The following is a 72,089-nucleotide window of genomic DNA, read 5'->3' as shown; positions in this document are numbered from 1 at the left end:
TGGCTATAAAAGGAGGGGGCTATTCCTTGATGGAACACACTCATTCTTGTAAAGCCACCTAGCTAGTACTTTGATTTCCCCCCCCATCTTTCCAATAAAGCATGACTCTCTTCCCTTGATGTCTCCATCTCTACATTCCACCTCCCATCATGTACATGCTCCTCTTCCCCCTCTTCCTTCCCCCTTGTGCCATAGTCCCCCTCTTCATTCCAACCCCTCTTAATCTTTTTTTCCCCACCTATGTTAACGCTTCTTCCCTCACATTCCCTTTTCCTCCATGGCCCTCGAGCATCGCCATGCCTAGCGTCTAGCCTCATGCATTGAATTCTTTTCTAGTTAATAGTGGTCAGATGGAGCAGCATCTCACTTTAAGGAAGCAAGACCCTTTTACTTGTTGCCAGATTCATTGCACTGACCAATGTAAAGTTGACTTGGAACTTTGTTAAATTAGGCCATGGCAAAGGAGAACACGATGGCATAGGTGGAGTGATTGATTGGGCTCTTACACACGAGTAGCTCAAGAGTAATGGTGTGGCATTGAAGCAGGCAACTGATGTAGTGCAATTTTTAGTGATTTCAATGAGTAGTAGTACATCTATTAGTTGCAAGCGTAACCAAAAGAGTGTTTTGGGAGATCAAATTGGGTGAGCTGGATAGAACTACATCTACAGAAATGTCCTAATAAAGCTAAAAATTTCCCAAAGTTGTAATTGGTGATCTCCACTCAATACCCGCCCGAGTTTTCCATCCACATGGTCATTGTCTCCGCCACGAGCTAGCTCTCTCTTTCTCCATCTGGTGCTAGGTATACTCTCTCTCTCTCTCTCTCTCTCTCTCTCTCTCTCCCTCCCTTCCTATTGAGAGTTGTGGTGCCATGAGCACATAATTAGAGGCTAAGATATGGTATAGGAAAGAATCAAAGTAGCCACCCTAGGATGTGGATTACATGATGTGGAGATGTGGATCGAGGACATCCACAAGGAGAGATGTGGATCAGAGGATCCCACAAGTGTTGACTATTCAAAGGGCTCTCTCTATATAAGAAGCCTATTATGTATTGTTGATGATATAGATTGCAATAGATTGATTGTTATCTAACTTATGTCTCTCTCATGGTGTTATGATCCTCCTTGATCCCTCACTTTGTCATGATATCAAAGCATGGTTTTGCCTTCCACCACCGCTAAGGCGCCATCTGTGTGAGAGAGAGAAAGAGATAGAGGTCTTGATCCTTAGAGAGAGTTTGAGAGAAGTTCTTTGTAAGGTTTATTCTGAGGTCCATTTTGAGTGAATGAGAGAGATCTATTCTCTTTGATTAACAAAGAGAGAGAGAGAGAGAGAGAGAGAGAGAGAGAGAGTGTGTGTGTTTTGAGAGACTCTATAGGCCCGCCTTCATCATTCATCCTCCTTAGCCTTGCCCAGCCGGCTCTAGGATCTACAGCACACGAGCTGTAGCTCCCAAGGCTCTCCAGTGAGCCCCCAATCCTTCTAAGGCTCTAAGCCTTTGGCTCCCAAAGCTTCATCAAACATAGGCTGCACCATAGCTCATCCCACCTCCAGCCCACAAGCTTCCAAACCCGGCTCTATGCAACAACAACTCCTACAATGTCTCCTTGCAAACAGCCTCTTCAACGAATCTCCAGCTTGCAATGAAAACGGCACGCCTCCATGAACTACGAGCAATGGACGGTGCACTTTGAGCAACAGAGGCTCCTCCTTGCTCCAATGCTCACGATAGCTCCAATTGCAGCAATTAATTCGCCTACAAGTTCTCCATCGCTTCACCGCATCGCCGTTGTAAGCACCATCAATGTTGCAGCAGAGCTTTCTCTCTTTTCCTAAGGTATAGACCTTAAGACACATGGTAGCAATAAAAAAGACACGTGGCAGATAACACTAAACCTTGGTCAATGGTCAAGACCATACTAACCATGGTTAAGTTTATGATAAGGTTTAGTTGAACCATGGTTAAGTCTGGGTAACCTTGGGTTAACTAACTTGGGTTAGAAGGTTACCACGTGGCATAGTGCCACTTAAGCACAAAGCCCTTGCTAAGCACAGTGTATCTATAGCATGTGAATGCCCCCTGTGCCACATCATCATGCCTCTTCTTTCTTCATAAAACTTCAACAATCCATAACTCTCAATCTAGAAAGAATTTGCATGCAATCCAAGAAGGAAAAATAACCAACTTTTTGAGCTCTACGCGCCTGTTAACTCATATTTTTTGTATGCAATTAGACACTGCCATATTTTAAAGTATCCTCAATTGGTAATACCTTTGCAATGGCAATTCGCACCCCAACTATTGAGAAGTTCACCGGGAAGGATTTCACACCTGGTCTACACAAATGAGGTATCTCTTGATGCATCAAAAGCTTTGGAAGATTGTAAAAGAAGACATACCCACTGCACAAAATGATGCCTGGAAGGAAAAAGATGAAGCAGCACTATCACTCATTGGTTTGCACTTAGGTCCAAACGTAATTCATCATATAGACTCCAAGGATCATGCCAAGGATGCATGGGATGAGTTGAACACAGTGTTTGGTGCAAAAGCCAAAAACCAAGAAATCCATCTTAAGATTGAATTCTATGGTATGCACATGGGCTTCATTGAATCCATGGCATAATATGTCAACAAAATCAAAAGCATTATGATGCAACTAGAAGGCATAAATGCAAAAGTAGGGGAGAAAGATGCAGTTGTAATTCTCCTTAAAAGCATGCTTGCAAAGTATAGCTCATTGATAACCGCTTTGAAGAATTTGTAAGATCCAAAGTTTGAGGAATGTGTATCCTCTCTTCTTGAAAAAGAAAGAGAGTTGAAGGCATCGGCATCGACATTGACATCGACACACAACTGCTATAATGAACAATAAGCATTGTTCAATAAAACATCAACGAAGTGCTACCATTGCGGAAGGATGGGTCACTATCAAAGTGACTGCAGACTAAAGAACAAACCAAAGTGTCACCATTGCAAGAAGCTGGGACACAAGGAAGAAGATTGCAAATTGAAGAACCAACACGTGCTGTCAACTACGTGGAGTCATCATCCAGCCATGAGCGGGAATGACAAGAAGAACATGTATTGAGAAGCAACATCCTTACCACCTTCAGCTCATTGTTTGTAAATCAACCTGACCACCTGAGAGTAACCATGTAAGCACCCAGGGGAGGATTTGATCATGGCACCAAGGGGAGGTGTTGAGAGTAGTGGTGCCATGAGCACATAATTAGAGGCTAAGGTATGGTATAGGAAAGAATCAAAGTAGCCACCCTAGGATGTGGACTACATGATGTGGAGATGTGGATCAAGGACATCTACAAGGAGAGATGTGGATCAAAGGATCCCACGGGTGTTGACTATTCAACGTCTCTCTTTATATAAGAAGCCTATTATGTATTGTTGATGATATAGATTGCAATAGATTGATTGTTGTCTACCTTATGTCTCTCTCATGGTGTTACGATCCTCCTGATCCCTCACTTTGTCCCTCCTTCCCTCCCTTCCCCCCCCTCTCTCTCTCTCCTCTCTCTCTCTCTCTCTCTCTCTCTCCCCCTCCCCCCACCCCACTCACCTTCCCCACAACCCATCGGCTCCAAAATGTCTAATACATCAAAGTGTGCAAAAGAATGCGATTTGGAGGGTTGGGAATTTCCCACCCCCTCCAAATCGCATCAGTTACACACTTCCTAGTATTGCATATTTGTGAGGCGAGGGTTGTTAGAGAAGGTTACAAATCATCACACACACACACACACACACACACACAGAGGGATTTGTTTCTAAAATTATGGGGAACATAGAATAGAAGCAACCCCATAATTTAGAAACAACTCTCTCTCTCTCTCTCTCTCTCTCTCTCTCTCTCTCTCTCTCTCTCTCTCTCTCTCTCCAACCTTGGGTTCCAAAATCTCTAACTTAGGAAAGTGTTGAAAAGAATATGATTTGGAGGGTCGGGAATAACCCACCCTCCAAATCGCCATTCGGTGCACACTTCCTAGTATTGCATATTTATGAGGTCACGGTTTTTCCAGAGAAGGTTAGAAAGCATGAGATCTCTCTCTCTCTCTCTCTCTCTTTCCACCCTCCCATCTTCGGGAGGAGCTTTCATGTACTTGTGATATTGTATTGCTCAGGTCCCATAGGCCAGTTTTGGTCTTCAGAGGACGATATATATTCTTCTCTCTTCTTCTTCTCTCTCTCTCTATATATATAATATATGTCCCCCCCAACCCTGGGCTCCGAAATCTACATTTCAAAAATGTGTGTAAAAGAATGCGATTTGGAGGGTTGGGAATTCCCAACCCTCCAAATTGCATTTTGTTGCACACTTCTTGAAATGCAGATTGTGGTGGTTAAGCTTAGCTAGAGAAGGGATCTAAACTAGATGTGAGGCTTGGCTAGATGACTTTCATGGCTACGCTCCTAAATATGAAAGTTAAGAATGCGGGTGTTTCATTGTACTCTCTCTCTCTCTCTCTCTCTCCCCCCCCCTCCCTCCCTACCTCCCTCCCTCCCTCTCTCCCTCTCTCTCTCTCTCTCTCTCTCTCTCTCTCTCTCTCTCTCTCTCTCCCCCCCCCCTCCCCCTCCAATGCAGGGCTCCAAAATCTATATTCCAAAAATGTGTGCAAAAAAATGTGATTTGGAGGGTTGGGAATTTCCCAACCCTCCAAATCACATTCTATTGCGCACTTCTTGAAATGCAAATTCTAGTGGTCAGAGGCCTAGATAGAGAAGGGATGTAAGCTGGATGTCAGGCTTTGGCTGCACACGTCAGCCTTGGCTTAGGCTTTGTAATTTATTTGTGAATTGTCAAACAAGTACATTTCTTTCCCTCCTCGTCTTTCTATTGTTTTTAACATTGAAATGAAAAATTCTCAAATTTTATAACATTATCATGCATTTTCATAGGTACATCTTTCTTTCCAGTGGTCCCCATCGAACTTTTTTTAATAGCATTTTTGGAGCAGCTATACCTCCAATATCAAGGGATTAGGGAAGCTCTATTGGTGTTGCATGCACCTTGGGGCACATCTTGTCCCTAGCACCCAAGATGGCGCTGACATGGATATCTCAGATCAAGATAAGTCTAATTAGGCTATTTTAGAGGATTCTATTGAGGACATGCAAACGATGATTAGACAAGAAGGACACACACCTCTACAAATGGATCCTTTTAAGATTTTAGGTCATTGAAGAGTGCCAAAGATTTTAGGGCATTGAATAGTGCTAAAGACTTGGATTGGTGAAAATCTCTCTCTCTCTCTCTCTCTCTCTCCCCCCCCTCCCTCTCTCTCTCTCTCTTCCCAATCCTCATTTTAACTTCTCTACTAACCTTGGCCTCTAAAATTGGAATTAAATTATCTATGCATCAAAATGCAATTTGGATGGTTGGAAAATTTTCCAACCCTCCAAATCACATTCTGTTGCACAGTTCTTGAATTAGAGATTTTGGTAGTTAGGGTTGCTTAGAGAAGGGATCAAAGAATGAGAGAGAGAGAGAGAGAGAGAGAAGGGGGGGAGGGGTGGAGAGGGGGAAAGAGAAGAGAGGGGGGGAAAGAGAGAGAGAGAGAGAGAGAGAGAGAGAGAGAGAGAGAGAGAGAGAGAGAGAGAGAGAGAGAGAGAGAGAGAAGGGGGGTGGAGAGGGGGAAAGAGAGAGAGAGAGAGAGAGAGGAGAGAGAGAGAGAGGGGGGGGGGGGGGAGGGAAAGAGAGAGGGGGGGGAGAGGGGGAAAGAGAGAGAGGGGGGGAGAGAGAGGAGAGGGAGAGGAGGAGAGAGAGGGGGTGGAGAGGGGGGAGAGTGAGAGAGAGAGAGAGAGAGAGAGAGAGAGAGAGAGAGAAGGGGGGTGGAGAGGGGGAAAGAGAGAGAGGGGGGGGGAGAGAGAGAGAGAGAGAGAGAGAGAGAGAGAGAGAGAGAGAGAGAGAGACTTACCTGTACTTCATTTTTATCTTCAATGTGCAGTAGTAGTTAAGCATCATGACCAATGGCAAGATGAAGATTATTGCTACGAGGAAAGACTGTGGACCATTGATAGCACAAATGGCTAGAGCAAAAGAACGAGCTACTCATCCAAGGAAGAGAAGACTATGCACCTTCTCCAACAAGCAAGAAAGAGCCAGGTTCAAGCAAAAGGTCACTATACTAAGAGAGATTAAAAAAACTCAGAAAGCTATGGGGTTTTGTGTTCCTAAAGAACCTTTTTTAGAGGCTAGTCAAGGAAGTTTGCTAGACGATCATAGCCTCGGCTCTATTGGTGGCAGGATAACAGCAATATGAGCACTACAAGAGACTACAAAATACATTTTCATAGAGTTCCTTCAAGATACAATGCTTCTTACTACGCATCGCCACCATAGGGTCACTATCATGAATAAGGATATGACTACCCTAAAACCTAGTGAGGTGGAGATACAACAGGCTTATTCAAGCTATAGAATGGTCTGATATCAAGATGAGAGACATTCTTCTTATACCACTTATAAGAACTCCAAGGGAAAACTAGGTGAAGGTATCAAAAGTGACACATGGCGTAGCAACTAAAGTAAAGAAAATTTTGAAGAACTGAGAAGAGAACAAATGAGAGGAGTGCACCACCTTCCTACCCTAGTTGAAGAAATTGCAAACTTAGAAATGTAGGTTTTGCAAAGGCTAAGTACACTAGGACCAATGATATTTATTAGTTTTGAGGATGCAGATTCAATTAGAGAGTTTAACCTTCCAAAAGAATTGTAGAAAGCACGAAGGCAGAGGGAAGGTGAAGTCACAAATATGGTCATCCTTGCAAGACTCTTGGTAAGTTATAATTTTTATATTTCACTTAAGATAGCCAAATATTTTAAATATCATTCTCAACTAGTCCATTAGTTTGTAGCCTACTCACAAAAATGTTACAGGAGACTAATCAAATACTTATACATATTGTGGACCCCACAATCTCCTTCAAATTGAGGAGTGCCAGAGAACCACTTGAACAAATTGCCAAATGCTTCATGTTTTGCAATTCAAGTCAGCTTGCCTTCCCCTACCATTCAGTTAGTCTATGTAAAGGGATAAACTTTCTATTGGATCTCCAAAATGCCAATCTGTGTAACCATTGTCAAATGTAATGACCATTGGAGTCTAGTAGCACTTCATCTATACCAACACGAGAGTGCTTCTATTTCAACACTCTTAAACATACTCATAAGAGCTCATCTTGTAAGTGGTTATCCATTGCTTAGAAAGAGTATCTTAGCTTTTAAACACAACAAATGATTTTTTTGTAAAAAGCTACTAAAATTGATTTATGGATTGCGGTGCTATAAAGAGACTAGCTATTGCATTGGATCATTGCCCACAAATTACCATTAAGTTGGATGCAATTGAACCAATGCACATGGATGTAAGACTGGAATCCTTTGTCCTCTGAATATTATTTTTTTATATTAATCCAAAATTTTAAGCTAAAGATCTTCTGCATGGTTAATAGCAGACACCGCAACAAAATGATGCACATTCTTGCAGGTGGAGGGTTCTCATTAATACCAAGTATATTTTTTACAGTTATTTCAAAGAAGATATACAAGTTGTAAGTACCAATGAGATTTCTATTCATGTATTTAAAATTCGAATATAACTTTAAGATTAAATTTCAAATTAAAACTAAATTTTTGTTGTTATTTTTGCAGATGATCGAGGATACTTATGATGCACATTTTTTATACAGCTTTAGAGCTCAGATGATCTTGGAGCTCCTTCAATAAGCTTCCTACGAACCAAAAGTAAAAAGTAATGAGGCGAAAAGCTCAAAGATAGTAGAAGAGAAAGAGAGCCCAAAGACGATGGGAGATGTCATGCCAAACCAGGTTGAGAAGCCTCATGTACATAGCTCCCAATTGAGAATTCTCATCCCTCACCTAAGGACCCTGCACCTACTGAGGACCCTCATCCCCTGCCTAAGGGCCCTCATCCCCCTACTAAGGACCCTCATGCCCCACCTAAGGACCCTACACTAGATCCTTCACATGAAGATGCTTAGCTTTCACCTCTAAATACTGAGTTTGGACCCAATTACCTTACACAAGATTTGTATTTTCCTCAAGACGCTTGATAGGGTGAGAACATTGCATCTCAAGAGTCTCCTAAAGATGATCTTAAAACTGAGGCCCAACCTTAAATAGGATTTCGCATTGTACTCCCATTGAGAAATGACTTTGGATTGTAATATATGTTAACTTCTTTTGACATCCACACATATACATAAATTTCTATAAAAATGGTCCTTCCTTGTGTGTGTGTGTGAGAGAGAGAGAGAGAGAGAGAGAGAAAGAGAGAGAGAGAGAGAGAGAGAGTTGACTCATGAATATGGATATATATTTCAAAAGCATGTACAATGCTGAGATTACAACCACTAAGTGAGTTACAACTAATCAATATATTAACAAAGTCATTGTACATGTGCCCATAGTATCTCTACTATTCTGGCTCTTCATTAGAGTTTACAAAGAATGACATGTCCATTATGTTCGATTGTCACCTTACATCCAAGTAGTAATAGTGTCTACTTAGCAAATGCTCCCAAAATAGCTTCCATCTCAAAAACCCCATTGAATCAATTGTTGCATAAAGGGCTACCTGAAAAGTAGTAGCTTATTAAGATAGAGAAACAAAATTCTATTTAACTTTCAAAATAGAGTAGAAATACAATACTTCCCTATCTTTTCAAATGTAAAAAATGATTAGTCTTGAGTACCTGTAATTATCGATTTTGATTTATTTCAATAATCTTGTTATGGATCTCTTTGCATTGAATTCCCATTGAATTGTGCTTTCTCTCCTTTGACGAGCCTATTGTCAAGAAGTGTTAACAAATCACTAGAGTTAATTAATAAAATATAAATATTAAATTAAATAAACTCACCAAAGATTACCTTCTTGTTGTTGAGCATGAATGCAAATCCTAGTAAAACACTTCCTTCAGTCTCCATATGAATGTCGTGGTGATTGTGCAAGTGTACATTTTTGTCTGAGTGATATGAAACTCATTAAGTGTCCATTCTCATTAACCGTAATGCCAATTGATTCATTATTTGTACCAAAAGAGTTCAGATCCTGATCTAAGGGAATAGGTTGATTTCCAATGAACCTATTCCGTTTATAATAATGAAAAATCATAAAATTATGAGTTGCAATCATGTATTTGAGTTATATCGAGCTACAAATAACCTCACAATATACTGAGTTGAATGTATCTTATCCCAACCATCATCCAAGAAGTTTAAATTATATTCTATGCCATTGGCCTTATAATTAAGCATGATTTTATAAACTTTAATTGCCAAATGATTAAATAACTCAACACAGACTGTGATTGGCATGCAAATGCTTATTTTGCATATTCTAGTTGTAGTTCTTCGCCATAAGGAACACTATATTTATGTAAACAATTTGGCTCTATAGCTCTCTGCTATCAGGAATTGGCCAATCAATGGTTATTCCATGTTGGGAGGTCTAGGTTTTTCAACACACCATGTGTAATTTCCTTCTCCAATAATTGATAATAATGATCATAGAAAAAGACACCTAATTGGGCAGTTGCATCGTAGATCTACATGCATATTGCAATTTCCCTATAGATCCATGAATCCTAAAATGCATTCCCTTGCTTGCCATTGCTCATAAGATAGAGGGTATATATCTGAACGAAAAGAAAATATGAGTGACAAATAAAAGGAAAAAAATATTGAGTTATGTTATACAAACTCTCAAAGAAATCACCTACAATTTGGTCTATACTGTGGAAGATACTTTGGATTATCCAACAAGACAAGCTCTTTATGCATGTACACATGCTGAATTAATATTTAAATTTTGATTTTTTCTCATCCATGGTTTTAAAATCCTTTACTCTACCCTTCCAAGATGTCAAAAATTTATTGCAAGATTGTCTTTTCCTTGTCCTATCAGGTTGCATTAGCACCCAGCTTCCTTTTGATATAGTCAATGTTTGCCAGTGACCATCAATGATTTTGTTGGCAATTTCTATAGAAGAAATAGAAGACATAGGTTGACGAGGCAAGGGGCTCACATTTATATCTTTATCTTTGTCACTTTGATCGACACAACCTTTTTTACAAGTTTGGTATGAGCCATTGAAAACTTAAAAAATTTTATCTAATTCTAAGTAGTAGAACACCCAAAAATTTGAAGCAATATATCAATAACGCAATCTAAGTTCCTGAAAAATCAAAGAAATAAATGGATAATAAAAAGAGAAGAAGTTATATCCTAATCTACGACACTATTGAGAGTGCTCTCAACGGAAGCAAGAACAGAAGAAGGAGAGAGAGAGAGATAGAGAGCCACACAAGTTTTGGTGGGTGCAGAACCACCCTAATCTTCTTTTTTATTCATTTATATATGTGTTTGAGTATTGTACATAACCGGGGTTAAGGCACAGTGACCTTTAACCCCCACAACCTCCCACTTAAAGGACAATGTGCCTTTAAGAGAGAACAACTAGTGAGCATACTATCCAATGCCCATCAATACATGACAATACTCAAACCGCTGACTAGGTAGACTCTTCGTCAGCATATCTGCAGGGTTATCATCTGTATGAACCTTGACAAGCTCTATGCGCTTGTCCTCAAGTACCTCCCTGATGAAATGGTACCTGACCTCAATGTGTCTTTGAATGAAAGACCGGATTCCGTGCTAGCTGAATAGCACTCATGGAATCACTATGCAATGTCGGTACACCTGTATGAATCCCCAAATCTCCCACTAGCCGATCAAGCCATATAGCCTCCTTGCAACCCTCTGTGGCTGCAAATATACTCAGCCTCTGTGGTAGACAAAGCAACGCACTTCTGTGCACGAGACATCCACGACATTGCACCACCTGCAAAGGTGAACACATAACCAGAAGTGGATCTCCTACTATCCACATCCCCTGCATAGTCTGAATCGGTGTACCCAAAAGCAAATGCACATCTCCTTGGTACCCTTCATGTACCTCATGATGCACTTAACTGCCTCCCAATGCCTCTTTCCTGGATTAGCCATATACTGGCTAACAACTCCCACTGTAAATGCAATGTCTGGTCTAGTAGCTATCATAGCATACATAAGACTCCCAACTGCTGATGCATAAGGAACCTTGGCCATCATGGCCCTCTCCTCATCTGATTTGGGAGTCTTACATATAGTGTCAAGATTATCAGGCTATTATCCTTAGCCCTTTTAGTGTAGAGGCAGTGATCAATTTCACTCCTTCTAAAACCCTGGGACCGAATGAAAGCATCAAACTTTTGATACCATTCTCTAGGTGCTTGCTTAAGACCATAGAGACTCTTCTTCAGTTTGCAAACTAAATGCTCTTTGCCCTTTTCTTCAAAGCCTTCCGGCTGCACTATGTAAATTTCCTCATGCAAATCCCCATGCAAGAAAGCTGTCTTGACATCCATCTGCATAAGCTCCATATCCTCTGATGCCACTAGTCCAAGCATGCATCTAAGTGTGGTCATCTTCACAACGAGAGAATATCTCATCAAAGTCCACACCCTTCTCTTGCTTGAACCCTTTAGCAACCAAACGGGCCTTGTACCTAGGCACATCATCACCTGTGACCTTCATTTTGTAGACCCATTTACATGGCAATGCTTTCTTTCCATGTGGCAAAGAAACCAAGTCCCAAGTCTTATTCTTCATAAGTGAACTCATCTCTGATTGCATAGCATACTCCCACTTGCGTTGATCCTCATGCATCATAGCCTCTTTATAGCAAGAAGGCTCCCCGCAATCAGTAAGCATCACATAGTCTACCCCTGGAACAAACCTATCAGGCGGTCTAGACACTCTAGATGATCTTCTCAAGGGCATTTTAGCTTGCTGTCCCACTTGCATATCAGCCACATTTGGCTCATCATTTCCACCAATAGATGATCCATCATCTACCCTTGATTGTATACCTGTGGGAGTACTTGGTTGTACCATTTCTTGCACATTTGGTGCATGGACAGCTTGCTGTCTATCAACATATGCAGGTGGATTCACATCCTGGAAAGTGATTCTCCTCATTTCCACATCCCTCATGGGTGCCTTATGCATCTTCTTCTCATTGAAGACCACATCATGGCTGCGTATGATCTTCTTTGCTTCTGGATCCCAAAGACGATAGCCCATCTCTCCACTTTCACCATAACCTAGAAAGATGCATTTCCTAGACTTAGGATCTAGCTTCTTTCGAAGCTCTTTTGGCACATGTGCATATGCCTCACACCCAAATATATGCAAATGAGAGTAAGAGGGCTTCTTGCCACTCCATGCCTCTTTAGGAATACCACCATCCAAACTCTTACTAGGTGATCTATTGATCACATGCACTGCAGTCTTCATTGCCTCAGCCCAAAAACCATCAGAAAGACTTGCATTGGAAAGCATGCATTGCAACCTTTCTTGAATGGTACGGTTCATCTTTTCTGCAACTGGATTTTGCTCCGGAGTATGAGGGGATGTGAGCTCCCTCTTAATCCCACGTGTATCACAGAAATGCTGAAAGTCATGAGAGAGATACTCTCCACCATTGTCAGTCCGTAGGCATTTAAGCGTTCTACCTGACTGATTCTCAACCAAGGCCAGCCATTTCTGAAATACTTGGAACACATCACTCTTCCGAGCTATAGCATAAGCCCACACTTTCCTAGTTGCATCATCAATGAATGTCACATAGTATTTAGCCCCGCCTAATGACCGTGTAGGCATGGGACCACATACGTCTGAATGCACCAAATCAAGCATTTCAAACTCTTTCTTTCCCCTTCTTTTATGGGCTGATTTAGTTTGCTTCCCATAGAGACAATGCTCACAAAATTCAAAATCAGAGAAACTCAAATGCGGTACATAACCCAAATGGCATAAGAGTTTCATTCCATTCTGGCTCATGTGCCCCAACCTGCAATGCCACAAAGAAGTGCTTGGCTGCTCGGTTATTGCAACAACATGATCAAATACCCCTGATACATGTAAGGGATACAAAGTCCCACACTTGGCACCCCTGGCCAAAAGCATAGAGCCCTTTTGAATTTTCCAACTTTGAAAGCCAAAAGTGGTATGAAAACCAACATCATCCAGCTGACCCACTGAAATAAGACTCTTGGCCAACTTAGGCACATGTCTCACATGTTTCAAAACAAATGCAGACCCATTTGCAAAAGAAAACTTTATGTCACCTGCTCCCACTATGTCACATGCATAGTCATTTCCAAGATGCACACAACCTGTCTTTCCACTATCATAAGTGGAGAACCATTCCCTATGGGGAGTAACATGGAATGAAGCACCAGAATCCAAAATCCAATCCTGGGAATATGCATCATCTGAAGTGGTAAGCAACTCTGCAGATAAAGTAGACATGAAGAGAACATCATTGTCACTATCATGTGTGACTGCATTGATCTCCTCGATCTTCACTTTTCCTTTGTCCTCCCTTGGACTCTCTTCCTTTTGATTTGCACCCCAATTTGCATTCTTTTTCTTATCCTTTTGCTCTCTTTTCAGCTTGTAGCAATCCTTTTTCATATGGCCCTTCTTGCCACAATGGTAACACTCAATGTTCCGTGCCCTGGATTTGCTACGAGACTTCCCTCTTTCTTGGGACTTCCCCCTGAACTGTGATCTGCCCCTTTGCACATTTAAGGCTACATCCTGCTTGTTGCCATCCATAGACTTCTGTCTAATCTCCTCGGCCAACAAGCTACCCACAACATCATCAAATTTCAGTACTCCACCAGCTGCAGAGTTACTGACAGCTGTACGGAAGGTATCCCATGAGAATGGCAATGAACATAAGAGAAATATTACCTTAGTCTCCGCATCAAAATTCATTTTTTGAGCCTGAAGCTGGCTGAAAATAATATTGAATTCATTCAAGTGAGAAGCAATGGAGACCCCTTCCTTCATCTGCAGCTCAAACAACCTCTTCATGAGGTAAACTTTATTAGAGGCAGTTTCCTTCTCATAAGTGGCACACAATTTCTTCCACAAATCTTCTGTAGTCTGCTCATTTACTACTGTGAAATAAACTGACTCTGCAAGATGAAGTCTAATAGTAGACTTTGCTAATGCATCCAACTCATTCCAATCATCCTCAGACATATTTGCAGGCTTAGCTTCAATCCCTGCCAAGGGTTTAATCTGCTTCTTTTGAATAAGCACATCCCTTATTTGTTCTTTCCACAAAGAAAAGTTTGTCCCATAAAACTTTTTAATGCTGAAAAACTCCTTTTCAGACATGGAAGAGGATGCCATGATGCAAATAAAGCAAAATTCCAAATGCTAGTGCCTGCAAGAGAGAATCACACCAAATACTAGGTGCACCCAAATGTGTATGCCACAATAGAGTGAAATATCACCAAAATTCAAAGCTCAAAGCATCAAAAGATGCATCTGACTCATGTGCATATACTATGCATCCATATGAGCAAATCTGGCCCAAAAGAAAATGCCAATAAGTGCCAAATGACTCAAGCATAAACACCGTCCACTGGCATATGCATCAATAATGTCTCATCCAAGAGAGCATAGCACTATCAGTGCATCACCTGCAATGTTTTAAAGCTGTCCCTCAGCATAAAATAGCATCCATGTGCAAAGCGTCCATAAAAAATAGCATCCCACAAGGCAATTTGGGCCTATCAGCGCATCCAACAAGGACCGCAATGCATCCAAATGGCCTATAAATCATCCATTGCAACCCAATGTATACCACGAATGAGCGCACACTGCTCAAACTGCAACCAGAGTGATATGCATAAGGTATGCTCAAGAAATCATAGTCCCACGGTAATGAGCACTACTGAAAATAGAACCTGAGATGCTTCAAAACATGGGCGCCATTGCATAATCGGACTCAGCAAGAAAATCTGCAAATATCTCTCTTCTGCCAGAACTCCAAAATCCCAACCGATGAGTGAGAAATGGGAGTCAACACTTATCCACTGCCATGTGGCATAAATCTAAGGTTTCAAAACCTTAGTATGAAAAATGCATAACAGAGAGACGAAATCGAATACACAGAGATTTATAACTCTGAAAATCCTCCACCGAATCACGCAAGAACTGATAGGTAGGGGTTTTTGGGCGTCCGGAATGCAATGGGACAGACGGTTTTGGAAACTGTGGTCTCAATCATTGGGTCCAACACACGAACTGAAAAACGTTTTTTGAAACAGAGCTGTTTGTAAACTCCACCGGAGTGCGAATGATGAGCAACATAGAAGTTTTAGGACCTCCTGAGTCCACCGGAACTGACAGATCTGCAAATGGTTGCTCCAAACTTGAGTTCCAACACCCGGGCAAAAAACGTAGGAACTGACACAGTGAGTCAGAAATCCAATGAAATGATCCCAGATTCAAGAATAAAGGTGTTTCCAAGCTCCTGAAGTAATGTGGACACCAAAAGCAACCAATAGTTGCCTCTATAAGTCAATACGGAGTCTCTGTCATCGAACGGAACAGGAAAAAGCTCAAAAAACGACTTTTTCTTTGAAAGCTCTTAAGAGGCTCTCAAAACCACTTCGCAAAGCCAAAGTGACTTTTCCAAAGGTTCCTCCAAGGTCTCTGCACACTCGGATGCAAGTAAAGTCACACACAAAGCTTCTCACAAAGCTTCTCCTTCCTCCCACAGAGCTACTAAGCTTCCAAGCATTCACGCACGCTTAGCTAGATCAACCTTGGCTCTGATACCAGTTGAGAGTGCTCTCAACGGAAGCAAGAACAGAAGAAGGAGAGAGAGAGAGATAGAGAGCCACACAAGTTTTGGTGGGTGCAGAACCACCCTAATCTTCTTTTTTATTCATTTATATATGTGTTTGAGTATTGTACATAACCGGGGTTAAGGCACAGTGACCTTTAACCCCCACAACTATGATCAACACTTCATTTCATAGTCTTACAGCCAAAATAAAAGTTATGTTCTCATTTATAATAAAAGAGCCAAAGTAAAGTTAGGAGACACCTGGATTTTATTGGCGTTTCAAGTTGTCCTCTCCACTAGCTCCTTCTTAGTCTGTCAAAGACAATCCAACCCAAACTAAAGCATCTAAAAAATCAAAAGAAGACAACCTGTTTGGAGCATTTGTAAACTCAGAGAAACAAGTTGCAAAGGAAAGCACTCATGTTGCAACAAGTTGAAAACAAACCTTGGTCCTCAATAGCTCAATCAACATAGCATTTTGCATAAGGGCATACAATTGTGATTTTGTATTGCCACTAGAAAATGCCAAAAGACAATCCAATTAAGAGCTAAAACATCTAAAATCCTGAAGAACAAGAATGGATGAAAGCGGAGAAATACAAGCGAGGGAATATGTTTAGGAAGGAGCACATTTTATAAAGCATGACTCAACATGCCAATCAATGCAAGTGCATGCAAGAGAGAGAGAGAGATAGAGAGAGAGAGAGAGAGAGAGGGAGAGAGAGAGAGCAAATGAGAAGACTAGTTTGGGAGGGGAGCGAGGAATAGAAAGAGCCTTGTGTGTGTGTGTGTGTGCGTTGTGTCCTTATATATATATATATATATATATATGTAACCAAATTATTACTATAATAAGTCCAATCATTACACCCTTTTCATTCTGCAACATTCCAATGCTATTGGAGTTATAAACCTTTCCATAATATCGAAAAATATTGTCAAATTCTTGAGAATTGATATCGTAGTGTTTCCATGACTATAGGAGTTAGATCTATATAAGCTTTTTTTGCCAACATACAAGACCATATGCCGATACAAAAGGATACATGGGCTGTGCCAAAACTTTCATGTTCATTGTGTCCCTCCAAAAATTCTTCATGAAAATGACATATCTATCAAAAATTGAGGCAAAAGAACCATAAAGAGGAATCTCAGTGTTCTTTCAAAATCCACGCAAGTACGTAGAAGTTCCATATGTGAAAATGGATCTCCTCCAACAAATTTAGGTGACAGCTTCTATTAGCTCCATGACTCAATCTCTATCTTAGCTTCTATTGTGCATTCAGCCCGATGAGCAAGGTGGTCGAGTGGCATACGAAGTGGAAATGAGACGCTAACAAATAGACAAAGGGAGGTGGGAGTAGTTCTTATGCCACGCCTTCGGTTTCACAACCTCTACCTGAGCATTTTACATCATGTATTCCCTCATTGGGTGGTAGCTCGGAGACGTTCGTCGTGAACTGAGCGGCATTGCAGTCAAGAAATGAAGTCTCCTCTTGCTCCAATATTGGGAAGCGAGCATCCAAAGTGCTTGAGTACTCATAGTTAGTAAAGATTGCCACCCATTCCAAAGCCTTCAGGTCCTTTCTATGAAATAAATCAGGGCCTCAAGTTCTGCAGCTCTACTCTTCCTTCCTTGTTCGGCTCCCTTCTCAATACGTTTAGTTTTTCGAAACTAGAAGTCGTGAGATGCGGTTGTGGTGTTCAGTTAAGTCCGTAGTCAGTCGCAGATTGAGCTTCATTAGACTTTTGGGCTTCGTATGACTCCCAATAATTTCAGCAGCGAAGCATTCGTTAATCTCAAGCCTATCTCCAAGACTTCAACGTATAATATAAAAACATATAGTTACTAGTTGGAATTTATCTACTATACTACTTATATGTATCCCAAATAATATGAGCCCCCTGCTCTAGAATCTCGGGGCTTGGCATCAGTCTCACAGTCCGTGCAAGTGTATCTAAAGCTTAAAAGGGATTTGTACATAGTGTCAACTTCATTTTGAAGCTTAAATTTTTTTCAAAGACTTCATGGAATTTTTTGTGAAGCCTAGAGGTGTGCAACAAATTTAAGCACTGTCCGTAGTTCAGTCTATTTTCTTCGTTTTGGCAGTTCGCATTCAATGGTAGTGGAGTTTTGGAGTTCCATCCGTGTGGAGTTGGTGGACCCATCATAATCTTTACATTAATGGCACGCCGTTCGTGATCTTCCAGGCAATCTCACCTTTGGCTGCTAGGGAGGGCTGGGCGCCGTTATGTTCTAGTACCTCTGGTCCTTTTGAGCCCTTCAATATTTAATGGTCACCATACTAAGGTTTCAGAGGTCCCCTCTCATACATTATCTATAAAAATAAAAAATATATTGCCCTTGTCGTCATCAGTTCTTATGGGTTTAGTCCAAAGTTTAGTGTGCTCCATGTTATTTCTAGGGGGACAATTCCACATATTCTCGTATGAGTTATATGGGTATTTTCAAAGACCCATATCTAAATAGGTCTCTATATATCTATATATGCAAATATGTCCTCCTCAAATAACCTTTCCTAAGCTATCAAATATATAACTCCACTAATCTCTACGGTACTGGAATTATAGTAATATATCTCTTGCCCAATGTAATTCACAAATATTATTAATTGTATGGGTATCCATCAATATCTGTTATAGTCACATACGAGAAGAATAAAATCCTATACATCCATTAACAAGTTCTCAAATATTTATTTATCGAAGTATCAAATATAAGTACATACCTCCATAATTATACATGTATGTATATCTAGAAATCCATCAATTTTGATTAAATCCTCCTAATATTAAGCATACATGTCTATTGTAGAGTATAGTGTGGATGTATCCATTCAGTATGTATATCTAGAAATCCATCAATTTTGATTAAATCCTCCTAATATTAAGCATACATGTCTATTGTAGAGTATAGTGTGGATATATCCATTCAATATGACTAAGCATAAGCTATATAAGGTACCAGTCACTAAACAAGGCATGTTAAGGGAGGAAACTCAAGTGAGCTCATTTCGGTTATACTTAATTCATTGAGTGCTAAACAAGTAGGGCTTTCCCTCCTATATATGCATATGTATATATAAATACTTTTGAAATATTTTTCAAAGTTTCCCATGGCATACATTTCTAGAACATTCCATGGTATACCTTACTAGAAATTAGAAATCATAATACCTACTCCCTCGAATGGGAGGGTATGTGTAAATGTATGTATGTGTTGGGGGGGGGGAATGAGAGAGAGAGAGAGAGAGAGAGAGAGAGAGAAGAGAGAGAGAGGGGGGAGGGGAGTGGGAAGACTAGTTTAGGCAGGAAACCACGTTTCAATCCATGATCTTTTTTTAATAAGACATTGTTAGACTTAAAATCCTATCAGTATCTCAAAAAGATTCTTTATGGTAGGCAGTCTAGGGAGATGTTTGGGTTTTCTCACACCCCCTTGAGCCACTTGTCATGAATCTAAGCCTTTCATTTTATGCCCTTGATTTCCTTTGATGTAAAAAGCTAAGCATTTGACGAAAGCACTAAAAGCATATAGGTGCTTTTCACAATAAAAAGACTATATAATCGTTTCAAACCTATTCGATTTGAAGAGATGGTCTACTTGATTTGCAAGTTTGGGCTTATTAGCATGTGAAGCTTTAGAGAGCCTCGCAACGACCTTATGCTCTACTCTCATAAGCCTAAAAGCTCGACTTACTACAGTGATCAAACTCCCATTTTCCCAAGGTTGGAGAGGCACATAACTCTGGCTAAGTGGAGAGTGAGAATGTTATGTGCTCTACTTCAGACTTTCTCTAATGATAGTTATCTTTTTGTGATGTCCAGAGTCTATTGAAGGATCTGAGAATGTTGGAATCATCCCACTCAAGGACACACACAAATCCTCTCAGGGCCACATTGGCAACTTTTTCGGATATTGTCTCTCGGCGTTCGACTACGATTATGACCATTGACATTCAGGTAATATGCCAGTTTCTTATCCATTCACGAGACTTATCCTTGGCGCTAATATTCTCAGCGTTATCTCGGCACTCAGAGAAGGGACTGTTCCCTCGGATTATAACTTTTTGGGAAAGAAAGCGCGCCGCCTCTCCGCCCACACACTGTGTGGTTATAATAATTATATATTATATATTATAATATAAATATTTTCAATTATTGGTCCATTCAAAATTTTTTGTTTTTAATTTGAATTCTTACAACATTCCTCTCGTTTAATGCATGTTATAGATGTAAGGGAGCAAGGAAATCTAAGATGGATGCAAGATTGAAGGATGACTACACCTTTATTCATATGGTTGTAGTCCATGTGACAATATTGTAAAAACTATAACAAGGATAAGTTATTGTATCGTCTTATTCATGTATTTGTTAGACTTCAGCTTCCAAAATATGGACATCACAAAATCAATAACAAATCACCACCCCTAACATTTTCAAGGAGGCTCGGGTCATAATAACGAACCCTCTATCGCATCTCAAGTCCACGATTTTACTCATTCTCTTCTTTTCTTAAACAATTGATAAAATAGTATGATTCAGCTTCAATTTCGAGTTAGTAGTTACTTGCTCTACGATGGAAATACTACCTGCCGCAAGTCTAGTTTATTTGTAATGTTTATGCATAGAATATTATTTCTTGTTTTGAGATTTTTGAATTTTCTCTTTTTTGAATTCTCTCAACCACTCCCCATCTGAAGGTGGATCTTCGATTCTTAAATTGTTAATCAATTCACTTTGCATACTTAGTCTTAACCCATGGCTCTGAGACCTTCTATCTCCTCCTTCCTCCCAAAGTTGGACTTCCATATTCTCCTCCATTCCATTGACCTTATGTCTCCTCCTTCCCCCTAAAGCTTCCTCTTGTCTTTCCACCTCCTCCCCTCTCCATCCTCTTGTCTTGTGACACGAGGGAGGCTCTTCTCCTCCAAGTAGACAAGTGTCCTCTCTTTTTTTTTCTAGTGTCACTGGTTAATAGGTTATTAAAGAAACGTGCAAAATTTGGCAAGTGGCTGAGGAGGAAGCCATTGAATATGATGAATGGCAACTCTTCGATTCTACTCAACAAGGTGGGAAGTAGGATTTTAGAGTATCAACTCAAGACCCTTCACAATAGTAAACTCCATGGAATGACAAAGCACCAGGCCCTAACGGCTTGCCAGCAGAGTTCTACAAATTGTTTTGGGACATTATGGGCCACTACATGAGAGATATGGCTAGCTCAGCCATGTTCAGTCTACCGACGTGAATGCAGTACTCATCAATCTATTTTCAAAAAGATAGTCGCGGATTAACATCGGTGACTGACGCCCAATCACCATGTTGAATACCACCTACAAAATAATCGCAAAGGTTCTTGTGCTAAGGCTCAGAGAGGTTTGCATGGAGATCCTAGAACAAGAGTAGTGTGGCTTCGCAAAGGGTCACGACATCTTCGAGAACATCTTGAACATCGCTCTCTGGCTTTAGACCACACTAATAGCACAGGTTAGAAGATAATTCTCTTCGGGTTTGATCTAGATAAAAGCATATAGATGGGATTGTATCCTTGTTGTATTGGATAGGTTGGAGTTCAGGATGGGGTTTGTGAAAGTGGTAGTGTTATGGATAAATTTGACCAAAGTAAAAAGGCATAAATATGAGTGTGTGTTTGTATGTGTGGCAATAGTATAATAAAATATGGAGTGCATAGGGCCCAGGGTTGAGGTGGCAGGGCATGACCATGTGCCACCCTTCCACGTAAGAGGACCCATAAGGTGTGATGTACATAATCCATGATAGTAATATTATAAAATGTAAGGTGGCATGGCTCCTCCATGTGCCACCCTTCGACCTAGGCTGCATTTAGTGAGATATGGCCCAAAGTCCATGGGAGAAGTAATATAAAATAGGTGGAGATGGATATTATATTGGGTTATTTCCTCCATATAGGATAGGCCCATGTGGGGGAGGTATAGAAGGTCCAAGAGTGCAAGTTAAATAATGGGAAAAGTAGGATGAGCTGGCAAGATTCCTTGTGCCAACCCTCCACTTATCCTCTTAGAGATTTGAACGTATTATAAAATTAGGGAGAGACCAAGGGAGTATTATAGACTTGAGATATGGGGCTTGATTTATGTGGAAAAATGAGGCAAAGGGTTGTCGCACACAATTGAGAGTGTGTAACCGCCTAGCCCACATGGGAGACTTTTCCACACACACCATGCATGTGGGAGGATGCATTTATTGGGAGAGACCCCCTCTCTTGGCTATAAAAGGAGGGAGCTATTCCTTGATGAGACACGCTCATTCTTGTAAAGCCACCTAGCTAGTACTTTGATTTCCCCCCTTCCCTTCCTTTCAAATAAAGCATGGTCCTCTTTCCTTGATGTCTCCATCTTTACATTTCTCCTCCAATCATGTACATGCTTCTCTTCCCCCACTCCCTTTCCCCTTGTGCCATAGTCTCCCTCTTCATTCCCTCTCCTTCTAATCCCTTGTCCCCTTCCATGATAACGTTTCGCCCTCACGTTCTCCTTTCCTCTATGGCCCTTGAGCGTTGCCATGCTTAGTATCTAGTCTCTTGTCCTGATTTCTTTTCCAGCTAACAGTAGCTGTGGTCTTTGGTTCTGCAACTATTTGCCTCAATATGTCTGTGCTTGGCAAAATCTCTTACACATAATTTTTTGTGAGTAGTTGGCAAAGTTTCTAACACATAATTTTGCCAAGCACACACAATTTATGTGAGTGCATGGGGAAGCTTTAACACCATTCCCAATGTAAACGCAAGTCACTTTATAAATGTGAGGATGTGAATCAACAAAGTTCAAAACACCATATTAATCAATGTGCTATGTTGTCTAAGCAATTTCTTGTGAAAGAAAAGAGGGACTCATTATCAATAATGGACATAAGGGAGGTGGAGACCACATGGTTGTTCTCCAATTTTGACTCATCAATTTTTGACTTTTTATTCAAAGAGGGGACATTTTTCTTCAAGCAAATGGTCCCTACTTTTATGTTGTTTTTTTAGAAGTGATGAAAGGACACTATATATGCGACCCATTAGATTAAAGGTGGTGTGCGATCAATGACCGGCTACCATGTTGAGCACCTCTTACAAAATAATGGTCAAGACCATGGCATTGGGGGTTGACAAATATTAGCTTTAAGTTGGGAGGACCAGGATTGGAGAGTAAAATTGGTTAATTAAAGGTCAAGATATGTTTGAAACCTTTGCAATGCACATCTGTGTATTGGAGTCCAAGCAAGTAGTGATTCTCTTCATCTTAGACTGGGACAAGGCTTGATGATCATTTGAGGTGGGATTTCCTTTTCAAATTTTCGACCAATTTGGACCAAATGAAGATGGAGGGATATTTGCCAGATATTTAAATGGAGAGAGACTTGACAAACATGTGCTCAAGAGGTGGGTGAGACATAGGTGTCCCCAACTCAACAATCGATTTTTTGACGGTTGCAATTGCTTTTGACACTTGCACTTGATCTTTCTTCTCAGTCTCTAACTGTTCAATTGTGTGGAAGGAGCTGTACTGTTGCTGAGAGTAGTAAATCAAGTAACCCAGAGCCAACCCCTCACCACTTGAAATTTTCAAAAAGCATGAATCAGGATGCCCTCGGATTTGGATTCCTTTGAATGAAGTCAGACGCATTTCTTGTCTTAAAACTTTTGGAAAATCATCTTTTGCCTAGGATCAAAGGCCAAAAATGTAATGGCACAGCCGTCTGAAATCTCCTGCAAAATCTATCCAACACTAGTGCCAGCTTCAGAGAAAAGCATTGCAGCACTTGGGCATGGGAACCTTAACAGCAACTTTCTGGCATTCATTTTCAAAGGAGCCCTTAGTATTAATCTCATTAAATGAATCCAAACACACTTTTCCCTCCTTGCGCACGTGCAGTCGAAGGTGCAAAATAGAAAAATGCCAGTAAAAGCCTGTTTACCCCAGGAATTTTCCCATTACTCTATATGAAGTTATTTTGCACACAACATGATGTAATAAACATGAGATAAGGATAACAGCAACATCAAAGCAAAGAAATAAATAGCTTGTGAAATGGGGCAAATATAAGCTACCTTGGATGTGTATATCAATCAGCCAAAGTGGCAGAATGTGGTGATAGCAGCTGCTAAGCATTTGAAATAAATGCCAATTTTATCAAATTAAATCATCACAATATTCCCGCCGATGGGCCCTTTCAGCACCGCCTACTAAAGATGAATCTCTGATTCATCGCGAGAGCCTCAAATACAAATACTCCAGCTGGAACTTCTAAGTTTGAATGCAACAAGCATTCTCCATTACATGCAGACCTGCCATCAGATTGCCACAGTCACCATTATTGCAAGCCAGCAGGCTACCTTCGAGATAAATTCCATATAAGCAGTCGTCAGGCATCTCGAAATAACATCTGCTAGCCTTGTGGCAGCCTCTGGAATAACTGCCATTCCCAGTCCCTACATTTTAGATACAGGACTAAATATAGCAGTCCGAGAATCTGTCCTCCAAGCCAAACTAGACCACAAAGACACAAGGGTCGCTTACAGCCTTCTTTATCATTATAGGGAGCAATTTAAAAACTTGAGTTTGGGACAAGAACATAGGGGTTCTACACAAAATGTTCATTCATTCCAAATAACGGTAAGCTTGAATGAGAAGTAGGTGCCTGAGAATATTCAAGAAGTGGTTCTAGCGACCGTTGAGGCCAACAAGAACACTATGTGATACATCAATTCACCGATTTTTAGGTCAAGTAGATAAAAATAATTTAGGAAGTGAAGAGTAACAGAGATAGCTTGCCATAATAATATCATCCATAAGTCCCCTGTTGGAAAAACCGAAGCAACTTCTTGAAAAGAAGGTGTACTTGATCCATTCCGACTATGGCTTCCTCTTCTTTCATCAAATGCACAGCTTTTCTACAAAGAGTGCCCAATGATACATTCTGGTACATAAGCTCTCCGCCTCCAATTAGCTGTGAAATATCCGTGTCATGGACACTCTTCAAGTTGAATGAGAACCCTGCAAAAGAGAGCCCATGCATTATTAAAGAGGAGTGAGCGCAGCAAAAGATGGACACTCTTCAAGTTGAATGAGAACCCTGCAAAAGAGAGCCCATGCATTATTAAAGAGGAGTGAGCGCAGCAAAAGCACTCGTTCATTCTGGTCTTAGATGCTCTTCCAAATATACATACTAACCAGTTGGACCATGCTGGAATTGGATCTGAGCAGAAATCTCATCACCACAAAGACTCAGGTTGAGGCCAAGTAGGCATTCTAGCAATTGCTGCATTAATTTTGAGTGATTGCTCAAAACTAAACCAGCTTCAACTTCTGCAACAACAGAATAGCATGTATGTTAATCTCTCTCTCTCTCTCTCTCTCTCTCTCTCTCTCTCTCTCTCTCTCAACCAAACCCTCTCCTGGAAACCAAATTAGCTTATCTTCAGCAACAACAAAGTAGTATCTATGTTAATCTCTCTCTCTCTCTCTCTCTCTCTCTCTCTCTCTCCCTCCTATAGCCAGATTTTTGGCAATAAACAGCCTTGAAACAGCCCTCTACCAGCCTACATACCCTGGCATAGCCCCCCAACTACCTGCACAATTCACTGGGAGAACCGACAACTATTCTTGGGCGGGCACACCCACAAATCAGCCCTCACTCCCAATAGGAGAGACAGGAGATGCCCAGAATTCTAGCAGCACAAACACACACATCTCTCTCTCTCTCTCTCTCTCTCTCTCTCTCTCCCTAGCTATCTATATAACTATCTTTCTATCTATGTGTGTGTATAACTATCTTTCTATTTGTGCGCACAAGCGCGCGCGTGTGTGTAGGTATGTACATTACATATATATATGTATGAATGTGTATATCAATCATGACGCTAAGAGTCTATAAGCTCTGCACACGAGCAGATTCAAAGATGAAGCACTAATCTTGCACTACAATCCAGAGGAGCACATCAAAGACTCCATGTATTTTTGTGAACCACAACAACTAATCGGTAGCTATAGAGGATATTTAAATGCAATGAAACTACTTGAAAAATTGGAGTTCCAAAAGCTCATGCAATTCTGTCAAGTAATGCAACTATCTGAAGCTGTAGCCCAAGAATGTCTGATGGCATTAATGCTGTCTATCTGGATATTTAAAATTATTTCAATTATGGAAAATATGCAACCAAAACCATATGTACATACATGGATGTATAAAATATAGCTCAATATTTTGCCTTTTGTATCCCTCTTTTATACTCACTCATCCTAATGTCAGCAGTTGACTCCGTGTGTGCAGCTGACAACTTCGGGCCCAATGCATTACCCTCAGGTTTGCCAACAGCATATTCTAGCTTTAACTTCTTGATTTCTTGTCGAAGCTCCAAATCTGTAAGGGTAACACAAAGCCTAGCATGAGAAATGAACTTAAACTTAGCAGATAATGATATTTGCATCTAAAATTGTGCACTACCCAAAAAGCCAATGGAAAAGAATGAAACAGGACTCACTTTTTGATCGTTCCAAAAGAAGATCATTTCTACACTCCACATTATCCTTTTCCAACTCCCTACATCTGCAGATATGCAAATCAAAATATACGAATATGCAGAAGGTAACAATGGACGATAAGAATCCTTTGCAGCACATAAACATAATCAAAACTTATCTTCAATAAAGTTATAAAACAACAGAAGTATACCTGTCCAAAAGCTCTGATATATTAGCGTCTTGAATTTGTTGTCTCAAAGAATGGTTCTCCCCTTTGTAAAGCTCTAACAATTCCTCAGTAGCTGGACATTATTTTGAAATGAGTTATAACAAGCCTCCACACAACAATATTCAGCCTAAAAACTATGCTATCAAAGAATATAAAAACCTTTAAAATCTTTGTACAGCAAGCAATATCTCTTGAAATTTATATGGCAAAACGAGTTCTCTAGAAACTTCCATAACCACTCGCAACTAGAGATATCTTCAGTTCTTACTACACTTTGAATTGAGAGGTTCCAAGCTATACTAACTTAAATCCCACAACAGGTGTCAATAAGGATATGAGCTCTTGAGAGAGAGGGAAGTCACAATGCCATGTCAAAAGGCAGCCAGATGTTTGGGTAGATCAAGAAGAGAGAAAGGAAGATAATATATCACGACATTAAACTCTAAGGTCCCAAAAGAGATGAATTTGCAGCAACAAGCCATGCCCCTACTGGTGGTAAACAGTAGCATCACAAGCATAGCAATTGCAGCAGCCCAAACACTGCTGCCATAGCAAATAAAGCAGCCCAAAAATGCCAAGAAAATTCCTAATAACTTAACCAAAGAGTGAGCTCTAAGACCATAAAGGATGCAAAATTGCAAGACATTCTTGAGGGCAAGGAAAACTGCATCCAACGTAGAGTATAACAGCAGCTCTCATATGCATGTGTTGAACAATGATGATCCCATAGTTTATTTGAGGTTTGTAAGCGTGTACATTGGAAGAATGTCATGAAACAGAGTGGCATGATGCCATTATTAAGTTTTATTTGAGGTTGGTAAGCCATGAAACATGGTGGCATGATGCCATTGTTACGAATGACACTTGGGAGCTTCTTGACCTTCTACCTGGAAAGAATATAGTAGGATGCAATGCAACCAATCTATCCATGGCAATGCATTTCTGGCCCTTGAGGCAAATGAATGTCGAATTAGCCTTCTTACACAGATCCGGATGATGGTACACCAAGGTATATGCCTTCTTTAAGTATTTTGATTTTGATTAAGTCAAATCAGATCTAAATCTCTTAGTTTTACATGACACTGACCCCTTCGTTGTCGTAATTCTCTATTGAATCATCCCCTCATTGCATAAAATGATCAACCTCTCATAGGACAGCTCAAACAACATTACTAGTTTCGAACAATAGATTTGAGATTTTTTTAAAAAGGTAATTTTGAGGCATAAGTGATAGCAGCACACTAATGCATTTTTTATCAGCCAGACGAAGTACATTAAAGGCTTACTAAAAAGATCACATGCAAGACGGCACAACAATATCCACTGAGCACTCCCATGGAGACATGCTTGAAATTGGATATTGTGGATGCCAAGCCAATTAGACAAATGACCACTAGACTAGACATCTATATGCAATGAACCAAGACACATCCGAAGAGCAAGTAGCAGAAATGGAAAGCCTACTATGGCATACACTTTCTCAATCAGCTACAGCAATATTTCTTGCGTAAGCAAAAAACAAAATACTAGCTCTATCTTGCATTGTGGTTCAGTACAGCAAGTATTGAAGCGATTTGGCATCAAATGTTACTTGGTAATCTTGGCATTGCACAGAAAGGTTAGTTTCGATTGGTCGCGGCAACCAATCATGCATTGCTTTGGCCAAGAATCTGTGGATCATTCCAAGACTAGCATATTGATATCAAGGGTGTATCAATTCATACATGAAAAGGTAAAAACTGAGCACACCCAAATGATCTATTGTTTTGCGAGGACAATCCAAAAGACATGCATCATTGCTTTACAAACGGATGAAATTGTCTATGCAAACGTCTCCTTAGTATCTAAGATAACTTGCTTCTAAAGAGGAAGACTAACAATGCATAATCTTTAAAAATCAAGTCAAACTCTATCATGGGCATCCTCAGCCCGTGGCATGCTGGACTGCCTGGACTGCCATGTCAGCAGACAGCCACATCAGCAGTCCACACAGGCAGCCAGGTCATCCAGCCACACAGGCAGGCCTGCCCAATCAGCTGAACAGGCACCATGTGAGCTGATGCAGTGCCACATCATCAGGCGCAGTGCCACATCAGCAGTGCCAGTCGGGTGACATCAGCAGTCAGTGCAGTCAGGTATTGGCAGGATGCTGGTCGGTGGGATTGCAGCAGCCAGGGCCCAAGGGGGCCTATAAAAGGCAGACCCTTGGCCCTTTATTCTTCATCCGCTCCTCCAAGTGCTCTAGCTTCAGCCAGCAGCAGCTCTAAGGGTCTGGGTCAGGGCAGGAGAATCTGCAGCAGTCCAGCAGCCCCTTTCAGCCCCTCCTGAGTTAGTCTACAGCCTGGTTCAGTCTGGTACAGCAGCAGATCAGGGACAGCCCTCAGTTCCCAGCTCTTCAGTGAGGGTTTTCCCCCTCTATACAGTACAGTTTCCATTCTGAGGGCTCATCCCCTCCATAAAGTACTTAGTTCCTTCAGTTCTTTACAGTTGTTTCAGCTCTCTACGCCAGACCTTCTTGCAGTTATCATTTCCCTCTTGGAAGGCCAAGTGTATTTCCTCCCTCTGATTCTCACACTCACTCGACAGGTCCATTTATGGTTTTGAGTCCATTATTCTATCAATTCAGATAGTACTGAGCAAGAGAGAGAGTGAGTTAGGGTTCCTCCCTGTTACAAAATCCTACAACCATTTTGCATTACAGGAGGAGTTGTTGGGTTTATATGCCCGTGGATTATGTAATGCCCTCATGGGTTATAATATTTAGTCTACACTAGGTCATAACATGTGTACCAATGTATACGGTTCATAGAATTCAAATCTAGAATCTCACTCCGGTTCAATGATGGCGTGTAAGGTCTTCCATAGCTTGATGCAACAATGATTTTTTGCAACATACAAGTCATTCAGAGACGTAATCTTTAATCTAGAATCGGACTCCGGTTCAATGATGACGTGTACGGTCTTCCAAAGCTTGATGCAACAATGTATAGGGTTCATAGAATTCAGATCTAGAATCTCACTCCGGTTCAATGATGGCGTGTAAGGTCTTCCATAGCTTGATGCAACAATGATTTTTTGCAACATACAAGTCATTTAGAGACGTAATCTTTAATCTAGAATCGGACTCCGGTTCAATGATGACGTGTACGGTCTTCCAAAGCTTGGTGCAAGAATGATTTTTTGCACCATACGTGTCATTCTGAGACATAATCTTAGTCCAGGGTTTAGGATCTCCTACAACACTCACGATGTCTTTGTATTTCAAATCCATTTCAGCTTTCTCACTCTCACAAGCTTCAATCCTAGAACTTGACTCAAAGATCAACCTCTCAGCATATTCAAATAAGACAAATCTATCACTCTTATTGAGAAGAAAACCATACATCTCCTTCACTCTAACAAGCTCAATACAATTACAATAACAACTCTAGAAAAAGGAGACTCCTAACAAGCAAAAAATAGCTAACAATAGCAAGCTAGTAAGCACTAGAAGGGGACTCAGCTTTACCATTCAATTTACAAAACATATTTTTCCATTTCGAAAGAGTTTAGAGATTTTGGGGCTTGATGGTGCATAGCATTTCATAGAATTCCATCTATGTCGTTGATTGAATACCATCCCTTGTGCAATGGTGCCCCAACTTAGTAGAAGAAACAAGAAGGAAATGGTGCTAGACTTGCCATCTACTCAATCATGGTGTGCAGTACAATCATTCTCCAATGGCCTTTGCTGATTAAAAAAGATTAGTATCTCTTGAGAATCCATTTCTCATTTGGTATCTTTTAGTACATAAGTGGAAGGACTCCAGAGTGCTCGCTCATTACTAGAAGAATATAGATATACTCATTCTACACTACATAAGCCGAATCTGCAATTCCATCTTATAATCGGATAGCCATGATAGGTTAGGAAGAATTCTGCAAAGTCAGCTTTGCACATCTGCTGGTACAAAAGAAGAGAATACCAGTACTACCATGAACAAACCCAACTCATCATGGAAAGCCACGTGAAGTATTAAACATCATGATAGTGTCTATTCAGAATGCCATAACCCAATGGTATCCAAAGTTTAAGCATGACAGAAATGGCTTTACACCATTGGTTTACCAAAACAATCTAAATATAAACTAACTTAGTAAACTACACAGGAAGACGCACACAGTTTGCACATGAGACATCTTGAGTACCAGTACATCAATCTAAAACATAAGCTTCAGAATAATTCATCAAGCTGCTCAAATAGATCCACCAGAATAAACCACAACCACCACCTTGGACTCATCAACAAAACAATACTGATGTACAACTTATTTTTACGAATACTATTCGGAAGCGATTTAAACTCAAATAGAACGTTTTGATCATCAAGCAAAGGCTGATGATAAACTTTCAAAGATCATGAATTCACAGGAAAGAGCCAATCTATTTCAACAGTTCCATACAAAACATTTGTTCATGTTAGCATACATTTAGAACATTTTGATTGTCCACCCGTGGCTGCTGACAAAGGGTCAATATACCTAGATGAATCCAAGAACATTCCCAAACTCATCCAACATAGTGCAGTTTCTCACGATAGTCACTCATAAGATTGAAAACCATAAAGTCCATCACGCATAGTAGGGACTAGCTACTATGACATCCCCACTGACGTCATCAGCGCCCAACAGTGGGTGTAGACCATAGTATAAAAGTATGCTCTCACACATAGAAATTCACACACCCACACATACTTGAGCATCCATTTATACAAAGTCTTCGTACTGACTTTCTATTGGCACTCCGGAGGTGAAGGCCAAACTCAACCATGACAAAGGCTAGCACTAAAGGAGAAGGCTAATCAAAAAGTAGTCCAAAGCTCTTCATTCAAGCTACGACGGCTTGTGAAGTCTAAATGATTTCATTTTAGTCTCTCCCAAACGAGTATCTAAATCTAAATCTAAATCTAGCTGGTAGGGCAACGCACCATTTAAGATAGAAAGAATTATCTCAATACCAGCAGGCCGCAACTCAGACGAAAACGTCACAAGGTGAAATTTGCATGTCCGCTAATACGGCAGAAGCATATACCTAGATGAATCCAAGAACATTCCCAAACTCATCCTCTAAAAACACAACATAGTGCTGACAAAGGGTCAAACCTCAAACAAATTCAAAGGAAAAAAACTCAGCAAGATTATGATCTATTGAGACCAATAATTCCAAGTCAAGGAAACAACTTCATTGATGCAAGAGCTAGCAAACCATTGCCAAGCCTAGAATCTCTGAAACATTACTCTGGTTCCTACGAGTCATAGCACAATTAAAATGTGTACCCTTTATAAAGGCGTTTATCCGTGAAGTCTGGTCTTCAAAAAGTGCATCCACTCCTTCAAATCTCCGTGCCTTGGGGAAAGCAAACAAAATAAGTTTGGGACACAAGTGAGCAGAAACTAACTAAATGAACGAACTTGTGACGGCAGAAAAAATATAAAGTAGCACTGGACATTCCTACCTTTAGTTTCTGGTACTTTCTGTAAATCTTGTCATAATCCTTTTGTAGCTGCAATCAAGAACAAAGGATCGAGCGCGTCAATATCCAGAACTTAGCTTTGACAAATTCTATCCTGTTCAGCTTATGTCTCAAGGCAGCAGAGGCGTTCAGATATTCAGGGAAAATCTCATGTCACCAATTTCTCAACATAATCCATGATATTAAGTGATGTCTGTAATTAGACTACCACTGAAGAAATATGCATCATATAATTGTATTTTCAATCAAACGAAAGCAAAAAACAAAAATGATGGACTTTAGGAAGAGGATTGTTGCCGCAGGCTAGCATGCTGGCCTTGACTCGGTTCCAACATTACCGAGCCATAGTGCCATGTTTTGAACCCCCCAACCAAGACAGCAAAATGCAGACTGTCTACATTAAAGTAACTTATAAAACAAAACTCCAATGAAGCACAGGCGGAATTCATGGTGAAGAGCCAAAGGGCAAATGCAAATCTAAGAAGCCATTGCACAAGGAGAGACCATCTTTTCTCATATAAATGGCATAACTGCCAAATCAAACCACGCAGAGATCATTACTTGGAACTCCGATAAGAAGATAAGATGTGAGAGGTAAAAAATACATGCTGCACAATGAAGTAGATCCAAATGACAGTTTCACATTCTGCAAATACAAACTATAATACTAATTCATGGCTCTGATGGTGTACTAACAGACGCACATCAGGACTTACTGTAGCCCCAGACAGGGGAGGCAAGGAGTAGCTCAAGCTGATACAATGTAGAAAGGATGAGAGCATAACAATGACAAAAGACTTCTGTGGTAAAGAGGAAGCTTTCCATATTCTAGGTGGCTACAGAAATAACTGTTCTGATGAAGCAAAGATGGTCAAGGTTTCATGCCTTTTCACCAGATGGCATTGCTCAATTCACAAACTAGCACTTTGAGGTGTATACAACCCAACGATTGGAGAACCACCGAAAAATAAAAATGTTTAAAGCCAATACACAAGGACAGGCCTTTCCTGAGATCACAAATGAGATTAAACTACAATACAAAGAGACCCAACTGAGCAAAATGTAAAATTTCAGAGCATGAACATACATACTGCACACTGAATGAGGTCTCAGGCTTTCATATTCTACCAATGATAGCTATGAAAAAAGCTATAAAACAAAGAGGGGTAACCCAGAATAGAAAGCTCATTAAAAGAAGCACAGCAGTGCTTACTGTGGTTGCAGACGTAAAATGAAAAAGAATCAAACAAAAATTCAAAAAGGAAAAGCGCATACCAATGAGAACAGACTTGTGCTTAGATGGGAGCTTTCCACATCGTTGACGATGTCCACGGTTTGCAAAACCCCTTTGTCCTTGCCGCCTGGCCTGGAAGGCGCGCTTGATTGTGGACGTACAGAGGGAACTACACGCCCTTCGTCTACTGTACAAGCTGCCGATGCTTTCCTATTGGCATCACTTTCCGCTGGAGATGCGGAGTCTCTTATTGCAAGTTCTGCTTCAACAATAATACCGGAGGAAGTTTGTCGATCATGGAGTCCTTTATCTGCGTCAGACCTGATTACAGCACCTCTCCCATTTCTTGGAGCACCTGCGGGATCTTTACTTAGCACGCCGTCGGATGCGTGTCCAGCCACTGATCGATTTGGTTCTGCTTCCCTCTCAGTCTCGCAGTCCTTTGAAACAGAGCCTGCGCCTGCGAGGGCTGCTTCGTTATTGTTCTTGGAACTCCCTGATCTCGTGCGTAGGCGTTTGAAATGGCTCCCCAGCGTTGTCGAATCCTTCCTTTTCTTGTTCTCCCTCGAAACAGAAGAATTGCTCGCCCCGTTGTTGGGAGGCTCTCCATCGCGCAAACCCGTAGACCATGCTGAGTCATTCTCTTTCTCGCTGGACTTTTGTAGGGTAGATGTTCTTCTCATCTGCAGAGTCTGCTTTCTGGAGGAAGGAATGAGATTGTTGCCATGAATAACGTTAAGAGGTGAGGATATGTCTCCGTCGACGGCTTCAGCTCTGCGGGTTGACCTAGTTTGACGACTTTGAGATCGTATGGGCTGATTTAGAAACGTCGCAGTACCCATGGCGGAGGCCTTTGTCCCATGTCATCTGAAACGATACAATGACTCGAAAGGCAGCATTCTTCGGGTGGTGCTTGCTTGTTCGCCCGACGGCAGCCTCGCGATGCTACAAGGACCGACCACAAGTCAAAAACAGTGGCTTTCCGTTTTGGAACCGGGCTGGCTGACGATAGAATTGAATTGCGCTTCCTGGATCTATGATCCCTGCAAGAGCTTGAGTTTTGCCAACTGCGGAGAATTACAATGCAGGGATGACTGGCATACGAAATGTTGACAACTCGCTTAAGAATTCCGCATCGCCCTCACCATGTGAACTTGAAATCCGCCCTGGCGTTGAGCAGAGCGGGGACGTAAAATGGCCCTCCACTGGTGCAAAATTCTGGCACAAAAAGAACGAAGAGCGAGAAACAGAGCAAAGAAAAGAGAGGAAAGGGAGGGAGAGGGAGGGAGCACCGTTTGGGGAGCGGGATAAGTCGATGTGGAGCTGGAGGTGCGAGCGAGGAGAAGGAGATGGAGTTTGGGGAAGGCGAAGAGAAATGGGGAAGGAAGAAGGAACCCTAGGAGAGCTTGTGGTCCGCCATAGCCAGATCCTTCGCAAGCTTACAGAGAAAAAAGTGAAGATGAAGAATGCTTTTTTTTTTTTTCAACCCATTTTGCTGTTTTGCTTGTTTACAATTTTGTTTTTGCCTTGCCTCCCTTTTTCAAATTTAGAGCCGTTGAAACCCCCTTTCCCATGTCTCATGAGTTCCCTAAGGGCACCACCGGCTCTGCAAGTAAGGCCCTCGATCAGAGCAGGATGGGGAGTTGTCCCTAGCGTATGGTGTCATGCCACCTGAGGAGGACACCCCTATTAAGTGCATCTTGTCTAGATGGGTTTGAAACCTACCTTACTTAAAAGTTTCCCTCAAAGGCTCGCATCGCCTGGGTCTCCCTCCTTACATAATGGTAACCTTGAGACAGCTTGACGTTGAGTTTAATCTTCAAATTGGCAACACCCAATTTGTCACCATTCCATTGTAATATGATATGTTGTAACCTCCTCAAGACTTTGACAATAAGGGCAGAAGGGCAATAGGGTCGAGGGAGACACTACTCTCATGACACCATCTTCTAATTTTTTACACGGTCCCTTCTCATGGCAACCCACAAAACAAAGATGATAAGTCTAGACAAATGACTTTTTTCACACAACCCCCCTATCCTAGACGAACAAATGAATGCTCTAAATGGAGCTCTTAATATGATTGGCATCACTAAGCCGATTAGCTATTCTATTGAGCAATCTTTCAAATTTGAAGGTTGGATTATGCTATGCAAACGAACGCCCATGCTAATTTGGCCTTGCAACAACCCCGCAATTTTCTATTACTCATGGCTTCCTTGAGGTTGAAGCTCTTATCAAGAGCTTCGATCTCAAAGTCCACACAACCTTCCCTTGAAAAATTGATTTGCGGCTATCATCCTCATTATTTTTTCTTTTTTTTCTCAGGAAGGCCCTCCCAAGGGGCTTCCCCTTGATTGTAGCCATGATTTGGTCACTATATCCCAATCCAAGTGCATTCTTAAGGCTGATACATGAGGCCTAGAGCTCTTCTCCTCTACTTGATCTCACCTCATTATCTTTGTCGTTTCTTGCTCGAGTGATCTACTCCTAGGTTTTCCTTAGCTACTTTATCCGCACTTGCTCTTCTCTACTCTACCATCTTGCTGCTCAATTCAACTACTCATTAGCAAATGGCAATGGCTCAAGCCCTCATGCCCATATATAACCTAGGCCGTGGCAAATCAGGCCCTAATGCTTTTAACCCCTCAAACATCTCCTCTAGATGTTGGCTTTAAACTTAGTCCTAGGGCATTCTACCCTAGGCTAACAGCCTTACCCTCTAGCATCTCTGCAAACCTAAGGCCATTTATGTGGAACCCATGACTAGCCTAGGATGTAACAGCACTAACAGTGGCAACTCAGTTCGATGAGCACAAAAGGGCATCGTCATAGAGACTACTACCATGGCTACCATAGTCACAAGACTAACACTGGCAATTTAGTTCCGTGAGCACAAAAGGGCATCGTCATAGGGACTCGTACCATGGCTACCATCGTCCTTAAGGACTACTACCATGGCTACCACTAGTAGTAGAGCTACATGGGTAGCTACTACTAGCAAGGCTACATTTGTTGTTTCTTTTGGCGAACACTAGTGTTGCATTATCTCAAAGAGAGCACTAGAAAGTTTTTCTTGCAATTGTGTCAGTCCCAAGGCCCTAGGTCTCAATGAAATGGTCTTTTTCCATCTTTCCATAGTCCATTATGATTGGTTAAACTACAAAAAGAACACATGTAATAGGTCAAATTACTTCGGCAACCATTTGTTTTCTTGTTATCCTTGTTGCATGCATGGGCTATCTATTGCAATGTGGATATATTGGGCTTTTTTGTGTACCCATAGCAAAACACATGTGGATTGTACAATAATGCAAAGGAAGGAGAGCTGAAGGACCAAACAACATTATGCCTTGTCATTCATGAGGGTTTAGCTATCTAAACCAGGCCAAACCCTCATCAAGGAGAATTATGGATAAGCATTTGCATGGTGGGCAACACTTGCATCCTTGAATTATGGATAAGCATTTGCATGGTGGGCAACACTTGCATGTGCATGCAAGCTACTACACAAGTACCGATCATGAAAGGTCATCATGAAGTAGGGTGGATTAAACAAGGTCATTTTAACACTATTGCTGCACTGACATCCAAAGGAAAATAAAGATCAATGACACAAAACCCTCGATGCAACATGATCCCAATCTTGTCTACCTTCTCATAGAAGGTCATTGTGTTGTACTCTCTAGGACTTGAAATGCTCGCTCTTGTGGAATCTCTTCATTCCCTCGATCGATTCCCCCCACATCTTCATGTCAGTAGCTTGAATGGCATGCACACCTCTAGCCTCTATATGGCTGTGCTCTATGGATTCCTCGGAGACATTGATGAAGGGCTAAGGATTTTCACAACAGAGTACTCTCATCTTGTTGGGGGGGGCCATATTCTGAGTCCTACATTTGTGCAATGTGCATGGTCATGGGCTCTCCATCGTCTCCTCCATTAGCTCCCAAAAAATTCGAATGCAGCAAGTTGGGCTGGTGGCAATACTGAGTTATACCAATATCCTCTTGCCATCAACAATTGACAATACTTAGTTGTACAAATTTCCTCTTGCTCAACGAGGCTCATAACCAGTCAGTCTAATGGCTGGATGTAATCTCTTGGCCTCTAAGGCTCTCAATGATCTTTTGGCTCACTGGATGTAATATTTTGGTCTCTAAGGCTCTCAACAATTGCTAAGTTTTTATAAACATAATCTCTTTTGTTCAATTTTTGCTCCATGAGGCTCTCAGTATAAACTGTTGTTCATTTTTATATAAACCACTCATGCTCGCTCTTGTGGAATCTCTTTGTTCCCTCGATTGTTTCCCCCCACATCTACATGTTATGGCATGCACACCTCTGGCACCTATATGGATGTGATCTATGGATTCCTTGGAGACGTTGGATGAAGGGCTAAGGATTTTCACATCCTCTTCATCATCTAAGGCTCTTAGCGATCCTTTAGCTCACTAGATGTAATCTTTTGGTCTCTAAGGCTCTCAGCAATTGCTGAGTTTTTACAAATGTAATCTCTTTTGTTCAATTTTTGCTCCATGAGGCTCTCTAGTATAAATTGTTGTTAATTTTTACATAAACCACTCAGCAATGGCTGAGTGGTTATGCTCACTAGATGTAATCCTTTGGCCTCTAAGGCTCTCAACAATTGTTGAGTTTTTATATATGTAAGGTCTTTTGTTCAATTTTAGCTCTTACTCAGTGAATTATAGTGATTATTTGGATGGCACCACCAGGCCTCCAGTCACCGCGGTGGCTAGAATACTTTTGACCTCATTTAGGATTTATTGCAACAAGGACTAAAATACCAGTAAAGTAGGACTACATTTTCTTGGCTATAGTGCTAAAATAGCTCCAACAACCCATCGTGGTGGTTGCATGGAGACACATCTAGAAAAATATAATTAAAATTTTAAAAAATGCAATTGACAATATGGCCCTTGAGGGGTCCCCTCTAGGGGCAAGGGCCATATCGACATGCATTATACAATATCCAAGATGCCATTGGATAGATATGGCATGTCGATATGGCCCTTGCCCCTCTAGGGGGATCCCTCAAGGGCCATATTGATAAGTGCATTTTCCTTGGTTGCACAAGGAAATACATTTTCCTTAGTGCACTAATATATAACTCCAAGAACCAACTTGGTGGATGTCATGAATCTCCTTCTATTTGCCTGCACAGTGGTTGTCATAGATCTCCTTCTATAATAATTAAAAATAGATAACTCCATAACTCCAAGAACCAGCACAGTGGTCACTCCGCAAACCTTGAATTTTCATGATCTGCATGGACGGGCTGCCCAATGAGTGACAGGTGGCAAAGCTGCAACAAAAGGTTGGGCAATGACAGATGGTCAGGCTAGAGACTACGCTGCGGGAAGCAGGGTAGACCTACCATGTGTCGAGCTTTGTGATGTTCAGAATGATAGATTGCATCTCATTATTACACCAAGAACTAACGCGGTGGTTGCTCCAAGCCAAACTTTAATTTTCATGATCTACATGGGCACGCTGCCTGGTGACAAGTGACAAAGCTGCGGCAAAAGACTGCGACGACATGTGGTTATGCCAGAGATGAAGCAGTGCAGGGACGCACGATCTAGTCAGGCCAGAGACTACGCTATGCGAAGTGCGAAGTAGGGTAGAGCTACTGTGTGTCAAGCTCTTCGGTGTTCAGAATGATAGATTGTGTCTCATTATTATGCCAGTGCGCATCATGACATCGGGAAAATTTTCGACGAGAGCGTGGGTCTGCCTCAACTTCAAAATCTCACCCAGTAGCACCTCATGTCGTAGCCCCGAAATGGCCTCGAAAATAGTTTCACGATTGGCTATACCCAAGCAAACGTTGACCCAACAATTGGGTAATCCCCTATTGTGAATGTTGTGGAAAGAAATAGGTCATCAATAAATGTAGTGAATGCGGTGAACATAAATAGGCAATCAATGGTGTCATGTGGGTAGTTCGTAATATAACGAGTATATCTCTAGAGACAAAGGCAACTAGAGTCACTATGAGGTTGCTACGAGGGCTGGTAAGCTATCATAGAGTCCTTGTGAGGAAAAAGCTACGGGAGAAATCCTCACTTGTCCAGAGTTTTGCATGTGATAAAAATAGAGTTGATCGAGTCGCCATGCCAAAAGACATATCAATTGCATAGTGCACTTACGTACATATTTGAGTTAACTGTTAAGCAACAAAAGCTCGTTGACATTTATCCTTCATCCGCTCAAGAATTTGTGAAAGCCTTTGCTTTGCTCAGTGAATCGATGAAGGTGAAAATAGAAAAAATCATAGAAACACAGGGTCTACTTTCATCCCCTTGGCATACCTGAATAGGGTGACCATTGATGCGGGTAAGGCCAATGCGTCTCGCCAAACTCCCCCCAAAGGTGTTGCCATGCAGATGCATATCACCTACGGCTTCTGCTCCGCTATGTGCCACAGCCTCAAGCAACATTTGTGCTTTGCTCCTTGAGCTCTATGTTGAGCTCCGTGTCTTCTCAAAGTTTGTGACGGTGCTTTTTCTCAAAACTCTCCCATAGGGGCAAACCAAACTGCCCTCTTTATAAGCCCTCGTGACTCTAGTGGCAAAAAGCTCTACATGTCACACTTCTTCCCCTTCTCATTAATCTCCTAGTATTTCGTGAGGATATCCACTCTGCCTTGCCCTCATCACTGGACCGCTCCTTGCATTTAACTCTTCATGGAATGTGGTGGTTCAAGGTCCCAATGAATTTTTGAATCCCTTCTTTTTCAAAATTAAAATCCTGGGGCACCAACTCAACATGTAATATGTTACTACCCTTGTCCAAAATCTAGGGTATGGGGGACAAGGTCCATTGTATTTCCTAAAAACATTTCAAATATGCAAGGGAAAAATATGAAAATCTCATGTCCCCCCTCCCACAAAATATAAGGTATATATCTTAAAAAATATGCAAGGTTTTAAGATTTGTACATATTTTTTATAATAAGTGAGGCCCAAGGGGGGGGTCTTTTGGATGGGGGGGGGGGTAAAACAAAAAATACACTAAAATATGAAAACCCATCTCCTTTTAAATTATGTCGCTTTTTCATGTGTTACCTAAATTTCAAGATGTAAAGACATATTTAAAGCTCTTTTAGTGTAGAACACAATCATGCTATTTTGACTAATTTACACTCATGGCATATTGTTAAATTCATCTCATGCTCAAGATTTTGATAGGTATTCTTATCAAAGGGACTTGGCGCCCCAATATTAAAATGCTCTAATAGTCTAATACAAAGGGTATCTGAGGGAACACTATCCCAATCGGGCACTTAATTCAAAATAGCCCTTTTGTTATGTACATTGGAGTTCTTATAGGTGTGGCCATGTAGTTCATCTAATAGTCCCCACACCATTCATCAATTAGTTATTAAGACTTGTAGTTTCAGCTCTTAGATAAAAATATACCATTTAGATCCAACCCCAAAGTCATGCTCACGAGCCTCCAAATAGAGACAACTCATTGGCACCACCTTCTAAGACTGCAAAGCTGCCCGAGGGGAGGGGAGGGGGGGGGGTGTGTGTGTGCGCAACCAAAGAGTGGATTAAGGATTGGGTATGCCCTAATCCACCCTTCAAAAAGTTTCCCAAAAAACTAAAGTGTTGTGTGACAATGTCCGTAAAAGCAACACATCCACAAATAGCAATGCTAATTTCTGGGGTTGTATATCAACACTTTCTCCAACATTATTTTGACACTAATCCAAAATGAGGAAAAAAATTAGAAGTCATTAATGTCAAAAAAAGGGTGAATTGTAGTAGTGTATCACTGTGAAACTTCCTCTATCCATGCTCTTTCTCACTTTGAACATTGCTCTTTAATGGAGTACTATGTAGCTCTTGGTTGGGTCTGCGGGCACCAATGCTTGATCTTCATAACCTACCTTTCATTGCTTACTAGCTTTTCATGTACCTTTGATTGAGATTAGTAGTCCCTTTGAGGCTTCTAATGTAGTTACAAGTCTCATCTTACCTCTTCATTCTTTTAGATTTGCATGTGTGTAATGAAATCAAGTTACTTGATTTGCTTATTTGATTCATAGATTAAAAATTGTAGGTCCACATTGCTACTGCTAATATTTTGTTGCTTGTGATCTTTTGTTCTCTTTATGTAGTTTCTTCTAATCTGCACTTCTTTGTCACTTGTAAAGCTTTGTACAGATCTCCTTTGCTTGCTGTATTGCTGGCTTTTTCTTTCTCTACTAGCAAGAACTTCTTCTTATAAGTTATACCTTCTTCCTTTGCAAGATGCATATGAATTTACTGTAGATGTGAGCTATGGCTGATCATGCTATCTTTATCTAACAAGATCTTCTTCTTATAAGTTATACCTTTTTTTCTTGTAGATGTGAGCTATGGCTCATAATGCTCTTCTTTACTGGGGGAAGTAGAGGATCTCCTCTCAATGTAAGGTGATCTATTATTTACTAGGGGGGAGTAGAGGATCTCATCTTAGTCTAAGGTGATCTCTCTTAGGATTCCAATAGCCTAACATGATCTTTTTGCTCTAGAAGACTGCCCAATGAAGGGGCTGCATAGGTCACCCCAATATCATGATGAAACTTAAAGGGCTATAGAATGCTTGGGTACCACATGTCAACATGCTGCGTGCCAAGGGGTCCCAAACCTAGCCATCCATGATAGGCCCTTATTCCCCTAAAACATCAATTTTGAGAGCGAGAACCTTTCACAAGTGGCTAGGGGTTGAGATCCCTTCGCACATGAGCTTGTGGACATGTGGCACAGGATGTCCACTGTAGGTTTCATCATCATGTGAGGGTGAGGGGCATATTAGTCCTCCCAACAAGTTTTGCAAAATACACATATTTGTCTCCCCACAAGTTCCAATGAAGGATGCATACACTCATATTATCTTTTTAGATGACAAGTGTATCACCTAAAACTTCATATGCATGTTGAACATGTATGATAAGGATTTCTTTGATTCTTCAAGCATGTGTAGCTTAAGAGATCTTACTCCTATAATAGCACATCAATTGTCCCTCTGTTCCATATCTTTAACAAATTTTCCTTCACCTTGATTGTTATCAAGGCTTTCTTGACGTTTCTATAATGCATCCAACTTAAATGGTCACATTCAAAACATCACAAGCAGAGGCTCCCTTATTTTCTATCATGGTATTAGAACCAATAAAAGCATTTCCATTATCACCATGATGAAGCTAAAGGGCTACCATATGCATGGTTGACATGTGTCCATACAGAACTATGCCATGGCATCCTCGAACCCCTAGTTGCCTAGAAAAAACAGGCCTCACATAACCCTATCCATGTTCTAGAAGGTGACAGCCCGAGCTAGGCAACTAGGGGTTGGGATCCCCTAGCATGTGACCTTGTGTGGACATGGCCACTCCAAGTTCAAGGGTGAGGAGCCTATTAGCCCTCCTTGTAAGTTCCAACATCTTTTGGGGGGGTGTATGCTAGGGCTATTTTCTAAATGTTACGGTAAGGAGGAGGCAAATCTCTAGATGTCAAAGCACATGTTTACTAGAGCTTCTTAATGACCATTGAACTTATGTCCTACTATTATTCTCCTGAAAGGGAACTCGTGTCTTGAATAGCCTTCTAATTTGCAATGCCTTCTAATATATGTTTTAGCTAGAGTTATATCTAAAGTTTCATTCCATGGACTTAATGGGCATGATAATTCAAATGAACATAGCTATATTGTTGTGGAATGGGAGACAAATGAAGTAGGTTGTTTGGAGTCTCATACTCATAAAATGATAGAAACTCAATTTTAGTGAATAATATGTTTCAGTAATTTGCACTACAGTTTCCTTTTTTCTTTATTCTATAAAGCTCTTTCACAAACTTGTTGGATGGCCTACTATTGTGCCTAGATTATGTCTATTTTAAGTATTCTAAGTCAAAATCCTATGTAGAGCCATCTTATCAACTAGTACTTCCACCATTCATCCCTCTTTTGGTCCTTTAACTGACCATTTCCAATGGTAATTGAATGTTGGAATGGTAGTTGGGGTGCAATGTTTACCTTGGCCAGATTGAGATTTCAAAACGTTTTCCTTTTTTGAGTTAAAGTATTTTAAGGAAAACTATAACCATTTAGGGTGAATCTAATGCCAAAATGATAGACATTGAATAGATAGCATGAAAGGTGGAATTAGGCATGATTTGAGTTTATGCGAATGAGAGCGTTTATTCTAATGCCAACGATAGTGACATACTACAATCCCTTACCAAATATGGGAAACCCAGGTTAAAAGGTGCCAATATCCAGAGTGGTGCAAAAAAAAAAACTCCCCCTTAGATCCCTCATGCTGACACCACTCTTCTTTCAATGTTGCTCAGATTTTAGTAAGATTGCTTGTATGCGAGGATGCTAATTTACAAATCAGACTTCAAAATTTGTATTTGGAATGACATATTGGAATCATTAAAAAACAATTCAAAATTTGGAGTTGTTTTAAGCCCTTTTAGGAAGGGGTTGCCCCTTAAAACTAGATTCTCTTTAGACATTGAGACATGGGAATCATTAAAAGGGATATCAACGATTAGGGCTATCTTAGCCCCTCTTAGAAGGAGGGGCTCCTGGTTCTTCACTCATGAGATGACTACCATTATAAAAAATCAAAAGCATTCAAGATACATAGCTCTAAGGCTGCTTTTATGAGGAAATGTCAAACATAGCTCATAAATGCAAGTGGGAAAATATGGTCAACAAACAAAGTTCATTTTTCAATTCAGGGGGGGTATACTTGCACTAGAGCCCATAGTAAATGTAAGTGAAGAGGGGTTCAACCACTAATGGCATGGCGCTGTGACACCTCTAGGTCCTTAACTTCTTGCAGTCACATGCATGGCCGTGTGCTACGATGATTAGCTCCCTCTGCACTCCATAGTTTGCAAAGTGGTAGGAGCACATGATAACTGCAACACTTTGAGGAAGTGGCAGCATTTGGATGAATGAGGTGGCTGTACAAATGAGGTGCAAAGAATATATATGGGTGGTGTCTACCATTGTTCTTAGTGAACTCCCTTTGTGTGCATTTGAATTGTATATCCCCATATCATATCCCTCGAAATTAAAAAAAAGTAAATGCTTTGATTCATAGATGCTCGAAAAACATCATATAATTAAAGCTAAGGAGAATGGTAATTGAAAAGTCCTCGATTTTTCAATTGAGAACCTTAATTAGTTTCTTAGCTGAAAAGATGGAGTACCCCAATTAAGCTAAGGACAAATGGATATCTTTAAAATTTCATACAAAGAGGGGACTTGAACTCAAAACATTCAAAGGTCTTACTATTAAGTTACATAAGAATGTTATGAAAAATTTTGCCTTTTACTAATTAATAAATAATAAAGTGATGGTGTGAGAGATGGGGATTTTCAAGTGCCTTTTGCTGGAGATCATGAATAAATCCTAGTAGCAAAGTACCAATTGATTCATTAGCATCTCATTATTCCATCGAATGAATCAAGAAGCCCAGTAGCTCATTGTTTCATCTCCAGTCTTTGGCGACAGCATGACCGCTGCTGCCGCCGAGCATCATGAGACATCCGCTCATCTCTCCATGTCGCAGCCAGAGATCGGTTGGGACAGGTTTGGCGTACCTCTCCCTTGCTTCATCTTTGCATTTTCTCCCCATCTACCTTTCCTGACCTTGCCATTTTGATATTTTTGTTGCTCTTTGTGCTTTCCCACCCACTATGCAACATGGTTTCGTCTGTGCAACGCGGACGGAACTTGTGCACCCGGGCATTGTCGCAATTAGCAGACATTCGAGCAGTGGCAACATCTTTTGATTACGAATAAAAAATCGTGAAATCCATATAATTTTTGTCTGGAAATCTGACGGTTGTCACGAGCTTGCCATTTAAGCTGAAGCGTAACGCTATTTCGCCGTTCTCCTAATAGAATGACAATTGTTTCTTTTTGTTTGCAGGCTTGACAAGACTAAATTTTATGTTATAGGCGCTGGCCTTTTCTCGGCAGTTTCCACTTTGCTCTATCCTATAACTGTCGTGAAGACAAGAATGCAAGTTGCAGCACAGGGCCAGGCCAACTTATCTGGTACTGCTGTTGTTAAGGGTATATTGAAGCAAGATGGCATTGCTGGTCTGTACCGGGGCTTTGGCACAGTCATAGTGGGAGCAATTCCTAGTAGGATAATTTTCCTTACAGGTTTGGAGACCACGAAGGCAACTTGTTTGAAGCTAACAGAGAAGCTAGACGTTTCAGAAGCCACGCAAGCTGCAATAGCAAACGGAGCAGCTGGTCTTGTCTCGTCTATGCTCTCTCAAGCCATTTTTGTGCCAGTGGATGTGGTACGCCATTTTGTACTTGCCTGATTATTTCAGCAGGAATTTCTGTAAAATGAAAGGACAAATTAGGATTTTTCATACAAAAGCAGAATTCCTTAGTTTGACAGGAAATTGAATCAGTTATCTGAAGGACCATCATACAATTCCATTCTTTCTGGCCCTTAGACGGTTTGCTGCAATGCCAGATGCTTGGAGCTTCTGTTGCAAGTTGATTATGAATAATAACCAATTGCACCTTGGTACTGTTTGGTTTGGCTATGTGATGCTCTTACAGAACCATAAAAACAGTACATGTCGGCTTAGAACAAGTGTAGAACTACTAGGGTTGACATACTAATTTACTTGCAGCTCCCTACTCTCGATCTCAGAACACTTAACTAACTAATCACTTATGCATTACATGATATATGATCTCAAGGTTTCTCAGTAGAAACATTTGTTGTTCTGGTTTGACATTGCTTAGTTTGCAAACAAACCTGACCTCGTCATCAACACCTACTTTTGTTTCTAGGAACTTGCTTTATTTATCTTTGCGATTGTGATGACATGTATTACCCATGGTTGCAGCAACTTCAGGGAGCCTGTTAACTTTTACGTTTTTCTTTTCCTTCTCATCTGCCTTTTTCTGTATGTATAGACTCCGGTTTTTTTGTACTTTTAATTGTTTTTGCTGTAAATAGATCCTTCAGTCAGGCAGAGAAGTTTGAAAATGGCTCATTTGTATACTCTCTGAATATTGTATTGACTGAGTTAAAGAAAGATACCTAGCACTAAAGGAGTGAAAAGAATATGGATCTTCTGTTGGCTGTGCAGGGAGATGTGGCCTTTTGTTTTTATGGGCGCTGAAGTCGGGATTCTGGCTACGAGCTTGTGATTTTTGTGGTTTCCATGAAGGATTTGAATCTTATGGATAAGTTTTCTTTTGAAGCATGGAGAGGGCCTTGTTGTCTTATGTGTGATTATTGCTCTACAACAGGTAAGTCAGAGGCTAATGGTACAGGGTACACCTCAAGCTGCCAAGTATTCTGGTGGAATTGATGCAATACAGAAGATTTTGAAAGCTGATGGCGTTCGTGGACTGTATAGAGGGTTTGGGATGTCTGTTATTACGTATTCTCCGTCTAGTGCAGTATGGTGGGCATCTTATGGTGCCAGTCAAAGGCTCATTTGGAGGTAAGAGATGCAGACAGGTGACCTGTGGGCAATTGTACCTAAAATTTTTTGAGTGAAAAAAATGTGCAAACCGTCTGCCCTCTCCACATGCCTGTAACAGGTGACTCCCCCAGAAAAGGGATAGAGTGATTAAATTTATTGTGGATTACAAGAATTATTCCTACCGATGCATGACTGCTTGTAGAAGTTCTATTAGATGAGTTTGTATTGTTGGTTTCCCCTTCTCTTTTGGATTCAATTCTGCTGAAGATTTTATCTACTTTGGATTTGAATACGTACGAAGGCTGATTTCATACTTTCAAACGGTGTGGGTTATAATTTCAAAAGCATAGCACATCTTTGACACATATCACGCATTTCTCGGTCATCACTGTGGGTTTGCTGTTGGACTTAACTCAAACTCTCACCTTCTTTTCCCAACCGCTGCTTGCACAGTAAAATATGTTCTGCTTGTTATAAAACTATACAAGAACCAAGCCGCATGCCAGGGAACCACAAAAAGGATAGGGAGATGTTTAATGACAGGAACACATAAGATAATGATGGGTGGAGAGGGAACTTGCTGTACGTTCCGACTCTCGAGCACAAGTAGGAGGAGTAAGTTGGTTACTTTGCTCGCAAAATGAAATGCACACGTGTGCGCCATTGCACCCTTTGGAGGTAGCCCTACCTAAATTATGTATGAGTAAACATTGCATAAGTGCTGTTATATCTAAAGTGCTCAAAGGTGGAACAGTGCCTTATCCTAACTAGAAATAAAAGCATGGTAGAAGCATGCACATGTATCCTGTAGATGATGTGTGACATCTGCTGCTGCTGGAGCTTAACCATGCCGTTCCACTCCATGGCCTCCTCATGTGCTGCAAGGAAGTCTGGATAGTCTTTGAAGAACCACTCGTCCATCCACATTACTTGATGGTTGCCGCAATGCTGTACTTGCTGGGATAATCCGATTTATCCCCGTAGGGTATTCTCATTCCCCTCTAAAGTCCCCTAGTCCCCTTGCACCCCTCATCAAGCACCTCGAGAAAACATTGTCTTCCTGTAGCCAATACATATTCACGCATAAAGAATGTGAACCCTACCCATAAGGAAATCTTAGAGATGCCTAATCCCCTTGCACCCCTCACTAAGCACTTCAACAGAACCTTGTATTTGACCATTAGTTTGACCTTGCATAAACCACCATCCGAGGTCATGCCGCATTCAAATTGGAATGTGACATTCATTCTCTCCTCACGAATCAGCGTTCTTGATGATAAAGTGTGGGAATGCTCTTCGTGTCTGGTGAATGGATTCCTAAGTCACCTTAGATAGAGGAAGTCCATGCCAAGCAATTAGCACCATCAGTATCTTCTAGTTTCAAATAGTCATTTCTCCCCACCAGTCTAGGATTCTTGTTGGTCTATGTTCCACATCATCCTCAAGTTCCTGTAACATAACGGTCCCATCAAATAGCGAATCTGATGGTTATAAGAATCGTTTCAACCAAAAAATGTGAAGTAATGGATGTACCTTGCAACCTTGTGGTAATTCTAGCTATGGGCTATCTTGCCTATTCTTTTCAAAATCAACCATGGCCCATAATATTGGGGTGACAACCCATTGTCTTGTAGTCAAGGGCTTAGTCGTGAAGGAATCTTGAGAAAAACTTCCTCTCTTCAACAAATTCTCGTAAGTTTTTGCCCTGCCCATGGCTTGACGAATGTTCGCTTCAGCCAATGCTAGCATGTTCCGCATCTAGATTACATAATCCGGAACACTAGGCACTTTTTGAGAAATCCCAACTGTAGTTGGATTAGTTGGTGTAACCTTATAATTAGAATTACAAGGACTTGCCCTTGTGGGAAAATGTTTTATTTCATATAAGCAAATTCTAGTAATGGCAACCATTTGTTCCATATGTCTATTTGCCTCATTTTGTCTAACCATCTGGCTTAGGGTGATCCCCACTACTCATTCGAGGATTAGTTCTAAGGGCATTAAGTATTGCGGTCTAGAAATGACTAGTAAATACTCTATCTAATATTATGAATCTCGGTTACCCATGGAGATAAAATACGTTACTAATAACAAATCTGCTATTTGTGGAGCACTAAATGACTCTATCATTGAATGAAGTGAGCCATCTTGGTAAGATGATCAACCACCACAAGAATCAAATCATATCTTGCTTGTGTTTGTGGCGTATCAACTATGAAAACCATGGAAATGCTCTCCTATCTACCTTATGTTATTTCCAATGGGTGTAGAAGGCTAGGTGGCTTGACTTGCTATGCCTTATTTGCTTGACATGAGAAACACCATATAGCATATACATGACTATATTTCTTAGTCTTTGGCCAAAAGAAATCACGTTTACATACGTCTTCTTGACACCTAGATGTACTGCACATGGGCTATCATGGAATTGATGAATGATCTTCTATCTAAGATTAATCTGATTAGGTATTATAAGTTTGACACCTAGATGTACCGCACATGGGCTATCATGGAATTGATGAATGATCTTCTATCTAAGATTAATCTGATTAGGTATTATAAGTTTGCCATTTCTCTTAAGCATACCATCATCTATAACATATTTTGCATATGTATGGCCTCATCTAGATGCCAAGTCATCAATCACCGTGGGCTCAATCACAATAACCTTAGGTCAAAGGTTTTGGACATACTCATCCATCCTTTTTAGTTTCATTAATCTCAGTCATTAGAGTACTCTCTAATGTTGTGAAACTCATATTATGCATCACATGACAACACATCAGCAACTTTGTACAGAAGAAGGGTCTATATTTTAGCAGATTGTAGGTGGAACATTTACAACATTGTTTTTGTTTCCTTTATTAATTCTATTTTTTGACTTGGGTTGATTATGTTCTTTTCCATGTTTTAATTTATTTGTGATCTATTGCAGAGCTCTCGGATATAATTGGGCTGAGAATGATGCAAAAAGGCCTAGTCAATGGGAAGTCGTTTCTGTTCAGGCGGCAGGAGGAGTCGTGGCAGGTGCAGTAGCATCTGTTGCAACCACTCCTTTGGACACTATCAAAACGCGGCTTCAGGTATCTCTGAACTCAGGCTTTGGATATGATTGCAAGGTTTTACAGGATGATGACCTGTGGATGTCCAGTACACACGATAGGCAGGTGACATGGGGCATACTATAAGTGCATAATGAAGAATGATTTCCAGAGCAGGAGTGAAAATCCTGGGAGGGATTCAAGGAGCTGATATGTATCCTGCTGAGAGATCAAAGAATTGTTTACACTCTGGAATGTGGTCTGCAGGGCATGGCCAGTTTCAGTGCTTCTTTGATGAGGAAAGAACTAGTGCTGTCTGATGTTATCACACAACTATCGAAGGGGTTGGTCTTAATAGGGGGAACAAAGAGGGAAGGTGCACTACATCAGGTGGGGTGGAGGGTGATTGTTCAGGGGCTCATGAACTTCTAAGTTTCTAATCAACCAACTGTTAACTCGGATCATTAAACTTGAACCAAATCGAAGTTAAGTATTGGTAGATTCATGCTACAAGAACAACCTATAATAGTTTTTAAGTATGAGCTCTTTTAGAGTTTGGTACCTGCCTTAGGGGATATATGAGGGTGGGAAAAATAGGGTTCGGATTCTGCTTAGATGGAAGAAAAGGCACCTTGAAGAAGGATGCTGATATGGATTCATAGTTTTTTGGAAGATTTCTTTTAGCCAGAATGTGCCACTGCCACTTGAACTCTGGCTTCAAGGATTGACATCCGGTTCTCCAGTTGCCGCACCTGCTCCTTGTGGAGGGAGAAGGGGGGGGTTGGAGGGGGGTGGTGAAGGGAGAGAGGGGGGGGGCGGTTGGAGGGGGAAGGGGGGTGGAAGGAGAGAGGGGGGGTGGGGGTGGAAACTTGACGGACAAAAAACTTTGGTGGAAATTCAAAGGGAGGACGAGATGATCACCTCCAACTCTCTCCCAAGTCTTTCTCGATGTAGCAGGACTGTTGTGGGCGAATGGATGGTGGGTGGATGGCTAGGTTATTGCTACAAGAAGGGCTCGAAATAACTCATAGATGAGGATGGGAGTAGGGTGGTGGTTGATGGAGAGGGAGGAGGGACTTACGTAGGGCTCAAAATGGGGAAGAGGATGGAGGCTAGATGTGGAAAAAGAAGAATGAGGGGGTGGAGTGGGATTTTATAGGAATGGCTTTAGGGTTAGGGTTAAACCCTAAACTCTTCCCAGGCCATAACTTTTCATGTGATTAGCTCGGATCCCTCTTATGTAAAAAGGTGAAATGTTTGAAATTGCGAGCTCTACACATTGATGTCCATTAGATAGCCTGATTTGTTCTTCAAGTGGATTCTTTTTAAGAAATAAAGAAAAATTCTTAAGGAATATAGATGCTTGACATGAGATATGTTAAGATGATATCAGGGTCGTTGACTTCAAAACACCAGTATTTGTCAATAGAGGCCTGATTTTAGTCTAAATCACAAGCTAAGGCTGTAAAAGCTGGATATGCTACTTCTATGTTTCATTGAACTAACTTCCAAAGTCAGGTCTAAAGCTGCAAATCTTTCAGAAGGTTCTCCACTATGGGTGCCCACTGATCCATTATGCAGCATGTCTTCTAAGAATATGAATGTTTAGCAAGAGAGATTTGTGCACTATCAGGGCCTCGATCTTCGGAAATCAGTGGGCATGAAATGAATCAGTGTGGAGTAGAAGGCATTGGCATTAGTGATATTCATGCTTGACCACATATGACTGACGTCAGGGTTCTTGGCTACAGAAACCAATCTTTGAGCCTAGAAGTCTGGTTCTAGTTTCATGCCAGAGTATGGGTTGTTCAGACGCTGGAAAGCATTTTCTCATTATTGTAGTATGAATGATAAATTCGGTTTTCCTTGTCATGTTTCAAGCTGGAAATCTATTGGACTCTAGACAGCACTTGAAACAAAAAACCATGCCAGGAAATAATGTAGAAATACACTGAAAGCTGGCCTCTGGTGCTTGGATCAATCATTAATTGAGACAACTGTTTTTACTCTTTAAAATACCTCTCATTTGCCCTATGGGACATGCTGCTTGTTGTTCTGGCAGAGGCTTCACAAGATGATCCAATATAATAGTTCAAGAGACTGTAGCTCTTAATTATAGCATACTTTGATGCGACATTTGTGTGTTAAAGTGATTCATATCATGTTTGCCTGATCTGGAACCTTGTGTATTTACTCAGCTGTTCTGTATCTACTATTCGAGCTTTGACATTGTCTCATGTTTCAAGGGAACAATTAGTGGTGTAATTTATATTTTAGTCATATCAATGGCTGGCCACATATGCTGCTGTAGCGTCAAAGTTCATGGCTTCAAAAACCAATGTTTGATTCTAATTCTGATTCTGGTTTCATATGCTGGAGTCTATGGTCGAAAAACTATTCTCATAATTGAATTGTGAATGAAAAGGTCAGTTTTCCTTGTCATGTTTGAAGCTCGAGATTTGTTGGATGCTACAGAACACCTGACAACAAAAAAACATGCCAAGTAGTAAAGTAGAAAGAGACTGAAAGCTAGCGCCTGGGGCTTGGATGTATCATTTATTGTGAGAGCTGTTTTTGCTCTCCAAAAAACTTTTCATTTGCCCTCTGGGTTGTACTGCTTGTTGTTCTGGTAGAGCCTTGACCAGACGATCCAAAACAATGGTTCAAGAGCCTAATAGCTGTTAATTACAGCATACCTTGATGTCATGCTTGAAACATGTGTTACATGAAAAGCAGTTCCTCTCTCTGTGCAAAGAATGTGGTGATGATTTTAGTCTCTCTCTCTCTCTCTCTCTAGTCTCAAAGTACAATTGGCTTTGGAAACCAAGGTCTTGTTGTAAAACGGATGCTGCATTAGAAATAAATGGAAATAGAATCGCGGTTAGGATGTTCTCATCCTTTTTCCATCAGTCTCATAGTCAGATCTTTCTCTCACTAATTCTAGGAGCTCTCTCACTAGACTGTGATTTTGCCATTATGTCCGTATCTTTTCTAGAGAGTGTTGGCTACATCTATCTTATTAGATCTATCAAATGTGCTTTCAGGCTCAAGATATTACAAGGGGAAATTTGCTGCTACTCTACACACATATAATAATCTCATGTTGACTCAAACATCCTCAAGTTATGCTTGACTGTAAAATTAGTGGTGCGCTTTATAGATCGATGATAAGAATTTGTATTTCTGATAGACCATGGCTCAAATAAGGCTGGTTTTTTTATCACCAGGTTATTGAAACAGGAGGGGTGCGGCCCACTATTTCTTCAACTGTTAAGGCACTTTTGAAAGAGGAAGGAGTTAAAGGGTTCTATAGAGGACTTGAACCAAGGTTTCTGAGCATATCGGCATGGGGTACCTGCATGATTGTTTCCTATGAATTTTTGAGTGAGTAACCAACTTCCTTTTTCAGGGTGCCTTATGCTGTTTATGTTCCTCTTCTTTTGTCTTTTGTGTTTCAGCTTACAAATATTCTGACATGGTAATAAAAGCCACTTGCATAACACTTGGTAGGAGATTGCAACTTCTAAACACTCTTTTTTTAAAACACAAAGATTCTTTTAAAAAAGGAATACAATGCAATTTTCGAATCTAATGAATAAGATGCCCTTTTTGTGATTCATGGACGTTTTGCAAAAAGCCATTGAGGGAGGTGCTTGGGCAATTAGATACCCGTTCTCGAATAATTGGTATAATGAAAAAATTAATTAGATACCCGTCGATCTTGAATAGCCAAGCATTGGGTTGCGTCCCCATGGCCACAACCTCCCTGTCCCATACCACGAGAGTCTACCAATATAGGTATTAGGTCAGACTTGGCATAGGCCTCCCAAGGAATCCATTCCGGGTACTACCCTCAAATATGCCCACAGCTCATAGAAATAGCCTCACCTAGGGTTGTCCCTAAGCTAAAGGGCACGTGTACATTGGGTACTGACTTAAAGTCACTTTGGATTGCTTTTATAAGGGTTCCTTGCTTAGGACTTCATCCGATGGTAATTGCCAACGCATGCTATGACCTTGGGATCATTGGTATGAAATTGGTGTTATAACATTTCTCGCACCACAAAACAATCACACTAGGAAGTTTTGGGCTAGGAAATCAGAAAATTGTCGCTACATAGATGCGACACTCTCCCAAACGTTTTCACTACTTGATCTGTCCTCTCATTTGATAAGAAGGTCAAGAACGATCTTGTTCTTGGAGGTCCCTCCATATAATCAAGAGCTGCTTATGGCTCAGGAGGAATGAGATGAAGTGGCCAAGATACTTTTCAAGAACTCACATTTAGACATCTTAGCGTAGAGCATTAAACATCATTAGAATCACTTGGAGGTACAATTTCTCTCAAATTAACTGGAGTAGACGCTCAACTTTCATGAAAGCGTTGCACGAGATTAAATATATCATCCGACATTGATTTAACTGTTTTCCCATACGTCAAGGGCCCTGTAATGACATGAAACCCATAAAACCCGATGGCTAAGAGAAAGGTTAAAGAAATCATCATTTGACAACTGACATCGAAAGTAGTAACGTTGTTCAAAAATAGTCAAGAGTGTCTTCAAATGCTCCATATGATCTAAGAATCTTTTATTGTACACCAGTACGTCATCTAGAAAGATGATGACAAACTTTTCAAGATATGGATGAAATATATTGTTCATCAATTGCTAGAAAGTAGAAAGTGAATCCAAATGGTAAGAAGAGAACTACATAAGGTGTACGAAACCCCATTTTAGGGATATATTCTTCCCTAGTAAAGATTTGATGTTAGTGGTGCAAAGATCGAGCTTGTGAAATACGTTGCACCATGCAAACAATCTATGAGCTCATCCAATATGATGAATGAATTCAACGCTTACCTTATTGAGGCTTTATAGTCCATGCACATATGCATGGCACTATTCTGCCGCCCCCTCGCCCCCCCCCCCCCCCCCCCCCCCCAAAAAAAAAAAAAAAAAAGGCTAGTGCCTCCCAAGGGGATTTATTGGGGTCAATATCTCCCATATGAACGTATTCGGATAATTGTTCGGCAATCTCATCCTCTTCGTTGAGACACAGCCTATATGGTTGCTTTAAAATTGGCTGAGCTCCAAGAAGCTGCTCTATCTTATGGTCCACGCTCCTTTGAGTGGTAATCCATAAAGTAACTCAGGTGGAAATACATATGAGAATTTAGCCTCCAAAATTGACTCTTCAGAATCCATTGAAGACCCCCCCCCGAATGGCTGGTGCCTCCCAATGGGATTTATTGGGGTGAATATCTCCTATATGAATGTATTCGGATAATTGCTCAGCAATCTCATCCTCTTTCTTGAGACACAGCCTATATGGTTGCTTTAAAATTGGTTGAGCTCCAAGAAGAAGCTCTATCTTATGGTCCATGATCCTTTGAGTGGTAATCCATAAAGTAACTCAGATGGAAACACATATGAGAATTCAGCCGGCAAATTTTGGAGGAGTTGTGACTCCTCAGAATCCATTGAAGACACAATAGGACCATCCAAAGGATCTCCCGAATATGGAATTACAGCGTGACTTTATGGCATACATGAAGCTATAGCACGCATTAACCCCTGGATTGAATCCACAATCTTGCTAGTATGTTGAGAAGCTATTAAACAACATTCTAAATCCACTGAGCCATGCATGAAGAATACTTTTGGCTGTCCATAAATGTCAGATTATTATTTTTGGCTTACAACTACTTTTTGATAGACATGAAAGAGTTGGAAATTCAGCTACATGAGTGGTCCTTGCCTCGGTGGCACTGCAAGTGGCTGTACCACAGGTGTGTGTGGCTCTGGTAGTGGCTGTCCCACATGCATTTGTGGATCATCCTAAATGAGCTGTGCCTCTGCCCTCGGCAATAGAGTTGGATTATGTACAATCTCAGCAAAGCTTTGAGTGAGCTGCGTTAAAACTTGTAACACAGAAGCCATCTGAGTTTGCATCACGGCCATAGCATGTGGCTGTGCACTTGGGTTTGCACCCAATGCAACTGTACTAGCAGGGTTATGTACTTGTGGAGCTGGCTGCCCCAAAAGTGGTGGTACTTGGCTTCTCTGAGGAGCATGCTGCCCCCAGGGAAATCTGGGCGTATCACTAGATAAAGGAAGGGAGATCAAGTTTCACACTAAGCCACATGAGTCCACCCAAAGTGCTCCCCTTGAGTGTTGCTCTGGCTCAGACTCTGAGTTTGCATCATAACCAAGCCTTATATGCTCCATATTTTAGGCAATGGGTGGTTGTACCAAGGAAAATCAGTAGATACTTTCTCTGCCCAAGCTACCCAGGGACTCCTCTGGATGATTTGATGAGGATCTCGGCAACGGAACCGTTGTAATTTGTTGGGGTAAAGGCACATTGCCACCCTTTAAAATGTTACGACCCCTATGACTGTCTTAAGACAGTCATAGGGTGAATACCTAATCCTAATAAAACCTTTGAGTTTGTGGTGTGGCTCAACACATTCTTACACACCCACACTCCTTGTGTCTCTGTCTCCTAACGTTCCACTCCCCTCTTTCCCTCACAAGTGGTATCAGAGCCACTCTCCCTCTCACTCCGGTCTACCCCTCCCTCTCCCCTCGGGCCTCGTGCCCTCTGTCAACAGGTGTGTGAGCAGGGCGCAGCAGGGCAGCAGCGCGCAGGAGCAGCCGCGCGCAGCAGGTGCGCGACCAGCCGCGCGCAACAGGCCCGCGAGCAGCCATAGCTGCAGCAGCAGCTAGCTGCTACCAGCAACCGACGGCCGCAGCCTACCAGGCGGCCGCAGCCAGCCAGGCAGCCGCAGCCAGCCAGGCAGCCGCAGCTCCAAGGCGGGCGCAGCCAGCGTGCGCAGCACGCAGCACCAGCCGTGCGCAACCAGGCTGCACAGGCAGCTGGTCGTGACCGCGACCAGCCGCGACAGGCAGCCGTACCGGCTGTACGGACGCGTGCACGTACAGGTACAGCTGTACCGGCTGTACCCTCAGCCAAGGTTCGACATTTTTTTTGGGGGATCCGTGCCCTCGCAAGTACAGGGTACAGCAGGTACACTGTGCAGGCACAGCAGGTACTTGCAAGTACAACAGGCACAGAAATTTTTTTTTGGGGAAGAAGGAAAAAGGGAGAGCACTCTGCTCTTTTGCGTGGTACTTGCAAGTACACGTAGGTACAAAAGTACAACGAGTTTTTTTTTAATGCATTCCCGGAATTTTCAGTTTTAAAACTGTGTGCTTGAGGTACAGCAAGTACACTCGTGTACCTCGTGCTTGAGGTGACTAGTGCCACAGTGTGTGGTGGTTGCACAGTTATTTTGTTTCGGGAAGGTCAGATGCCTTAATTTGCAGAGGGCTTTTATGCTTTTCCTGAGTGCAAATCTCAGTTTTCGGGTGACAATTTCATAGGGCTTTTGCCTGACAGTGAATGCAGTGTATGCCTTGAGGCAGTGTGGAGCCAGGGTGCCCACATTGGTCTCGTTTTCCGCAGTGTATCAGTGACATTTCTTTGCAGGTCACATTTTGTGTACGGCACTTAGAAAATCTCAGTTGAGCCACGCTTGGCCAGGGCGCATTGAGTTTACTCGGTCCCTAACTGTCCATCGTTGACAGTGCTCAAAAGATTTTCTTTTCGGTGTTTGTACGTTGGGATCTGTGTTGCTACTGTGCACACAGGCAGTTTATGCATTACATTGTTAGGTGAAAGTGCCAGGGGAGCGCTGAATTTTGTATGCTACCTCATTGTTGAGGGTGTTTTTCACTTGGTACAGGTGTCAAATCAAGGGGCTTTTGCTCAGATTGTGCTTGAGAGCACTTTGGTCACTGTGTAGAGACTTCAGATGTCTTTTATCCCCTTGACATAAGGGTGATTTGTTGGGATTTGTCCCAACAAATCAGTGCAATACCTCATCTGAGGTGGGAGAAGTGTCCAGGACAGCAGTGTTTTGTGCTTCGTCAGATGATGATGCATTGATAAAACACTTGTGGAACAGCTGCAGCATTCTGTAGTTACTGTTTTATGCCTATTTGAGCACGGTACAATGTGTCAGAAGGTACAGTGACTGGAGGGAAAATTTTCTGTTTTGCTGCAGGTTTTTGACAGTAAAAAACAGCACTATTGTGAGTGCTCCTGGCTCTTGATAGAGCAGGTTTTCTGAGAAATCAGAATTTTATTTAGTCTTTTTTTGACTTACAGGGAGTTAGGCACTTTCTTTGTCTGATATGGCATCAGGGGGAAGTGAATCCTCAATACTGAACATAAAGAAATTGGAAGGGGCACACAATTATGCATTATGGGCAGAACAGTGTTTGAATGTACTTCCGCTAAAGAAGATTTCTAAGCCCATAAGGGTGAAGGGTGTCAAGCCATCTGGGATGGCAGATGATGAGTGGGAGGAGCTTGATTTGTCTGCAAGGGCGGCTATCATGCTTACTCTCACTGATTCTCTTGTGTTCAATGTTCAGGCAGAAAAGACCTCTTATGGCCTATGGCAGAGGCTAGAAGAGTTGTATGCCCAAAAGAGTTCAGCCAGTAAGGTTTATTGGTTGAAGAAGCTTGTCGACCTTCGCATGAAGGAAGGTACAGCTATGACCTCACACTTGAGTGAGTTCAATGCCATCTTTACACAGCTTATCGCACAGGGATTGAACCTTGATGAGGAGTTCAAGGCTACTTTCTTGTTGTGTACCCTCCCTGAGAGTTGGGGCACTTTCAAGACCACTCTGTCAAATTCAAATGTCACTCTTATGTATGCTGATGTGGAGAGCTCTCTCCTTATGGAGGAGATGAGCAGGAAGAATAATATGGGCAGCAAGTCTTCCAATGCTTTGCAGGAAAGAGGTAGGACTGAGCAGAAGGGGAGATCTGCTGGCAAGTCCAAATCCCGCAGTCATTCCCGTGGCAAAAAGGATATTGAATGCTTTTACTGTGCCAAGAAGGGACACGTGAAGTCTAAGTGCTTCAAGTTTATACGGGATCAGAAAGCCAAGAAGGCTGAGACAAAGGATGCAGGCAGTGGAAGCAAAGGCAAAGGCAAGGCCAAGGCAGATGACTTGGATGCAGTGAATGTTGCAGCAGAGGACAGTGACAGTGACAGACATGATGTATTATGTTCTTTTGCTGTAATTGCACATACATTGGTTGTTGATGGCCATGACATGCACACCTGGCTCTTGGATTCAGGTGCTTCTTTTCATGTTACGCCTCATGGAGTTGTTTACCTTGGGAACAACTATGCATGTCAGATTGCAGGGATTGGCAGTATACAGATAGTATTCCCTGATGGACGCATATTTATGCTTGATGGTGTTCGCCATGTGCCGCAAATCAAGAAAAATCTGATTAGCACTGGCTTGTTGGATGACAGTGGTTACCACACCACATTTGGGGATTCCAAATGGGTGATTACTGATGGCCAGGTTGTAGTGGCTGAGGGTTATAAGAGTGATACCTTGTACCCTCTTTATGTTTCCAGTGTAGGTAATCATGTTGTTGCCATAACCGAGCTGCCGAAGGTTTCATTGTGGCATAGCCGGTTGGGACACATGTCCGTTAAAGGAATGCAAGAACTGTCACGTTTGGGTTATCTGCCGTCTCTTTCATTTTCAGATTTGCCTACTTGTGATCATTGCATTTTTGGAAAGCATTCTATGACTCCTCATAAGAGGAGAACTCCCCAGAATAGAGCACCGCTTGATCTAGTGCACACTGATTTGTGTGAGATGCCACAGCTATCACTAGGGGGTGCAAAGTATTTCATTACTTTTATTGATGATGCCACACGCAAAGTGTGGGTCTACTTCTTGAAGCATAAGAGCGATGCCTTAGATGCTTTCAAGAAGTTTGTCGCTCAGGTTGAGAATCGGACAGGATGCAGGCTGAAATGCCTCAGATCCGATAATGGGGGTGAGTATGTGTCACATGCTTTTGTACAGTTATGCGAAGCTAAGGGCATTAAACAGGAACTCACAGCCCCTCATAATGCATCTCAAAATGGTGTGAGTGAGCGGATGAATCGAACTATTCAGGAGAAAGTTCGATGTATGTTGTCTTATGCTGCATTGCCCCATGGCTTTTGGGCAGAAGCCGTGCAAACAGCAGTTCACCTAATTAACAGGTCGCCGAACAAGGCTTTGGAGTTGAAAGTGCCAGAGGAGGTGTGGTCTGGCAAGCCACCTTCATATAAGCACTTACGTGTGTTTGGCTGCGAGTGCTTTGCTCATGTACGCAAAGAACTGTGCACCAAACTGGAGCCAAAGTCTTTCAGATGCATCTTCATGGGTTACGGTGACGAAGGTGAAATGGGGTACAGGTTATGGGATCCTGTTAAACGGAAGATTATACGCAGCAATGATGTCATCTTTAAAGAGGATAGTGTACACAAAGAACCCGTGCAACCTGTGGAATACAGGAGGGTTGTTTATGATGATGTCGGACAGCAAAGAATGCCCATTAATATGCAGCAGCAGGCTGCTGTAAATAACCCTGTTCAAGAGGGTATACAGGCTGAAAATCAGCCAGACAATTTTGCCAATGATGCACCACTGGATATGCCAGCAAATGGCGCTGTAAGACAGCCAAATATGGTGGTACAGCCACCCGTCATGCATGACGAACAGGCTAGACAGCAGCCTAATACGGAGCATTTTGTTAGGAGGAGCACCCGTGTACAATGGCCTCCTGACAGGTTTGTTCCAGGAGCCAATAATGTGGCTGATTTTATCATGCTGACAGATTATGGTGAGCCTTCCAGCTTTAGGGAAGCTATGGGAAGAACAGAGAAAAGGAAGTGGGAGAAAGCCATGCAGTCAGAAATGGACTCCTTACTTCATAATGATACATGGGACTTGGTGCAGCTACCTACAGGCAGAAAGGTTTTGCCATGCAAGTGGGTTTACAAAGTCAAAGTGGATTCAAATGCTTTACCGAGGTATAAGGCCAGATTGGTTGCCAAGGGATTTAAGCAGGAGAAGGGCATTGCCTTTGATGAGATCTTTTCCCCTGTAGTCAAGATGACTACTTTGAGAGCAATGTTAGCTCTTGTTGCTCATGAGGACATGGATTTATGTCAGATGGATGTGAAGACTGCTTTTCTTCACGGAGATCTCCATGATGAGATCTACATGAGTCAGCCAGAGGGATATGCTGTTAAAGGGAAAGAGCAACTTGTGTGTAAGCTCAAGAGGAGCTTGTATGGACTCAAGCAGGCGCCAAGAGAATGGTACAAGAAGTTTGATGCCTTCATGCAGTCCCAAGGGTATCATAGGTGTGAAACCGATCATTGCTTGTACACCAAACGGGCAAAGGATGGCAGTTTGATGCTACTCATTCTATATGTGGATGACATGCTGATTGCCAGCAAATCCCAGCAGGAGATTATTGCTTTGAAGAAGCAACTACATAAGTCTTTTGACATGAAAGACTTGGGTGATGCAAATCACATACTGGGTATGCGGATTACTCGTGACAGGTCTAAGGGACTTTTGTTTCTGTCACAGGAAGAGTACATTGGCAAAGTACTGCAGAGGTTTAAAATGGAGGGGGGGAAGTCTATTAGTACCCCGTTGCCTCCACATTTAAAACTCAGCAGTAAGGACAGCCCCAGATCAGATGATGATAAGGCTGAGATGGCCAAGGTTCCGTATGCATCTGCAGTTGGTTCTTTGATGTATGCCATGGTTGCCACTCGTCCGGATATTGCTTTTGCGGTGGGAGTCATTAGCAGGTATATGGCAAATCCAGGCAAGCGGCACTGGGAAGCAGTGAAAGGCGTCTTGAGGTATCTCAAGGGTACCAAAGACTTGTGCATATGCTATGGTAGGCAGGATGCATTGGTGCATGGTTTTACAGATTCAGACTATGCAAGGAATGCAGATAACCGGAAGTCTACTACCGGTTATATTTTCACATTTGCAGGAGGTCCTATATCATGGGTGTCTCGTTTGCAGAAATGCATTGCACTGTCAACCACTGAAGCTGAATATATTGCAGCCACTGAGGCTTGCAAGGAAGCAATATGGCTTACTCGGCTGGTGGGAGATTTGGGCATTACAGGAGATATACCAGTTTTGCATTGTGATAGTCAGAGTGCTATCATGTTGGCAAAGAATCCGGTCTTTCATCAGAAGACCAAGCACATAGATGTGAAATATCATTTTATCAGGGAAGTACTGGAGGACAAGCAGCTTGAGCTTGTAAAGGTGCACACTGATGATAATCCTGCAGATTTGCTCACTAAGAGCTTGCCTACAGAGCGGTTTGCACATTGTCGCCGCATCATGGGATTAGGATGAGACCATTCTTATTTTATGGTCTTGTATACAGTAACTGTATATTGCTGTAATTTTTATTCTTTTCTCCCCTTTAGGCACATTGGCCTTTAGGTGGGAGGTTGTTGGGGTAAAGGCACATTGCCACCCTTTAAAATGTTACGACCCCTATGATTGTCTTAAGACAGTCATAGGGTGAATACCTAATCCTAATAAAACCTTTGAGTTTGTGGTGTGGCTCAACACATTCTTACACACCCACACTCCTTGACTATCAAAGGGCAGTATATCTTACTCTACTTGACTATCAAAGGGCAGTATATCTTCTCCTAACGTTCCACTCCCCTCTTTCCCTCACATAATTGGCCTTTGACTATCAAAGGGCAGTATATCTTACTCTACTTTCTCACAACACACCATGTTCCATTGCCATTGCCCAAACACAATACTCAGAGCATACAATTCTACAGTATAGCATCTCTGAATCATAAAAACAAGGGAGGCTAGAATGCCCCTACTCAATAAGCATACACAGTGACACCTGTTGGCCCCAACTCTTGGTGCCCCTTGCGGTATTTATTTATTCACTGGTTAGTTCAATTACAAGGGACTCCCTTCCTGAACTCACTCGTAGGTGCAACCCAGTACAATGCCAACCTGTGGCTGTGCAAGTGACCAACTCCCAGTGCTATCCTCTTGGTTCCCTTTAGTAGCCACGCATATTACAAGTGGAATAACCCAACATCATGCCAAGCAATGCATCCACACAAATCAAAGCCATCACTGAGTCCAAGGCTTGCCACTGCTTCCCCAGGAAGAGAGTATCACAAGTGCCCCAATCCTCTTCTCGGCCAATGGCAAGGCATCCAACCTTCCAAAACTCAGCAAGAGTAGCAGCTGCACAAAGTAGAAGAAGAAGACAAGAGTTCGGCCAGCAAATGGAGCATGTTTCAGCTCGAAACAGCCTCAAAAGATGGTCGATCAGCAGATAGCAGACTCTAGCAGGAGGGAGCTGTAGAAAACCACAAGAGAAGTTGCCCAGCAACCAGCAATCAATACGGCATGAATTCATCCACCAAAGTGAGGATTCCAGCCCGTGGCAATCTCAGAATTCAGTGCGCATAGCACCAGACACACTCAGGACACATGGCAAATTGGGTGTGGGAATTTAATGCCCCTAGGGGGTCACTTTTTAAGTCATGACCTTGGAAAGATAACACAAGGGGGAGCTAAAATACTCCTGCTCGAGCATGGGTCGGTGAGCTGAGCTGAGCGGGTGAGCTGCCTCCTCTGTCCGCGGTGGCCTGGCTGCCTAGCTGCTCCTCCGCCCCGCCCCTTTTCGCCTTGTCTCCTCTCCCCCTTGCCGCCCTTCCACCTCGCAGCCACCCTCCCGCATTGATCCCGAAAGGGGGAGATATGTCAGACATTTGGCAGTGGAGACCGATCACTCTGCTTGATACCGCTTACAAGATCCTCGCCAAGGTCTTGAGCTTGGGATTACTGCCCCATCTTACTGACATCATCCATGACACAGAGACGGGGTTTGTCCAGGAGCGCAGCATCCTGGACAACATCTTCACTTTTTGGGAGGCAGTGGATTGGTCGAGGGAGGAGTCACAGCGGTCGGCTGTCCTTCTCTTGGATTTTGAGAAGGCCTACGACAGGGTGGAGTGGTCTTTCCTGGAGGACACTATGCGGAGATTGGGTTTCTCAGACAAATGGGTCAGAGGAGTTTCAGCGCTTTATGCAAGGAGCTCTAGCTAGATGCTTATCAAAGGACACACGGGCGAGGCCTTTCCTCTCTTGTGATCGGTCCACCAGGGCTGCCCACTCGCTCCCTTCCTCTTCTTGTTCGTGGCGGAGGCTTTGGGCTACTACTTGAGATCACAGGAGGCGGGCCTCACAGGGTTGAGGCTCCCAATCCGACAGAGGCAAGGGAGCCTTGGCTATCTACTGCGAGGCCTTGCGTGCGCGGATCAACGGGACAAAGTCTATAGGTTTCTTCACGGACTATGAGGAGACACAGAGTGGGGGAGTGACTTTAGCTTTAGATGGATGCCGCGGGGCTAGACAGCGAGATATCTCGGTTGCCAGGTTGGTATTGACATTATAGCAGAACAGCAGATCGCCCCGGTCCTTGAGAGTGTTCGGCGCAAGCTTCTCTACTGGAGCTCAGCCAAGCTCTCCCTAGCAAGGCCTTAGTGGCAAACCAGGTCCTCCTTGCCATGGCCTGGTATATCGCCTCCTGTTGGTGCTTTCATAGAGGATGCATTGGGCAGCTCCGACGGTTGGTTCAAAACTTCCTTTGGGCAAGATCAGACGGCACGCGGAATACTAGAGCGCTGGTCGCTTGGCAGAGGGTGATCATGCCACGGGCACTGGGAGGCTTGGGTATCGTAGATCCAGAGATGCAGAGTAGAGCCCTTCTGGGCAAGTTGGTTGTTCGTGGCCTCACCCCAAGTGTAGAGCCTTGTAAGCTCCTCTTATAGAGAGGGCTTGTCAGGAACACCCCACGCACCGGAGGACAGTGGCAGCCTTCACATAGGTGAATCTTCTCAGAGGCCCTCCTTACAGGGAAGGGCTCCCCCTTGATGCGGAGCCTTCATAGGGTCTGGCGAGACTAGCAAGGGGTCCCGTCCAGATGCAGAGAGGAGTTCGAGCGTCAGCTCCTTATGTGTCACCCAGAGATCCGAGATCAGGAGGGGCGTACACTTGGGGGATGGTGGCCTGGTTGATGGAGGGAGGACACACGTTCCAGAGTGATGAGATCTCCCTAGCCTATCGGATACAGGGTCAGAGCATTCAGAGGATAGCGCTCCATGAGGCAGTCCCTCCTGATAGCCTAGCTCCCCTTTCTCCTCCGGAGAACAACGTTTGGGAGGTGGTAGCTAGTATCATTGCGTGGAACATTTGGGTGGCTCGTTACAGTCTCGTGATGGGTGGGCATCCGGTTCCACCCTCGGCTACCACGGTCGCCATCTGGTAGGATATCATCTACACTCTACGCTTCACCTGGGAGCGTGGGACTCCAGACTCTAGAGTGACTATTGAGAGGCGTGCTCGATTCCAAGGCTTGGCCTGTAGGAGTCTTCTACATCTTCACTCCGCAAGGGATTCGTTGGTTGTATAGTCCCCCCACTTGGCTGTTAGCCCCAGTACCAGAGATCCCCTAGGCATTGAGTTGGGTTTCTTTGGAACAGGCCGGTTTTTCTTTCAGCCTTTTTCTGGTTTTTTAAAACATATTCAGCACCTTCGGGGTTGCTGTTTTGTATGAAGTCTTTCAAGCATTAATAGAAGGTTCCTTTCTTTGCAAAAAAGTCATGACCCTAGTGTTTAGAACCAGTGACCCTAGTAAATAGGGCCTCTAGTGGGTCAATTTTTAAACCTTGTAAATACTTTATCCCTGTCTGGGTTCAAATTGAGCCCTGGTTTCCATAAAGCAGCCCCATAGATAGCTGCTGCTCTGACCAATGAGTTATGGACCCCTGAAGCGTGCCTGAAAGCACTGGTGCTCTAACCTTGTAAAGGAGGTGTACTTGGTAAGTCTATCCTTGATAGCCGTCTTCATAGAGAAGCCAAGCTTGAACACACAGTTAGCAGGCATACGTTAGATGTGGCACTTTCACTAGCTCCCTGCAGTACAGGAAGATCTTCCTGTGCATTTCTGGCCTCGAAAGTTGACCACCTGGATGTCAAAAAGTTGGCCTCAGATTTCTGTGATGAGGTATTGTTCGCCACTATATTATCTAGAAAAGAACCTTTTGAATTACAATTTACCTCTATGACGTTTTCATAGTGAAGAGTAGTTGGAAATTTTTAAATGTTTACTGAGAAAAGGTGTCCAACTACTCTTGAAAGACCTGCCACCCTCCAGCATGGAAACGTGCTATCTGTATATGATTGTGCTGCGAATATTTCTATAATGTTCAGTAATAAGGTCGTGATTGTTTCCTTTTGCCACTCTTTAGAACTTAAAATGATATGAGAAAGCAATTGCTTCATCAAGAAGATCTCGTCTTTGATCCTCTGCTAACTGCAGTGCTTTTCTGAATGTTCCTTCCAGAGCGTCTTTCTGCAAAACAGGAGGCTTGATCACTGGTTGTATTTTCCATGGCTTAGCCATGCTGGGATGACATTTTAGCATGAACCATTTAAAATTTTTGATTCTATTATTAAGCCAGTAAATGACAAGTACTCAATACAATGGAGTATCATCAACAAACTTAAGAAGAGCAGCCTTAATAAAGGACCCACAATTATTGAAGTTCAGTTATTCGAATTTGCATGGGGCCCAGAGCAGTTTCTCTTCCATGATAATGAGTTTGGAAGGACGGTTTCGATGACTCGAAGAGCAACTTACAGGTAAAAGAATGGATTATCTTGTTTTTAGTGTACCATGTGGTTTTCCTATAAGATTCTAAACTTCTACCTGGCTGGTCCCTCAGGCTATTTGGAGGATTTCAGGGCGTTAGCTGCATTCTTTCTTCTGAAAGGTTTAAAATTTCCACCTGGATATTGTTTATGGAAGAGCTGCTTTGTCCCACCAAGATTTTGGTTATGGTGAGGTGAGGCATCTATATAATTTTTGAAACATGAAATGTTAAAAATAATGAGGTTTTCACATTTCACGATGCATGTCTGGAAGATATTCTGTATTAATAGATTACTGGATAACAATTATCATCATGGTCATATATGGAAGATCTATTTTTTAATTTGGAGAATCGGTTCTTCAATCATGCATTAAAAAAGCTTCAAGGGTTGCCACTATTGGTGTTGTTTTCAGTTGGTACCCTGATTCATGTTTCATATTTTGAATGTGTCCTACGCTTTCGATCAAAGTGGTATTAAGGCTCTCAACAACCTTGCTACTTAAATTATGGTTGCAAGGCAGGCAGGGCGCAACGGTTCAGATATCCATCAAACTTGGTGTGAGTTCTATATTGTTGAATTTACTGCATGTGTGGGGATCCTTTTTAGCAGACGGAACTATGAGGATGAGATGACAGATCAATTGCATGGAGACATCGACGCCACACTTGTGGTCTAGAATTGAAATAATGTAACATGGAGATGGAAGAATGGTCACACAATTAAGAGCGTTTGTAAATTTGGATGACCAGCTTACGTGCTATGCATGAGCACTGATCACTATAGGGTTATTATATTATGCTATTTTACAAATGCATATATGTGTCCCACTTGCATACCATTAAGAGATTGTATGATTAAGAGACATAGGATTTGTGAAGCATATATGAATGGTGTTCAACAAAATATTCGTCGTAATTTTTGTGAAGCATATTTGTATGGGGGTGTTTGTAAAATATTCATGGTAATTTTATATATAGTCTTCATTGCCTAAATGTGCTAGTCCGTTCTTGCAACATATATATTAACACATTCTTGAGGCCCAACCAGAGGATGTATTAGCATCATAAAAATATCCACATTAGTGGCAACGAACTCAGGACACAACAACACTCAGATAGTATACACCTTCACCTTCTCTCTCTCTCTCTCACACACACACACACATACACACACACACACACACACACTTTTTTAGTGAGAAGAAATATTTTATTGCTATGAAATAATTACATTCATAGGTGCTCCAAAAGCGGAGTAACTACTACTCAACCGAAAATCTCAGTATAAGCCATATATACATCATGACCAATCAAATGAGTTTGAAAGCAATCATAAAATGATTGCCACAGAGATTGTTTGAAAAAAAAGAAAGATGGAAACATAGGATCACCAAAGACTATGATTTTTGTTCATTCATAGAGTCCAAAGTGCCTAGTAGTGCACCCAAACAAAAAATAAATCAAAACCTTGTCTAGCAAGATGAAAACCAAATAACTAGGAGAACCTATCAAAAGTAATAGTAGGAAATCTCGCTCGAAGCCCCTGATGAATGACATATTGCCCTAGCTGTTTGCCACAAATGTAGCACGAGTAACTGCCTAGATGGAAAAATGCCAAGTAGGACTCATCAGAGAAAAAGCTGTTGTCGAAGAGGGACTTTATAATGCCAAAGGAGACGCAGCTACTTTCTCCACTACTTTGATGGGCGATCCATATGCCAAACAAAATTGGCTTCGTCAGAAATCCAAGATGGAGGTAACAATACTTTATACAGAGAAGGCACTGTGATATGTGACAGCTTCAAAGGATGGGCTGAAGAAGAGTAAGAATGGAGAGTCCAATTCTCAAGCCTATCTTGAAGTTTTAAACAAGGTGTCGGTAAGAAAGGTTGAAGCATTTCTAAAATTTTGTACCATAAAGGATGATAATGAGCTTCCAAACCATACTTGCTAGGAGCTGCAGAAAAAGATAAAAGAGTGCCATCATCTTGAAGTACATCCGTCATAAAAGCAATACCTTTGAAAGATATAAAATAAGAACGCCTGGGTTCTTGTAGAGCCAAAGGAGGGTGGAATACTTTAGACTAATAAATATTCTCAGTCCTCAAGGAATTTCCCAACAAAGAATCCTTGCCATTTCATTCCAAGTAGAAGCAAATGAGAGACAAAAGGGCAGCCTCTGATCTTGCCTTGAATAGAGTCAAATAGAAAATCCCACTGTGTAGGTTGCCAATGCCCAAAAGCAGAAGCATCAATATGCAACAAAAGAGTGCGGATCATGAAAGCCTAAGGCTACACACACACACACACACACACAGAGTTGTGGCTACAAACGTAGTAACCCAAATATGTACAACATACATAGAGTAGTAAGCATACACGCATCAAACCTAAAAGTCTATAGTCATACAACTATTAGCAAGCATACTTATACAATAGAGTAGCAAGCTTAGTAACACACCCAGAAAACACAATTGACCATACTCAGGCACACACATAAGGGCAACCTCAATAGCATTAGTAGACACATATATAGAGAGTGAGTAGTAATTCTCTCAGCATACATGGCAAACACAATACCACACCTACACCTACACATAGTATTGACAATCCAAGCAACCATTTTGAATCATAACAAATAGATTAGACAACAAACGCAACCACACAACCCAAACTCAAAATCAAAAAGTGATATCTCATATGAACATATAAGGTATGCCAATAGCATATGGAAACATAAAAATGAATCTAGTCATGAGTTGTAACTTAGAGTTTGTAACTAGGCACTGTGGTGACTCGTTTATGAGAGGTGAAAATGTATTGGATTTGCGTTCATCAGGCTGTCTCACTGGCAAAGGGAGACCTAGTCTCTTCGATCTGTGCACCCGTTGAGCTATGTTCAGAGTGACCCCTCGTCTCGGGCGGTCTCCTTTGAGAAAAGATGTGATAGGTCGGACGTCAATAGAGTGTGCTTTGGTCGCTCTCTGTATCGCAAGTGGCCTCTGTAACCCTCTAGTGACATTCTAGATTGCCTACATATTAGCTAGTTGTTGCTCATCCACCCCACTGTCTTGGAACTGGCTCAAATGCATAGACATTTGTGACTCGTCGTTGTGTTTGGTGAGCCTTTGTATCTTGTGGTCTGGTCGCCTCCTGTTGCTCTCTGATGTGTCGTAGGAGAATCTCACTGTGTTGGTGCATCTCAAGCAGGTAGAGTCCAATGCAGACCTCGTCATGGAAGTGGATCAATTGTGACATTGGTCCGAAGCCATACAATGGTATCGTCCCTAGATCTCGTAGTAGGCTGGGCAGGTGCAGAGAAAGTGCTCCTCTGTCTCAATCACTCCCAATGTGCATAGCATGTAGATCCGTTGCTCTTTGGGTAAACGCACTACTCTCCTTGTCTCAATCCTCAGTTGATGGGACGAAACCCGTATCTGTTCGTTGATAGTGATCCTTTGTGCATGTGAGACGACTCTATCCTCAAGATATTGGGGTTTGATGATGAATCCCTCCTTCGAGACGCTTAAGAAGTGGTCAAGGTAGAACTAGGTCTTGGTGGGAAGCTCTTGATTTCCCTTCCAAGTTTGAGACGTGTGGAGTTGGAGGAGATTTAACTATATGATATGGTTAATCTCATCTTGTGGGATCTTGGCTCAGGGGGTGCATCCATATTATACTGAAAGGGAGGGATCCTATCCATTTGGATCCCGTGTTTGGCAAACCGTGTGGATATACATGCATACTATGTGCCTGCCTTGCTCTCAACTAGTCATCTAGATGACTCTAGTGCTAGCCTTGTAGTCTCCAGTGGGGTAAGTCCTAGACTCTATGAATGAATGTCACTGTATGGAAGTTAGCATCAGTCTCTAGTGGGTCATGCCTGTACTATCTCATGTGGAACTGAGGGCTTGCACCAAATCATCCTAGATCCCATAGTCACTTGTAGCTGCTCAAATCTCTTCCTCTTTGCTATCAATAGATCACAACCCTAGAAGGGTGCTGCATACATGGTAGTCGATCGCACTAGCATGTCGAAGAGCCAACACTTCATTGGTGGATCTTGAAAGTGTGCTTGGAATCAATGTCTCTCCAATGGTGCTAAAGCACCCCGCACCCATGTGAGTCGTGCATGGGTTGCATGTGTCATAGTGAAAAGGGGTCCTGTGAAGACTGCTCCCAAATATGTGTAGGACTGCACTATCTCCACTAGTTCATCTCGATAGGTGACTGAGTCAATGAAGCACTGTGTGTGAGGTGTTGAAGACGGTTTCCCCAAGGTTGATTGTTGGGTCTCTCTCAGCGCAAAACACCTCTAGGGCCTCCAAATGTCTCTGCAGCCCCTTCGCTGAGGATGAGATAAGGACTATGTCATCAACGTATAGCACTATCTATATCATGAGATCAGCTAGTGGTGATCCTTCGCCTCCTAGGCGGTTCATGAAGGAAGTGATCTCATCAATGTAAAGGCCAAAAAGTGTCGATGAGAGAGGGCAGCCTTGCTTCACTCCGATTGTACTCTTGACCCAATCTGATAAACCACCTGGGGCATGAACTCTGCCTTTGACTAACTCATATAGGCTCATCACTCCCCATATCAGTGTCTCTGGAATATACAGCTCTTGATCATGCGGGATCATGGGACAGTGTCAAAAGCCTTCCAGAAGTCTACAAAGCATTTGTAGACCTTTTGGCATCTAGATCTCGCCTCCTCAATGATATCCTTTAGAGTGAAGATGTGATCTAGGGTAGAATGTTGTCTCCAGAATCCTGCATGTCCTAGTGCCCGCTGCCCTCGAGACTCTGTATGATTGTTGAGCTCGCTCTTTAAGACTGATCCATAAATTTTGGCTAGAGTGTGGCCAATCATGAAGGCATGGTAGGTCTAGGGTCCCCAGTTTTGTGTATCGGCACAATTGTGGTGTTGCCCCAAGCAGGTGGGAAGCTGGCCGATTGAACATTTGTGCTAAGACCGGAGCTAGGACCTCCTGTCCATGTGCAAAGTGCCCAGTTTGTAGGCCTCCATGGTCCTGTGCTCTCCGATTGTGTAATCAACAAAGTGCAGAACGTTCTGTGTGGTGAACAGGTGGCACGTGGTGGGCTTGGGCATAAAGGACATATCCGGATGGTGTCTGCATTTGGGCATCATAAAGGGACCATGCACATGTGTGCTACACATATGGGTCAGTGATGGGAATAGGTGGCTTCCTCTCCGATAGAAACCCCCATCTAGTGGTCGGGTCTCCTCCTCAAAAAGATATGACAATCTCATCCATCCTATGTGTGAGGAAGGAGCCTCTTATTTTGTGTCAATTGTCGAAAGATCTTATGTGCCTTAGGTGACCCAAAGCCCGCTTCTGTGTGAGGTGGGCTCTTGCCTCTCTTCACTCATCGTTGAACCAAGGGTTTTAAGGCATCTTCCCATCTCGAGTTCACATGTATCGGGTCGTGGGAAAGGATCTAGTAGCAACGTCCTGTACCACTGAGACAAGGATGTTAGAGGCACTGGCGAGGTCTATATCATCTCCAAGTAGGGATGGGAGCTCCCTGGTTAGGTGACTCACGTACACTGGGTCAAGGGCATGGTCAAAGTGGATCTGAATGTGTGTGGGCGTGGGGGACGCTCTCCCTGTGGCTGGCATGGTAGCAGAGATATGAAAGGCCAAGTATGAGTGGTCAGCTACGAGT

At 42.1% G+C, this 72,089-nt stretch overlaps 2 protein-coding genes across 6 annotated transcripts; one reads left to right on the top strand and one right to left on the bottom strand.

Moving 5' to 3' along the window:
* Positions 1 to 23,836: 23,836 nt before the first annotated feature.
* Positions 23,837 to 34,698, bottom strand: TTN9 (titan9). 3 transcript variants are annotated; one of them, XM_087373098.1, is made up of 9 exons: positions 34,381 to 34,698; positions 33,277 to 34,180; positions 31,984 to 32,031; positions 31,805 to 31,874; positions 26,471 to 26,561; positions 26,280 to 26,344; positions 26,033 to 26,158; positions 24,970 to 25,104; positions 23,837 to 24,792 (listed from the first exon to the last, which is right to left on the bottom strand). In XM_087373098.1, the coding sequence occupies exons 2-9, from the start codon at positions 34,075 to 34,077 to the stop codon at positions 24,581 to 24,583; spliced, it is 1,548 nt and encodes a 515-aa protein (XP_087229224.1). In that variant the 5' UTR covers positions 34,078 to 34,180; positions 34,381 to 34,698; the 3' UTR covers positions 23,837 to 24,580. The 3 variants fall into 3 exon arrangements, with proteins under 3 accessions (XP_087229224.1, XP_087229222.1, XP_087229221.1); XM_087373096.1 differs by having other exon boundaries at positions 33,277 to 34,302; positions 34,528 to 34,698; XM_087373095.1 differs by having other exon boundaries at positions 34,528 to 34,698.
* Positions 34,699 to 44,731: 10,033 nt separating this feature from the next.
* Positions 44,732 to 67,238, top strand: LOC147903346 (Mitochondrial substrate carrier family protein). Of its 3 annotated transcripts, none has more exons than XM_087372476.1 (8): positions 44,732 to 44,861; positions 45,205 to 45,586; positions 46,560 to 46,756; positions 49,674 to 49,821; positions 53,007 to 53,163; positions 66,092 to 66,390; positions 66,474 to 66,593; positions 66,871 to 67,238. In XM_087372476.1, the coding sequence occupies exons 1-6, from the start codon at positions 44,785 to 44,787 to the stop codon at positions 66,118 to 66,120; spliced, it is 990 nt and encodes a 329-aa protein (XP_087228602.1). In that variant the 5' UTR covers positions 44,732 to 44,784; the 3' UTR covers positions 66,121 to 66,390; positions 66,474 to 66,593; positions 66,871 to 67,238. The 3 variants fall into 3 exon arrangements, with proteins under 3 accessions (XP_087228602.1, XP_087228603.1, XP_087228601.1); XM_087372477.1 differs by having other exon boundaries at positions 66,923 to 67,237; XM_087372475.1 differs by lacking the exon at positions 66,871 to 67,238 and having other exon boundaries at positions 66,474 to 66,801.
* The last annotated feature ends 4,851 nt before the right edge of the window (positions 67,239 to 72,089 follow it).

Source organism: Dipteris shenzhenensis, chromosome 3 (genome assembly GCF_047967505.1).
Source record: "Dipteris shenzhenensis isolate YYH24624 ecotype China chromosome 3, Dip_SZ_1.0, whole genome shotgun sequence".
Classification (NCBI taxonomy): Eukaryota; Viridiplantae; Streptophyta; class Polypodiopsida; order Gleicheniales; family Dipteridaceae; genus Dipteris; species Dipteris shenzhenensis.
This window is presented reverse-complemented; position numbering and strand designations above follow the sequence as displayed.

Bases quoted from the DNA above. Each gene is read 5' to 3' on its own strand.
- TTN9 (XM_087373098.1), bottom strand. From the start codon at position 34,077: ATGGGTACTGCGACGTTTCTAAATCAGCCCATACGATCTCAAAGTCGT. The intron at 32,032-33,276 runs GTATGCGCTTTT...TCTTGATTGCAG, and splicing joins GCACAAGTCTGTTCTCATTG to CTACAAAAGGATTATGACAA. The intron at 24,793-24,969 runs GTTAGTATGTAT...TCTCTTTTGCAG, and splicing joins ATTCCAGCATGGTCCAACTG to GGTTCTCATTCAACTTGAAG.
- LOC147903346 (XM_087372476.1), top strand. From the start codon at position 44,785: ATGACCGCTGCTGCCGCCGAGCATCATGAGACATCCGCTCATCTCTCC. The intron at 45,587-46,559 runs GTACGCCATTTT...GCTCTACAACAG, and splicing joins TTTTTGTGCCAGTGGATGTG to GTAAGTCAGAGGCTAATGGT. The intron at 49,822-53,006 runs GTATCTCTGAAC...TTTTATCACCAG, and splicing joins CTATCAAAACGCGGCTTCAG to GTTATTGAAACAGGAGGGGT.